Here is a 60948-nt window from a genome sequence, read left to right on the forward strand (position 1 = left end):
TTTATTTGAGTGCCATTAGGCGGTCATGTTATGCCTGTGTCTCTTTTTGTACCTGAATTATCTGACCACTCAGTGGAGACAGTCATCAGTGAGGCAGTGACTCATTCCCCCACACCCCCCCCTCCTCTTTTTCCCTCTAGCTGTCCCCCTCCCTAATCCGAAATATGACTTAAACCTTGCATGACGTCATCGAGCCCCTGTGATTCAATCAGGAAGCCTTCAAGGACAACCAATGTTAATTTCATATACACGGCAGCCATGCTGTTCTGTGACCAGTAGCCCTGAACTCTCTCAGTCCTCACTAACCTTTGTGGTGACAGTAGCACAGACGCCAGATACACATGATGCGCATTCACTTTTCTATAAAACATAATATCTAAGAAAACGCTTTTTCATTTATTTGATGATTTTAATTTGCAGATACAAAAACCAAAATTCATGTTTAATCCCAACAGTGTCTGTTTTAGGAACATCAATGAGATAGAATAGTTCATAATCAAATATTTTCAGTAAGCATTTGTACTTACAGTCTTCTGGCTTATGATACTAATTGCCTGTTGATTTAGCCTTTTTGTGGCGTATGTACGGTTAGGAGACTTTAGGTCAGGGGTGGGCAGCTCCGGGCCTCAAGGGCTGCAGTCCTGCATAGGTTGAGTTCCCCTGTTGCAATGCAGATATCAACCTATCGAGCTTATTTAAGTCTGATAGCTTGCAAGTTTTCTTATTACCCACTGGTTTGAGTCGGGTGTGTTGCAGCAGCGAAACTCCCAACATTTGCAGGATTGCAGCCCTCGAGGACCAGAGCTGCCTACGCCTGCAGTAGGTGATTGTTAAAGGAAAGAATTAATGATTTATCTTCCTCTACATGCATCACAAAACACAAAAACAACTCAGTGCTAAAAACCAGTTTTAAAGGCTTTCAATCATCTTCACTGAAATGGTTTCTCCCTATGAACTGGAGTGGAATATGTGCTCCCTCATTTGCCGCAGTACACAGTGACACCCTGCCTCAATGTTATCTTCTCTTACTGTTTGTCTTTCCTGACAGTCTGCTTCTCCCTGATTTCAATGGAAAAACATTCCTGTCTCTGAGTATGCATGTGTGTTTCTGTGTGTGCGTGCTGCTGTATCAGTGCATCAGTCATGATGGTACAAGGAATCTGCCTTGTGTAACACCAGCGGCCAACAGGAAGCACATTCCGCTCCTTCCTGTTTGTGGCCCTCTCTTGGTTCCTGGCGAGTGTCTGATAACTCTCAAAACCACTTAATCACTCCTTTTGCCCCAAACTCCTGCCAGCAGACAAAAATAATAGGCTAGTGACCTCATGGGAGTATTTTTAGCATATTTCATTGTGGACAAGAGCACCAATGATGATTCACATGATAACACTTGTGGATTGATTGGATTAAGTATCAGCTTGGGTTTTATGTGAGACTGATCAGACATCCGTTAACACACAGGATGACGGATTAACAAACTTTCCTCCCAGCTGTGATGCTGAAAGCAGAAGACGGCTGCATGTTTTCATGAATGTGAGCAAACGGAGATTTTACAAAACCTGCTGGTGAGTCACTGAAACTGCCTCCTGTTCACCTGCGATGGCTCATCGACTAAAAGATTGTTTCCTCAAATGTTTGCTTTTCATTTTTCACTTTCAAAGCCTCTCGTGAAAAAGCAAACATTTCACATCTATTTCTTGTCATGAATAGTACAATCACTGATTTAGTAATAAAACTGAAACTCTAATTGCCGCTCACTGCCAGTTACTGTAAACAACTAAATAAGATTGTGGAGGAGTTAAAAGCGAACAAGTGTTATTTGGACCTTCCAGGCATATTTTCACTGAACATGTAATGAAAAGCATTCATCTTGCTGCAACAAAGCCTGTTTTCTTTTGACGTGAGGTGTTAAAAGTTAGTAATATTCTGCCTTTTATGAAAGCGTATTTTGTTCATTTAGGAGTATAAATCATTGTTTTTATGCTCAGATCTTGTACGGTTCCAACGCAAAACACTCTGCTCACACCACAAAGTTTCTGCTTCTCATTAAGAGACCATCTTCCTACCATAAACTTTGAGTAAACAACCCCATGAAATGATTGGTCCTGCTGGCAATAAATGGCTTATAATTATATTAAGACTATATAGGCTCCTCTCTCCATGAGAGCAACTGCAAAAGAGTCAAACTGAAGGTGGCAATACCAAAATAGCAACAACTGTACTTATAACTGTAACCAAGCAGTTATAATTCCTAACCCTAGGCAATAATGATATTGCCCAAATCCAAACTAGGAAATTGCTGAAATGCTTTAGTTAAGTATTGTTATTGAGTGGACTTTCTTCCACCCTCCTTCATTTGTCCTTCAGAGGATTTTGTTGGTTGTTAAATCAAATGATTTGCTAACTCAGTGATTCAGCATTGAATTTACATTCACAAAAGAATATATATATACAAATACATACATGATAGATAGATAGATAGATCAGAATATCAACTTTGTTGGAATAATTCTAGCTGTTATAAATAATAACCACCTCCATCAATATTAAGCTGTCACTGTATGCATTTTTCCAGTCACAATCTGTAATATTTACTGATAATTATGTACTGGAAGTGTTGTCCAAGTGGCCAGACAAGCAGACACAAAAGGAATGGCTGAGTCACACACAGTCCCCAGGTTTGTTTGAGTTGCTTCCAGGGGGAATGTTGGAGGAACTCCAGTGATTGTGAGGGCCAGGCGCTTGTGTGGCAGCCTGACTTCCCTGGCTCAAGTGGCCAGAAAGATAAAGAAGCCAGCAGTGGAGTGTGCCAGCTAGAGCCCACTGAATAAAGATTTAGGCTCTTTAAACATCAAATTGTATTTGTGTTTAGTGTGAAAATGATTTGGACGACAAAGCTGCCAAACTCTTCATAAAAACTGGTTTTACTGTGTATACTTGCAACCCCAGAAAGCACTGGTTTCTGGTTGGTGACACAACTTTGTGAAGTCAGTCATTTCAATGTTGGACTTTTTTTCCAAAATGTATGAACATGGCAGCTGAAGACATGATCGAGATGATGCCACAGTGTCATGGCAAAGGGGACACTCATGCACTCAAGTCTAAACAGGAAAACATATAAGGGCGTTGGAGGAGAAGGGAAGCGCTAATTAGAGGGAGATTAAAGTTATCATCATTTATCTATAAGTAAGTGGACCATTGTGGTTCACTCCCTTCCCCACAGGAGTAAACACAGGAAGATGCTGCTAATTAGTGTCTGTGAATCTGAGGACTGCCTGATGTTCGTGCTGATTGAGCTGATTCACCATCACCAGGACCAGTCGGAAGTGCTGACTTGTGAATATTACATTGCGAAAGTGTGGCGAACGTTTGATCATTGTCAAACAAATATTGGATAAACTGTAATTTTGTATAATCAATCCCAGCTTGTTTGCTGCTTGTTAAAATTTGGTGCGTTCACTGCTGTCACTTCCCCAGAAACTGGTGATATTTCACAATCTAGTTATTTATCTTTACAGTCTGAAGGAGTGGTTGTCAGCATTAGATTACTTCCTCCCTTAGACTCCTTTTAAACCATTCATCACCTGATTTTCCATTTTAGTGCAACAGTCCTTCAAGAAGCCAAAAAATAGGAAGTGGTCATACAGTAATTGAGAAGTTATTTCCTGTGTGAACTGACTGCAGGCAAATTTCCAGGCCTTAATTCTGCAGCGTGCCTACTCCTAGAAGGGATCATTTGATTATTATCATCAGAATAAGGTTGGAAAACATGAGGCAGCAACAAAGTCAGTCCACCACCTCAACTTACCGCATTGGTGTTTGTGTCTTTCTGGTGTTTGAGATAGAGGGTGGGTGAGGTTGTTTCCAGAGCAGAAGCCTTCCTTCCAGAAGGGTTAGTTATGTGGTGTATAATGGCATCTAATCAGGACAATGACATACTTGAAAAAGTTTTATCTTCCTGTTGCCATTAGCTAAATCCTTTTGCCTCTTGCCATTTTATGTTATTAAAGATATTCATAATATTTCATGTAAAACCACGTAAAAACCAGCGACAGGCTGCTGTGTGATGATATAGGAAGCTAAGCAAAAGAACAAACATATTTAAGATACTGACTTTCTCTAGCAATTACAGATTACATCATGATAAATAGATTGCCAAAAGATTTATTCAGTCTATGTTATCTTATTATCTGAATACAGACAAAAAAATCTTGTATTTTGATGATACTGACTTAGAAGCTTAATTCCAGAGGTTGTGAACTTGTGTAAAATGGGCATGACTATAGATGGGAAGGATTTATAGACCATTTAAGTTCTTTCATGTCTTTAATTTAAATTAAATCAGCCAAGATCAAACTTGATAAATATTGTTTTTAGAGAAATAAATGCCCCTTCTGAACTTCAGTGCAGTAACACATAAAAAACAAAAAAAAAAAAAAAAAAAAAAAAAACGGGTATACATCTTGCATTCGTTTTGGAGATTATCAGACATTTGTGTATTTTTTTCAAAGCAAAATGTTTCCTCATTCTTGATTTATATATGTTATTTTAAGTGTTTCAAACCTCATTTGTTACATTTTTGTTGGATAATGAAGCTTTGTTGTCAGCGAATGACCCATCTGGGCTTCTGGCATGCCAGATGACCATGTTAAACCTTCCACTATGAAGCCAAGCTGCTGGACTATGTACAAAATGTGGTTTAGCCTTGTTTTCCTGACAAAACATATGAGTTCTCTTGAATGCATGTTAACTTCCCTCTAACAAGTTTATACTAACCTTAATATTATAATAAATAAATTGTAATATTAATAATAATAATAATAATAATAATAATAATAATAATAACAAAATAAATTGATGATGAAAACAAATTTTCTAACTTTCAATGTGCTGTATTTCCATTACTGTAAGAAAAAACTACTTTTTACCCAAACTTAGAATCTTTTATTCACCACTTTGGCAGAATGGTGGTATAATGTTTAACACTGGGACCTCACAGCAAGAAGGTCGCTGGTTCAAGCCATGGTGGGGATAAAGGGGTGGGGGGGTTTGAACAGTGATCTTTCTATGTGGACTTAGCATGAGTACCCGGGTTCTCTCCATGTACTCTGGTTTGTGTGTTTGGTTATTGGATCACTCCTCACATATAAGTTGCTTTGGATAAAAGTATCTGCCAAATGACTAAAGAGCGGTTTGACTTTTATATAAAAACTCAATATGTTTCACACAGCTGAGTCCATTTAACCTAAACAGCTTAAAACATTTACATACACACTTAGTACTTTCAACTTCTCAGACCTCCCTCTGACTTGTTTTCTGTCTTCATCAAAACAGTATTTCCACATGGGCTCAGAGGCTCAAGTAATTGCTAATAATGTCACTTAGACACACTCTCGCATCCAATCAAACACCTCACGTCTTCAGATAGCAATCTCAACCTCAGTTTCACTTGTTTCCTTTCCTACCTCTCATCCCCTTTCATTCATTCCCCCAAGAGACATGATTTACTTGTGACAGAGACAAGGACATCTGCCTATTAGCAAGTACCACTGACGTAGGCATCACCATCCCCTCCTCCTTATTATCTGTCTTCTTCATCCGCCTTCTTCTCCAGCTCCTCCTCCTCATGCCTTACTCAAATTGGGGTCGCCAACCTTTTATCGTGCAGGCTGGTGAATCATCGAGGAACTCTCACTGGACAAGGAGGAGGGACTCTGCCTGTCCAGGATACTTCCGTCCTCCTAAATTACCAGGGTAACCCGACTTTGTCTGCTCTCAAAATAGAAGCGGAAGATAAATGAGGGACATGTATCCTGCAAATAAAATTGTAATGCCTGCTTGTAATATCAATGTTCACCATTTTTTCTGGCTTCATTAAACAGCAATTGCAGTGTTATGATATAGTCATCCCATTAGTTGGAACACATAATCACAGCTCAGGCTACTGATGCATGATGATGACAGAGCTTACTGGCCTGGGTACTCCTTTAGATTCATCTTTCAACCATCAGGGTGCTGATCTATATCTGTATACTACCAGATGGGGAACTTATAAAAGCAACACAGTCATTGTTTATAATAATTTATTAAATAATTTATTCCATTTCTACAGTTGTCAGTGCTCCAAAGGGCTGAGTGATATAATGATATATATAGTTTGGACAATAGAAAATGTCTATAGTTTCATGTGAGGCTCTATCGTTTACGCCACAATATGGTGCTTTACTGTAGTATTTTACATCAAGATGCGCTTTACAGTATGCATGCTGAAATATACAAACAGACTTGTTTCAGAGCTGGATAATTCACTGAAAGATGACCAGCCAACCAAAACTAATGAACTTGCTCATAAAAGAGTGGAAATTTCTTTTGCATGCTTGCAGTTTGGATATAAGCAGATAAACGTGGAACAGACAACAGACTAGCTCACAGGACCAACAATGGACTCCAAAACAACTACCGGTAACTCATTATGGCACCTGTGTAAGTATCAGAACAAAGAATACAGAAAGAGCAAAGGCCACAAAAGCAGCGTCAAGTGGTGGTGAAAGCGCTCATCATAAACTCCAGACCTTAACGCTGCAACGGGAGTTTACCCGTGAAACGCTAAACGGCCTTAGTCCCCGCAGATGGAAGGAGATCACTACTGCCGTTGCCAAGCACATCTGACAAATAACCGATGACTGACTTAAAATTACAAAAACAATTTTATATTGTTATGTATATCGTTATGGGGATATAAAATGAGCTATATCAGGACATGATATTTTAGTCATATCGCACAGCCCTAATAAGTGCTTTACACAGAATTCATTATTCAATATTCACTCACTCCTCATTCATACTTGGTTGTAGTAAGTAAATGTGTCGCCAAACCTACCATCTCCAACCACTTCTGAACATTCATACATGTCCTAACACCAGTGGTGCTGACACTGAGAGCAAAGAGTACCTTACCCAAAGGCCTGCTCCACCGATTGACCCAGAAACTGACCCAGAAGATGCAAGCACAGATTTGTAAGCATGCTCATAGCGTGCACAAAAGCAGTGAGTGAGGTAGTGTCAGTGGCAATATTACCATAGTAGTTGCCTGTCATTGTGTGACCTGCAATAGTGGATACATTGTTTTGGACACGCTTTAATGAAAATTGAGAGTTTTCCTCTCTTTTATTTGTGACTCCACCAAGTGTTTGCTCTTACCAGCAAAACATATCAATTTTGAATCATATTTTATCTATAGCTGTGATGGACTGGCGAGCTGTCCAGGGTGTACCCTGCCTTTCGCCCAAAGCCTGCTGGGATATGCTCCAGCTTCTGGAGCTGACTGTTTCCTAGTAAAAAATTTTTAAAAATTCAGCTTTAACAGTGATCATTTTAAACAATCACCAAGTATCTTTGTAACTTTAAGTGATGCTGCTGCAAGTGAAAAATGTTACATGTTGTATGTTTATGCCAGGTTGCACACAAACAACAGGAGGCACGAGAGTTCTTTTCAACTGATGTTTACCGCGGTCTTTTCTCTTACACCACAGGCACACCGTAGAACTGATGACACACAAATGATGTACATAAAATTAACATAGGCTTTTAAATGACACAAATTATACAATAGACAAACAATAAAGTAAAACATACCACTTTGGCCTGCTAGTGAACAAACCGGTGCTTGTAGAAAATACTTATTTAGCTTCAAAACTCTCTTAACAAGCACGATGTCGGGTCTGTCGGCTTCTGCTGTTTTCACTGCTTAGCGCTACACAGGAAGTGACCTTTACACGACCTTACACTTATCTTAATAGTTTGACAAACAAAATTTCTCTTAATGTACCATGTTATTAAATGTATGACCCTATAAAGATTACTGAAATGCTAGGAATACAAAAATAATTATGTAAAATAAATCACAAATGTAATATTCTTAATGACATTAGCTTACAAATAGCTCCGCCTAGTGGTACATCTGAAACTAAGTAACTTCCACCGTTACACTCCCACCATCACACTACCGCTACAGGAGGTGTGATCCTAAACAAATATAACAACCTGAACTTAGCAAACATATGTATAAACATTACTTCAGTCTTTACTCTGCTTCAAGCAGAAGAATAGTCTTATGTATTGGTCTCTCTAAGACAGTCTTAGTTGTACAAGGTCCCTTGCCTCGAGTAGAGTCACTGATGAGAAGCTTGACCTTTCTGACTCTGCCATCAGCTCCTGGGGTGACTTCTACAATCTTTGCGAGTTTCCACTGGTTCCTTGGAACACAATCTTCTTGTAGAAGAACAATATCATTTATCCTTGCATTTCTTCTGTTCTTACTCCATTTACTTCTCTGTTGCAGGTTTAGCAGATATTCCTTTCTCCATCTCGTCCAAAATACATTCGCCAAATACTGCACTCTTTTCCATCTTTTCTGCAGGTAGAGATCTTCTTTGACAAATTCTCCAGGAGGTGGGGATATCACTGCTGATTTCATTGTCAAAATATGGTTTGGTGTCAGCGGCTCTGGTCCTACAGGGTCGTTGACGCACTCGACAGTTAGTGGCCGACTGTTTACTATTGCCATAACTTCATACATGAACGTTCTCAAACATGAAGTGTCTAATCTTGAAGCTGACTGGTCGAGAATGGATTTTAGAACATTTCTTATTGTCTGAATCTGTCTCTCCCAGACTCCTCCCATGTGACTAGCAGCTGGGGGGTTGAAAACAAAGCTTATTCCAAGGTCTTTGACTTTCTCTTGAGTTGCTTGTGTTAACAGCTCATTTCTTCCACCAATAAAATTAGTGCCTTGATCACAATGCAGTTGACTGACGTTGCCACGTAATGCGATGAAACAACGGAGTGCATTGAGAAAACAGTCTGTACTAAGATCATCCAAGACTTCTATGTGGATAGCTCTCGAGCACATACATGTAAATAAGAGTCCATATCTCTTCACTTCCTTCCTCCCTTCCTTGACACAGAATGGTCCGAAGCAGTCCATACCGCTGCATGTGAATGGAGGGGTAGCTTCCAGTTGTTCAGAGGGCAAATCTCCCATCCTTTGTTCTTGATTTATCTTCCTGTATTTTCTGCATTTCACACATTTATAAATGAGTGAAGACACTTCAGTACTGCAACCAACAATCCATATGCCATTGGCATGATGTATCTTTTGATGGAAATGCTTGATGAGCAGACGTGAGACATGATGCTCCTTTGGCAGGATAGCTGGATGTTTGATATTGGGATGGAGCGACGCTTTAGTCAGTCTTCCTCCCACCCTGAGGATATTGTGCTTGTCAAGAAATGGACTTAACTGGTGGAGTTTTGAGTGAGATGTTTTGAATTCTTCGTTATCTTTGAGAGACTTGATTTCTTTTCCGAAGGCTTCACTTTGAACTGTGCGTATAATGAATTCCTCTGCTTCTTTCCTTTCTTCAACAGTAGTACTTTCATTGGACATTTCTTTCAAATTCTTTGCATACTTTACACGTCTTCTTAGTCTTGCTATTGCTTTCACAACTATTGTCCAATCTGAGAACTTTTGTAGTCGTTCTAAGATGGATTTCTCTTCTTTTACTTTGACTGTGAAAACTTGTTTAACTTTGAGTGCCGGATCTTCTGGACTAATGTCTTTCATTTTAACATCTTCTTTCAGTAGTTCCTTTTCCCATAAGAAACTTGGTACTGTGAACCAGTTGGACTCCACTAGTTCCTTTGTCATGACTCCACGCGATGCATGATCAGCGGGATTTTGTTCGGAGGCAACATATCGCCATTGACTTGGTTCTGTACTTGATCTGAGACGCTGTACTCTGTTTGCAACGAATACATAAAATCGTCTTGCGTCATTGTTGATGTAACCAAGGACGACTTTGGAATCAGTCCAGAAGTACTTTTGAATGTCTTGGATTTCTAACTCTCTCTTGAGAAAGCTAGCAGTTCTTGCAGCTACGACAGCGGCTGAAAGTTCCAATCTTGGTATGGTTGTTACTTTTGTCGGAGAGACTCTTGCCTTCCCCATTACAAGGGTGCAATGTACTTCACCAGACTTGGTCACTGTTCTTAGATATGAGCACATGCCATAACCGGAAACACTGGCATCGGAAAAGCTGTGTAACTCGTACCGTTCGACTTGGTTGAATGTTGAAGGGACATAACAACGTGGTATCCTTATAGAAGATAGGTTCTGGAGGTCTCTGACCCAAGCTTCCCATTGAGGCTTGAGATCTTCTGGAAGTGGCTCGTCCCAGTCCAGTTTTTCATGACACATCCTTTGAAGAATTCTTTTACCAACTAGAATGAATGGAGCAACGAATCCGAGTGGATCGAATATTGAGGCCACTGTGGACAGCACTCCTCTTCTAGTGAAGGGGGTTTTTCTTTACGACGACTCTGAACCTAAATGTGTCTGAAGTTACACACCATTGGACCCCTAAGGCCATTTCCATTGTTGGCTCTCCGAAAGCTAGATCTAGATTGGTTGCTCCTGCTGCACATTCTTCTTCTGGGATGGTAGCAATCACCTCTTTACTGTTGCTTATAAACTTGTGCAGGTGCAACTTTCCTGTATCACATAGTTCTCTGACTTCTTTTAGAAGCTGAATAGCTTCTTGCTCTGAGTTCACACTAGCTAAACCATCGTCCACGTAGAAGTTGCGTTGTATGAACTTCACAGCAGCTTGACTGAACTTGCTTTCACCTTGGGCAGCTAGATGCTTGAATCCAAAGTTTGCGCATCCAGGCGAGGATGCTGCGCCAAACAAGTGGACTCTCATGCGAAACACTGATGGTGGCTGTTCCACGTCACCGTCCTCCCACCATAGGAATCGGAGGTAATCTTGATCTTGTGGAGCAACATGAAATTGGTGGAACATGCGCTCGACGTCGCACATGATGGCCACATGTCCTTTCCTGAAACGACACAGAACTCCAACGAGGGTATTTGTGAGATCCGGTCCTGACAGGAGATGCTCGTTCAGAGATGTATTCTGAAACTTCGCTGAGCAATTGAAGACGACTCGAATCTTGTTTGGCTTCTGGGGATGGTAGATGCGATGGTGAGGAATGTACCATGCTGGTTGGTTGTTTAGCTCAGCCTCTGGCACTTTCTCAGCATCACCTCTCCTTATGATGTCTTGCATAAACGCCACATAATCTTTGAAGTAACGCTCATCTTTCCTGAGGCGTCCTTCCAAACACTTGAGCCTGTGTTCTGCACAAGGTTTGTTGTTTGGCAATTCAGGTATTTCTTCCTTGAAGGTTAGTGGCATTTCAAGGTGGCCATCTTGCTTTTGTTTTATTCCATCTTTGACTTTAGCCAGGAACATCAGGTCTTCTTGTGACATTGTTTCCTCATCGACACTTCTTTCGACAAAGTCCATCTCCAACACTTTGATAATCTCAGCAGGAGTAACTTCTTTGACTTTGTTTCTACTTACAAAGTGAAGTTCTGTTTTGAGCTTGTGACTTGACTCAATAGCTGGCAAGACTTATTTAACAATAACACGATGACTTACTCCTATTTCATCTTCAAAGTCGCTTTCAGAGTTACTGTAGCCAATGATGCTCCAACCAAGCGGAGATTTCTGTGCAAATGGCTGGTCTCTTTCACCACTGACCACCTCTAGAGGGAGTAAGGCTTGTGGACAATTATATCCAATCAGTAGTCAGATGTCGCAGTCGAGTTTGGGAGCCATTTCCTTTGATAAATGTCTCAAATGAGACCACTTTTCAGCTGTTTTGCTTGTAGGAATATATGACCTGTTTGCTGAAATGTAGTCTCTGGTGTAGGTAGTTGGCAGCTTGATTCTCATGTCTGAGTTTATGCCTCTTACTTGTAGGTCCTCTAACTTGTGACTTGATACAATCTTCGTCTTGGACATGATTGTGGATATCTTGAGTTTGACTGGCTCAGACTGTGCATTTAGTGACTCAGCCGCATCTTTCAGGATGAAAGTGGTGTCGCTTTGAGTGTCAAGCAAAGCATAGACAAGCCTTTCTTTGTCGGGGTTATCTACAGTGGACACGTAGACTGGGATAACTGAGGAAGTACAACCTTGTGACTTTTGTTGCACAACTCTGTTAGATGTAACCTGTTTGGATTCTTGTTCTCGTATTTCAGACACCATTTCTGTTTCCTGTTTAGTCTTTGATTGAGCTTGTTTACTCTTTGTTCCTTGTTCTTTGTCTTTCTTTTCCATGCCTTGATGAAGACATGTTGGGTGAGGTTTATGGCATTTGTCACATACACTTCTAGAAGTACAGTTTTTAGAGTTGTGACCAGACTTAAGGCAACCAAAGCACAGTTTTTCTGACTGCACAAACTTTACTCTTTCTTCAACTGCCTTTTCCATTATCTTTCGACATTTGTGAAGCTCGTGACTAGGTTTCTTACAAAAGAGACATGTGACGTTTCCCTTTTCTGAAGAGCTTGTGCTGAGTGTTTTAGCGTTCAGCGCATTACTTCTTCTCGACCTGTCTTTAAAGGCATGCTTGTTGTCAGATTCAGTTGGTTTTATTGCGTGCAGCGACGTGATAGGATTGCATGCAATTCTTGCTTCTTTACTTAGAAACTTGACAAAATGACTGAATTCAGGAAACATTTTGTTTTCATCTTGGAACTCTGTTACCTTTCTGTTCCAGCGTGCACTTAGCCAATCAGGTAGCTTTGCTGCTATTCTGTGATTTTCCACGCAGTCGTTCAAAACTTGTAAACCTTGAACATAAGGCATGGCTGATTCAACACTGCTCAGGAAATCTGCAAACTCGCGTAGATCTTTGCTGTCCTTGGTGCTGATTTTAGGCCATGACTGGATCTTGTCAGGATATGACTTGCCTATTACAAAGGGATCTCCAAATCTGTCATCGAGAATTTCCCAGGCGGCACAATATGCTGTATCTGTCCCAACTAGAAAGTGCCCTTCAATAGCCTTCTTAGCTGAACCTCCAACATATTTTCTTAAGAAAAAGAGCTTCTCTTGAATTGGCAGATTTTTACGGTCAACTAGAGTTTGAAAAGACAACTTCCAATCATTGTACTGCAGCGGATCACCTGTGAAAACTGCAGGCTCTGGGATTGGGATTCTGTTTGCTGTGATTGCTTCAGCTAGAGTCTTTACGAGATCAATGGAGGCTGCTTTATTTGCAGTTTTAATTGCAATTTGAGGCACAGAATGTTGTTATATGGGAGCCTCAACTTGAGAAGGGACGAAAGGTTTAGAGTGCACATTTGGAAAGCTGGGTTGTGGGAGGGAACTATCTTTCTTTACTTGAGAATAGGAAACAGGAAGCTTTTCTTCATCCTCACTGTTTACACTTTCAGCATAAACCTTTAGTCTTGCTTGTGCTGCATTGTGCTTTTGCATCTCTTTTAATAGCTCCACTTCTTTTCTCTTTTCATCCAACTTTGCCTTTATTGTAGTGCTCTCTGTTAGAAATTGTGCTCTTTTCTTTGCATCCTCAACTTCAAGTTCTCTTATTTCTTCCTCACATTGATGTGTTTTCATTATTTTAATGACTTCTTCAGTAGCTGCTACTTCAGCTGCAGCTTCTTGTCTTTGTTGTAATGTGACTAGAGATGACTGTTTTGATGCTCTAGACATTGACTTGAACTTAAATGTGCTTCTTGAAGAGACACTGGACGAACTGCTTTCAAACACGGACTCTGAGTCAGGTCATGGAATGCTATTTGGATCACCATTTTCTTCTAAAAGACATTGTGCTTTTAATTTGGCAGTTTTAGTAATAGCCCAGCACACATCACATTTTCTTCGTATTTCAATATCAGGATTTTCAATCTTTCTGATCTCTTCATAGGTTTCACAGATGTTAGTCATAATAGTGTCCATAGCGCTCACAGCTTCTGGGATTAGGTCAGTATCTTTACTCTCCACTATTCGCTTAAAACAGTTTACATGGTATTTCCACTTCTTATATGTTAGCTCAAAGTCCTTTATCAAATGACTTAACCTTGCATCTTGTAAGGATTTGCCCTTTTCAGTGAGTGTGCGCGCACGGTGGCTTCTACGCACACTGTCTGGATGTGTGTTTTCATCTGATACAGAAAAAACTGGATTTTCTTCTCCATTTTCCTGCTCTTGAATTTCACTTTGTACTTTAGGCTCTGCACTGCATTCATCAGTGGTCTGTACAATGCTCTTATTCTCATCTGCCATGTTGTCTTTTTACTTATTGTGTATATTTACCTGCTTAAACTTTATCTTTCTTCTTGTGTGAATATTATACTTTGAATCTTTATCAGCAGTTTTCAAGTGCTTGTGCTAACTCCAAGACGCGGACTTTTGTGCTTGCTTGCTTAGCTTTTTGTTAGCTTGCTTCTTTATTCATTTAATGCGTGTTTCATGGCACGTGATACTTCTCTTGCACGTGGGTGTAGCATGTCTTGCTAGGAGCTTCAGTCCCGATCGTCTCGCAGCCTTCTCTGGGGCAGTGAAGTGTTCTACTATGCCGGGTTGCACACAAACAACAGGAGGCACGAGAGTTCTTTTCAACTGATGTTTTTCTCTTACACCACAGGCACACCGTAGAACTGGTGACACACAAATGATGTACATAAAATTAACATAGGCTTTTAAATGACACAAATTATACAATAGACAAACAATAAAGTAAAACATACCACTTTGGCCTGCTAGTGAACAAACCGGTGCTTGTAGAAAATACTTATTTAGCTTCAAAACTCTCTTAACGAGCACGATGTCGGGTCTGTCGGCTTCTGCTGTTTTCACTGCTTAGCACTACACAGGAAGTGACCTTTACATGACCTTACACTTATCTTAATAGTTTAACAAACAAAATTTCTCTTAAATATACCATATTATTAAATGTATGACCCTATAAAGATTACTGAAATGCTAGGAATACAAAAATAATTATGTAAAATAAATTGCAAATGTAATATTCTTAATGACATTAGCTTACAAATAGCTCCGCCTAGTGGTACATCTGAAACTAAGTAACTTCAACCGTTACAATGTTGGTCTTAAGCAATTAAATATAGTTACTAATTACCTTTTGATAAAAGTAACTGTGTTGGCAGTGGAGTTACAGAAATATAGCAACTGTTTACTCTGAAAATGTAATATTTTGGTACTTTTTAAAACAATTTAAAATATGTTCCCTTGAAACAGGACTTCAAATTCTGCATGTTCACTTATTTATAATAAATTTAACTTAATAATAAACTTTAATAAATAAGATCTAGGTCGTGAATGAAATGTAAACTTAACCACAGAAAAATCAAGACTAATCTCAGTCTGCTGGATGTCACAGCTGCCGCTCCTCCTCAGGACAGATTCACATGTTATTAACAGCTTACAGTCCCCATAAAGAAACTGTTTCTGGTCTTAATAAACGTCTCTCATAATATTTTTGTCTTTTACCTCTGGGATTTCAGATCAAAACCGTTCCTCTCTTTTCTCTGGTTTCTCTGTTGTTGCATGCATTTCCTGGTTGTTTGCATATGGGTGCATGTGTGTTCGGCTGTGATCACTGAAGTACTCCAGTGTGCCATGACATTTTGCTTTTCATCGGTCAGTGATCAAAAAGGCTATGTGGTTGTTTTTCCCCCCCAAGTTCCTGGTTCAGTGACAACAGCTTCAGTCCAGTAAAAGAGATAGTTTGGGTTACTCCCTTCGCTGGTTGTTTGCTGGTTGTAAAGACGGTTTCATGCATTTGTCTCTTGACTGAAAGTGTTGCATGTAATGATTCATCTACATTCCTTCTGACTTCTTATTAACAATTTGTGGCTCATTAATGGGGAAGGCTTGAAAAAAAAGTCTGCTTCAATGTGAAAACATAAACTTGGTTTCCCTCATGCCACTTGTAAGGACAATATACTGCAGAGAGCGTCACTGTTAGTAATTTTTAAAGATATTCAATTCAATTCAATTCAATTCAACTTTATTTGTATAGCGCCACTTTGCAACGTTGTCACAGGGCACTTTACATACACGAATCAACATACACATCATTTCGAGCCAATTCATACATATCCTATTATAGAAACCAACTGATTGCATTGAGTCATGACTTCGATCCAATCCCCCATCCTGAACATGCACGCAGCAACAGTGGGAAGGAAAAAACTTCCCTTTAACAGGAAGAAAACCTCCGGCAGAACCCGGCTCAGGGAGGGCAGCCATCTGCCTCGACTGGTTGGGGTGGAGAGGACAGGAAAGACAGATCAACATGTACAGCTGCACTTATTCAGAAAGACCTGCGGAAAAAAGGAGAAATAAGTTAGAGACGGCAATATTGGTATATATTTATACATTAAAATATTAGAGAAATAGAGTGAGGTACATCTCAGTGCATCAGTTAACATCCCCATAGCTACATAAATAATAGTTGGCTAGACTACCCATAACTATAAGAGCAATGAGCATAACCTGGACAGTTTGGTCCCGTACATGCAGACTCCAAAACATGAATAATGACTCATATGGTCATTTCAGTTGGAAAGATTACAACAGTACAAGGTTTACTTGTCATCTCAAAAGGACCAAAATGTTAATCTGCATCAACATCTATGCGGATAAGAGATCAGATTAAGGATGCATTCACTCCAGGGTATTCTGCTTGACTGGACATGATTGTGCTTAATTATGTGGCTGATACATTCCTCTGTACACTGCACTACTCAAACAAATCAGACCTTTTAAAATAAGGTATTCCACTTCTCGCTACAAGAGGTACTGCACCAAGAGGAGAAGACATGACATGCGACTAAGGAAAAGTTTGTTTATCTGTTGTTTAATTCAGAACAATTGCTGTTTATATCACATAACAGCAGAACCTGGAGCTGTGTCAGATCCTTGGGTTAGCCATATTTTTTTACAGAACCTCCACATCCAACCATGAGCCATTTTTTCATCCAGAGCTACCGAATGTGTCACGCATGTGTATGCTTTGGCTGTCTTTACCCAATGCTATGCACTGAACCCACAATGCGCTTTGTTATATATTCCATTTCCTACATTTGGTATAAGTGACTCAAACCAAAATTTGCATTTTAGGTGAGCTGAGATTACATCTAGAGCTTGTTTGTACATTCACATATTTCTCAAACAAAGTGGATGTTCTGAGCAGATAAGGAAAAGACTGATGTGAAGGAGTTCTGAGATCTCAGATCACACCAGAGCAATAAGCTCACAGCTTTGGCAAATAGCGAGTATTGGGGAGCAACTAAGGAAAGAGATTTTTCTTCTGCGATAATTCATGAAGATGTGTATGTCATCTTTCATATGTCTCCCTCCATCACATTGTTTTCCCTCTTGCCACAGATCCTGGGTATTGATCGTAAACGTGCTTCTTAGTAACATCACATGTGTGTGTGAAAAAGTACAAACTATAACTCAATTCAATAATAATTCACACAGAATGATGTGTTTTATACAATTATATGTGCTTTCTGTGCTTTTAGTAAATGAACCACCCTTTTCAAATCTTTCACATGTGAGAAATTAGTCATGCAATGGAAGAATTTATATTTGCTGTATAACAAGATCACAAAATATTACGGAGGGCCTGAGAAAACAAAACATAGACCGTATAGCTACAATTTAACTAAACCGTTGTTTTACTTTGGCCCCACTTATACTCCGTGTTTATAATTGAGCCGAATGTAAAGAGCAGATTGTGTGTTTATGTGTTATGTGTGTTCACAGAGGCAAAAGGTCAGTTTTGACTTGGACTAACAGCACGTCAACATGGTTGTAGCCTATTTACTATATGAGTAAGAATCTGAGTAAACAACTGAGCTTGATAACAAATAAAGCTCTTCTTCCTTCTTCTCTTTATGCTGGGCTGTGATGGGAAACCTGTTTCCCAAAAGTAAACACGCATCATTCCTTTCTGAACTATCTTTCTGACATCTTTACTCATAAAATCAGTATTTTTAAAACCTTTTTTTTACTTGATGATCCCCAGTTTCTGTTTCATTCTATCTTTCAGACCTCTTGCTTCTTTCCTCCTCTTCCTCCATTCACTATGCCAGAGAATGTAAGACCTGAGTGCCCTTTTCCTGTTGTAAACTTGCCAGTTCTCCGTCCTTCAGCTTGGACCAGTTCTCCTTGTTGAAGATATCAACGGACACAGCTGTATGGACTGGAGACAGCCATATCCTGCCAAAGGTACTAACAAAGAGATGAATCACTTGGTTACTTTATGCAAACCAGTGACATTTATTTTGTTAATTTTAGTAAGAACTTCCCAAGAGCTGTGGGTGATCAGAATTCATCACTTTACAGCCAGCTCATTAAATATGCAAGTTTTCTTTCTTTCTTTTTTTTTTTTTTTTTTATGTTCTGGCACAAACTGTTGGAAAAAATGTGCAACCCTTCAACCTGTCTCAGGGTCTAAGCAGAGGCTGGATTGTGCAGCAGAGCACACCTGCATACATCTGAACCAGGGAGGGCAGCCGTGAACTGACCCCTGCACATCTGGAGCTGTCACACTCAGACACACAGAGATGCATAAATAACACTCTCATGTATGTACAATATGTTCTTCACAGGAAATACACAAATGCAAACAGACATGCACTTCCTATAGAACAAATATATTGCTTGTCGCCACACATGTGTTGTGTGTATTTGTATGTAGACACAGGCAAAAAGAAAAAAAGTATTTTAAGTTGGGTAATCACACACAGACGCCAGATGCAGCTGCTCTGTCCCACCATCTCATGAATTGTGAGCCTGTGTTTTTATTTTATGTATGAAAGGACACATGTGTTTTATCATAGTGTCTGTGAAAGAAATACGAGCAGGTGCTGCAGCTGTTTCACGTTATTTTAACCTCCCAGATGAGTCCATGAATAGTGGTGGCTGACGAATCTCAATTCAAAGCTCTCAGCTTCCCTCTGGACTCAACCATATATACAAAATTGTCCATGATGTTTATTGAACACAGCAGTCCTGCACAGTTGTTTTTGTTCAACTTGTTTCCTAGCAATAAGTTACAATTGCAACTCAAAGTTCACCTATCATAACCCAAGCTCCACTTACTATCTTCTGCAGAGCCCTAAATACCAGACTGGTGACATACTTGGTACAGCAGGGTCCACAACTAGTGGATGTTGGTAGAAGGTCAGTAATGAATTCTGGTGTTTAGCTTTTTAACTAATATTGTAGCTGATGTTCTCCCGCTATACCTGTTTGGGCTTTCCCCAAGTGCAGCAGGTTTACGTTAGGAGTCACACTCAGCTGGGCGACTGGCATGCTGATTCTTTCCACCAGTCACAACATAAAAGTGTTATGCAGAAACAAATTACAAAACAAAATGCGCAAAATTCAATGCAATCATAAACGCTGAATGAGATGATATTGTTTGAATTGAGAGTACTTGCTAGATCTGAAGTCTCTCAGGAACACACTTTATGCTGCTTGCCTATAGTAAGAGGATTCATTTATTTTCAGTCTATTTATAAAACATCTGTTATCACATTTATAGTCTTAAGGCAATAACTATTTATATGTCCAATAAATTTAAATAATTGTCTAATTAATTATTATAATACAATTAAATTCAATTTATGGCTGTTTGATTTATTACAATTTATTAGTATCTTAAACCAAGTAGAATATGAGCATTCATATGTTGGAAATCCTGGAGAAATTGCTCTTCGTGCTCATCATGGCTTACTTGATTTCTATCAGTATCCCATGCATCTTGGAGAGGTGCCTGCATGTTTTCCTGTTTTGAAGAGACACTTCTAACACAGAGGACTTTACAGACTCATTTTCTCTTAATTACTAATCCTTCATTTCACACAGTTCAGACCTTCTGTTATTATTCATTGCTGTCTAGGACTTTACTTCTGCCATTCTCTCATTTCATAATCTTTGTTTCAGATCAGCTGTCTTCACTTGAGCTCTCTGGCATCTGCAGATCTCTCCCACCCATCAGTCTCCTATTGTAAACTGTTTGCATGCAGTACAGCTGGTTGTCATGACAACTGGCCAGGCTGACGGGTGAGTTGCAGGTGTTCTTGTTTGGGTTTGACGCCATGGAGCATTCGCCATTCCTTATTTTTAGTCTCACAGAGAACTTTGCTGCTTGTGGACACAGTGGGTCACTTGTGTGTTTATTTATTTCAAATGGCCAATCAGCCGGGCAGGTTTGTGTCAACACGAAGGGTCCGCTTCCTGTTATTACTGACCACACATATGTAATCATACACAAACCTGTAATATACTGTATGTAGTGTCATTATGTGGCAGGATGCATATACGCAGAATGAGACATTTAATGTGTATCTGCTTTCCTACACAAAAACAGGTTTAGTCTGCAGACATCATCTCACATCTGTTCTTAAGTTGAATTCTGATGGGGTTTTTTTTTTTTTTTTTTTTTTTTTTTCTGTTTGGAAGTCTAAATGCAGTTCAACAGGAAAATCAAAGACAACTGAACACAAAAGTGGAAAAAAGTCCAAAGCAAACATTGTGTAATCATGTTTCCCCAATACATTGAATATAACTTATGAATGTAGTTTTAGTGCTTCAAGGGTAATTCATAGTAATGCAAAACATGAGTTATGATGCATCATGTTTGTCATAAAGTTGTAAAAATTATTTTTCTCTTCATCTGTATAACAACGTGGACCCTCTTCATTACTGAACTCAGGAAAAGTCTAAGAAGCATCACATCTGGGTGAAAGGGCTTTCTCAGTCAGTTCTGACCATCTGAGAGGATATATCTAGAAATTTAATTAAAAGAAAAAGAAATTTAGTAATGTGACTTTGTTGTTGTTGCAATATATATATAACTTAGTCCCTGTTGTCAAAAACTCATTTTAGAGGTTTTTTTGGTTTTGTTTTGTTCTAAAGTGAATATGCCGCCTTAATTTCAACAAAATGGAAAATGTGTCAAAGGACACAAACAAAAAAGAATGATATTCCTTGTCATGCTTAATATATATATATATATATATATATATATATATATATATATATATATATATATAGATAGATAGATAGATAGATAGATAGATAGATAGATAGATAGATAGATAGATAGTATAGTATAAATAGACACAGAATGGGGCTTTTACATGAGCAGCTTAGCTTTAAAGCTCTGTATGTGAGTTTGATGTAAAATGAGTTACCACTGTAGCATAGCATGTCTGTGATAGCACCATAAAAAAAATTTAAAAAATTTAAAAAAAGTTGTAATAGCACCTGTGCTAGCATGCAGGTCACTCAGAAGGTCCTTCTCCCCTCTAATGACAGAGTTAGTGTCATTAGCAGCAAGCAGCAACCTTTTACCAGCTGATTGGATAAACTAAAGAAGTTGGCAACAGTGCTGCAGCACTGCAGGCGAGTTACACCAGCTTATGGCATGTAAAAGGGATCTGTCAACATGTAAAAAAGGTAATATTTGTATGTTTATTTGGTTGTTTGTGCTTGGGTGCGTGTGTGTGATCATTCAAAAACAATACAACAAGTAACTATTCTATGACTGCAGTTGCATAACTGCTACATGTAAGCATTAAAAACAACTTAAATATCCTGTAATGGCACATTCACAATCCAATAAAAGAAAGCAGTTAACGTGTAATAAATACAAAGTTAACTTAAGATACTCATCTGATTAATTAGGATTAAATATTTTGAATGATTGACAGCCTGTCTGGTAGTAAACACAATGCTGTATTGACCAGAGATCAATCTGTAGTCAGAACTCCTCGTCATTTTCATCACGACATTCCTACAAACACTGACGGACTGTTTTTTTCCCTTTTTGTAGACAACCTCAGTTTTGCATTATGTCCAGTTTTTTGTTCTTTCATGCACTCATTTAAGCCTGACAAGGAATATCATTCTTTTTTGTTTGTGTCCTCTGACAAATTTTCCATTTTGTTGAAATTAAGGCAGCATATTCACTTTAAAACAAAAAAAAAAAAAACCTCTAAAATGAGTTTTGACAACAGGGACCAAGTTTGCTGTTAACTGGTTTTGCAGAATTTGAATGGTTGCATCCACCACACATGACTTTGCTGAACCAAAAAGATGTTGATGGTGAGTACAAAGGAAACAGCAAAGTAATAACCTTAAATGAACCCACAAGTAAAATTCTTGCCAGACTGCGCTGATGAAAAGAGGTATATTAAAGTGATCTACCAGTCTGTGCGTGTTTGTGTATGTGTATCTCTGTGAGAAAGAGAGTGTGTGTAGTACTTTCTCCCCCTCAGCACTGAATTACTGAATGAATTTTGTGCAGAAGTTGTAGTAGTTTCTGGAATGAGTGGGTGTTTGTCCTTGAGCAAGATAATGAATGCACACAAGCTTATAGGATGCTTTATCACACACACAAACAAACACACACTCTGGATCCATCTCTGCCTCTTCAATGACCTTGTCTCTCCTCCTGTGGAGGAGGAGTGTGACCACGGGACTTCCTGTTTGCATTAAGTTTCCTTTTCTTTTACTGTATTTGCAGAGACGATGGCGACATTTTGCTTTGTCATTTGATATATTAATGATCAGTCCGTACACTTCTGGTCACAACATTTTTTCATTGTTTGTTTTATGTGTCGATAAATTCCAAGTAATTTCCTGATCAGAAATCCTTTGGAAAGACAACTTGATTTAACATTAATTATGGTTTATCATATAATCAGCTTATTCGGCTGAACAATGGAAAAGCTGCAGGTAGATATCATCTTTTATATCCACATTTTTAACAAACATATGGTTGGATTAATTCTTGTCATAGCGTTAAGGTATAACTGTGTACACCTATCTGTCATTGCACTTTAAGAGTAATATTTTGCCAGGGTAAAGGGTGAATTTGATTTCTATTTTAGTCACTATTCTTTTTTCTTTATTTAGTCTTTTTTTTAAAAAAAAAACATTTTTATGGATATTGCAATACTTTCTGTTAACTTGAATCTTGGAGTGAATAATATTTAAGAAATTCTAGATGTATGACAGCCCTTCTCATGACTTCTGTTCACAAAAGACCAAGCGGTCATCTGCTATATATGTTGTGGTTCCTGCTCTGACCTGTGCTGCAGTGGGTGTGCCTGTTTCCCTGGCAAGCAAGTCCACACCAGGTTCTCATCGGGAAATCAGCAGCAGCAAGATAAAAGGCCAGCTCAGTTCACCAGTCATCGCCTGATTGTTGTTTCATCTGTGTGCATGATTCTTGCCTGCCTGCCCGCCAACCTGCCTGCCTGCCCGTCAACCTGCCTGCTTGCCCGTCAACCAGCCTGCCTGCCCGCCAACCTGCCTGCCTGGCCACCTACCATTCTGCCCAGGAGAACAATAAACCTGTCCTAGTATCCACATCCAATCTGCACTTGGGTCCTTGTTTGTCCTACACCACAACAGAACAATCAGGCCATCAGGTATGGATCCAGCAGATTCTAACCCAGAAGGCGCCGCCGGACAACTTCAGCAAGCCCTATCCGGTCAGAATGCTCACTTAGCTCGACATGAGCAGATGCTTCTAACTTTGGACCAGAATTACCACACCATCCTTACGCAGTTGTCTCAACTCACCAGTCATGTGGCTGGTCTGGTACAGCCTGCTCCCGATCAGCAACAGGTTCCTGACTCATCCAGGCATTCTACCGCTTCTGCCACCCCAGTAAGAGAGACACACATCCCGGACCCCAAACCTTATGCCGGGGATCTGGGTAAATGTAGAGGGTTCTTACTCCAATGCTCACTTGTGTTCGACCAGAAGCCCATCACTTATGCCAGTGACAAATCCAAGATCTCCTACGTCATCGGACTTCTGGAGGGCAAGGCTTTGTCATGGGCAGAAGCAGCGTTTGAACGGCAGGGTTTCAGGCACATGTCTTATCCAGCTTTTATGGATGAGATGAAGAAGGTGTTTGACCATCCAGTGAGAGGGGGCGATGCCGTTAAGCGGCTGATTAATCTCCGACAAGGAAAAATGAGTGTTGCTGAGTTTGCTGTGGATTTCAGGACTGCGGCTGCGGATTCGGGCTGGAATGATCAGGCTCTTTGTGGAATCTTCACAAATGGTTTAAGCAGCCGGCTTAAGGATGAGCTTGCCACCCGTGATGCATCAGATTCCCTGGACGACCTGGTTTCCCTCTCAATAAGGCTGGACAACCGCTTACGGGAGAGAGACAGAGAGCGGCAGACTCGTTCTGAGCTGTATTTTCCCGGCTCCACCATCGGAGCGGTCCGCCCTTCCCTTCCTAGCACAACACAGTCCGAGGAGCCCATGCAGCTGGGCCGAGCTCATCTGTCCACGGAGGAACGACAGAGGAGGAGGGACACCGGCGTTTGTTTTTATTGTGGAAGACCAGGACACCAGAGAGCTGTCTGCACAGAACGGCCAAAAGATCTGGGTCGTCAGAAGCTGTGGGAGTACTGACGACCACCACTCCAAAGGTAATTCCCCACACAAAGACACTCATTCCAGCGGTGCTATATGTCAAGGGTTTCTCTCATCCAGTACAGGCTTTAGTGGATTCTGGAGCTGAAGCAAACTTTATTGACAAGGAATGGGCTGCAAGGATTAATCTAGACCTGGAGTCTCTCTTCCCTCCTGTTTCTGCCCGGGCTCTGGATGGTAGCATTCTTTACTCCATCACCCAAGAGTCTGTTCCGGTTAAACAAATTGTTTCGGGAAATCACCAGGAGTTTATTAGTTTCTTTGTTGTAAACTCACCAAATTCACCCCTGGTTTTAGGACACCCCTGGTTATCGTTACACAATCCCCATCTGGATTGGACTACTGGAAGGATTATTAACTGGAGTTCTTATTGTCATGCAACTTGTCTTCACTCTGCCGTCCCATCTGGTATAACCACTACCAGTCATTGCCCCACTTCTAAGGATTTGTCAGACATTCCTCTAGCCTACCATGACCTCGCTGAGGTGTTCAGTAAAGAGAGGGCCCTTTCTCTTCCTCCTCACCGACCATATGACTGCGCCATAGACTTGTTACCTGGGGCTCCGTTGCCAGCCAGTCATCTGTACAATCTTTCTAAGCCAGAGACTGAGGCCATGGAGAAATATATTTCGGATTCGCTGGCTGCTGGTTTAATTAGACCTTCTTCTTCCCCTGTTGGCGCAGGTATTTTCTTTGTATCTAAGAAGGATGGTTCTCTTCGGCCTTGTATTGACTACCGGAGATTAAATGCTATAACCATAAAGAATAAGTATCCTCTGCCACTTCTTGAGTCTGCCTTCAACTCTCTCCATGGCTCAACAATCTTCACAAAGCTAGATCTCCGCAACGCATATCATCTGGTCAGGATAAAAGAGGGAGATGAGTGGAAGACAGCCTTCAAGACCCCACTCGGCCATTTTGAGTATCGAGTCATGCCTTTTGGACTTTGTAATGCCCCTGCTGTTTTCCAAGCCTTAGTTAATGATGTGCTGAGAGACTTCCTGAACCGTTTTGTTTTCGTCTATTTAGACGATATCCTCATCTTTTCCCACAACCTCGCCGAACATATACAACATGTCCGACAAGTCCTGCAGAGACTTCTGGAGAATCGCCTATTCGTTAAGGCCGAGAAGTGTGATTTTCATAAGAACACTGTTTCTTTTCTCGGATACATTTTTGAGAGTGGGCAGGTCCGAGCAGATCCTGAGAAGGTCAAAGCTGTTACCGAATGGCCAGTCCCAACTTCTGTCAAGCAGCTGCAACGTTTCTTGGGTTTTGCTAATTTTTATCGCAGATTCATTCGCAATTATAGCCGCATCGCAGCTCCCCTGACAAGACTTACATCGCCTACAGTCCCATTTGTCTGGTCTGAGCCGGCGGCTCAGGCTTTTGTCAAGTTAAAGGATCTATTCACCACTGCTCCTGTCCTCCTCCACCCTGATCTCAACCATCAATTTGTGGTGGAGGTTGATGCTTCAGATGTCGGCGTTGGAGCTGTCTTGTCCCAACGATCCCCAGAGTCTCAGAAGTTACATCCTTGTGCCTTTTTCTCTCGACGTCTAACACCAGCTGAGCAGAACTACCATGTCGGTGATAGGGAACTCTTAGCCATCAAACTCGCCCTGGAGCAGTGGCGCCATTGGTTGGAGGGATCCAAAGTGCCATTCCTCATCTGGACTGACCATAAGAACCTGGAATACCTACAGTCTGCTAGACAAATGAATCCCTGACAGGCCCGTTGGTCTCTTTTCTTCAATCGATTCCACTTCACGCTGTCATACAGACCTGGGTCCAAAAACCAGAAACCGGACTCTCTCTCTCGCCAGTTTCCACCCAAGACTGCAGTTTCACCTGATACCATCTTACCTGCAACCTGTGTTGTAGCCGCTGTTTCCTGGGAGGTGGAGGACAGGGTTAGAGAGGCCCAACAGCAACAGCCTGACCCTGGCACAGGTCCCCGTAACCGCCTTTATGTCCCCAATTCTGTACGTTCCCAAGTCCTCCAGTGGGGACATTCCTCCCGCCTAGCATGCCACCCTGGTTCTGTGCGAACACTTTCTTTTCTGAGACGCAGATTCTGGTGGCCCACAATGGATAAAGATGTCCGGGAGTTTGTTGCAGCCTGTACGACGTGTGCACGCAGTAAGTCATCGCATCAGCCACCTGCGGGATTTCTTCGTCCATTACCTGTTCCAAGCAGACCCTGGTCGCACATTGCTCTGGACTTCGTCACTGGTCTTCCAGCCTCAAGAGGTAACACCACCATCCTCACAGTTGTTGATCGCTTTTCCAAAGCTGTTCACTTTATTGCCCTTCCCAAACTTCCTACTGCCAAGGAGACAGCCAACTTACTTGTTCATCATGTCTTTCGGCTCCATGGTCTGCCCACAGACATAGTATCAGACAGAGGACCCCAATTTACATCCCAGGTATGGAAGTCGTTTTGTCACTCACTCGGGGCCACTGTGAGCCTGTCGTCTGGTTTCCATCCCCAGACCAATGGCCAGGCTGAGAGGTCTAATCAGGATCTGGAAACTGCCCTGAGATGTGTGGCTGAGTCCAACCCCTCCTCCTGGTGTGACCATCTGGACTGGGTAGAGTATGCTCACAACTCCCTTACCTCTTCTGCTTCAGGCTTATCACCTTTCGAATGCTCCCTGGGATATCAGCCGCCCCTGTTTCCAGCACAGGAGGAGGAGGTTTCTGTGCCGTCGGTCCAGCTACACATCCGCCGCTGCCGACGGATTTGGAGGAAGGCTCGAACTGCGCTACTTCGTGCCTCCGTACGTACCCGCCGCATGGCGGATCGTCATCGGACTCCTGGACCCCATTACGCACCTGGCCAAAAGGTTTGGTTATCAGCAAAGAACATTCCATTGCGTACTGATGCCAAGAAGTTGGCCCCCCGCTTTTTGGGTCCTTTTGAGGTTGAGCGGATCATTAATCCCACCGTGGTCAAACTGAAACTCCCCAGTTCCATGAGAGTCCACCCTTCTTTCCATGTCTCCCAACTCAAGCCTGTTTCCTCTAGTCCTCTCGTCCCTCCTTCCAGACCCCCTCCTCCCGCCCGGCTTGTGGCGGGTCGCCCTGCCTATTCTGTCCGGCGTCTCCTGGATGTGCGGCGTCGGGGTCGTGGCTTCCAGTTTCTGGTGGACTGGGAGGGGTATGGTCCTGAGGAGCGTGCCTGGGTTCCGCGCTCATTTATTCTGGATGCATCCCTGGTCCGGGATTTTCGTCGTGCTCATCCGGAGAAGTTTCGGTCGCCCGGTGGCTCCCGTGGACGGGGGGGGTACTGTTGTGGTTCCTGCTCTGACCTGTGCTGCAGTGGGTGTGCCTGTTTCCCTGGCAATCAAGTCCACACCAGGTTCTCATCGGGAAATCAGCAGCAGCAAGATAAAAGGCCAGCTCAGTTCACCAGTCATCGCCTGATTGTTGTTTCATCTGTGTGCATGATTCTTGCCTGCCTGCCCGCCAACCTGCCTGCCTGCCCGTCAACCAGCCTGCCTGCCCGCCAACCTGCCTGCCTGGCCACCTACCATTCTGCCCAGGAGAACAATAAACCTGTCCTAGTATCCACATCCAATCTGCACTTGGGTCCTTGTTTGTCCTACACCACAACAATATAGCATAATTTCAGGATTAAAAAGCAGTCGGAGAGCACAAACCTCCGCCAAGGGCCACAGTTCTCCTCATATTGTAATTATTTGTTCTCTTCCTATGATGAAAATACCAAAAGCCCCATATTTTTTCATCTTCCAGATAGTATCCGGAATAATTCCTTTACTTGGATCAGTCTTCGATATATTCCACAACCTGTTGGAAACGTGTCCTGTATTTTTTTCCCAAGTGGTCCGACCATTTTTATTGGAGTTATGTGCACAAATGTTAAAAATGGCCCAATCTCACAATGTTAAAGAATCCTTTTAGAAATTGCTGGATCCAAACGGTGATCAGGATCACCACCAAAATTAAATCAGTTCTTCATTTTCACATTTCCAACAACTCCTGAAAATTTCATGAAAATCCGTCCATAAGTTTTTAGTTATCTTGAACATAAACAGACAAACAAATAAACGCTGGTAAAAAAAAAAAAAAAAAAACCTTGGCGGAGGTAATGTCAAAGTTGTAATGAGACTATTGTTTTTTAAAGACTTTGATGCCAAATTAGTCAGTTATAAAAATGCTAGAAATCCTTGTGTTCTGCTTCTTTGATGCATGTACACAAAGATTTACACAAAGATTGCGAGGAACAACATGGGACCACAACAAAAAGACCCTTGACTTGGCTTCCAAAGTGAGAACAAGAATAAAACAAGGAGGCTCCACAGTACAGCCCATACATCCAGTGGATCCAGAGACCACCAGAGAACAGTTCAGCAGATCCCAATTTATCCCTCAAGTTTTCTTTTTCTTGCTGTCCAGTAAGACAGTTTGGAACTGGGTTGGACCTCCACTACATTAAAAACACTTTTCATTGTTGCAGCTTGATTGTTGTTAAAGGAAAATATAGAATAAGGATTTTGCAAGGTATAATGAACATGCACTGAAATTCAATTAAATCAAAGATGTTGCTACTACTGTATGTGTCAAAAAGTATCTGTAAATTTGTCATTATTTGCACTGTCATCCAGTCTTTTCTGAACATATGCCATTAAGCGTTACTCCAACAGTTTGATACCATGACAACTAACTTCACCCATTTTCCCTTTAAGCAACTTTTGGTGTCCAAGTAAAATGCTGTAGGCTGAATGATGAGGTTTAGTGACTCAGTTGGCAGGATAAGGAAAGGAATGAAGTTATGGCAGCAGACACACACACACACAAATACAGCTACTGTATCTTAAGAAACACTCGCCTCATGGTGAGAGAATGCAGTCATATCTCTGTAAAAAGCTAGAATTCGGCAACAATGAGAGAAAAAGCTCAGCCTGTGTCTTTGAGACTGTATGTAGTCAGTTAGTGAATGCTCTTATGTGTGTTTGTGTGTCTGTCTGTGTATGCAGGGCATGCGTCACTTTCAGTAGAATGGACTCATTCATAAGAAGAGCTAATGAAATCTCATCGTTGTCTCCCACTTTTTATTCTGCTCTTCAAGTCCTGACATCCATTTGTCCTTCCCTCAATCACAACGCTCAGCCTCGCTTCGGCCTCGCTTCGGCCAAACGTCACCTGCAGCATCAAGTGACTGGAACTTGTTAACAAAACTTTTCTTTTTTTCTTTTTTGTCTGTTTTTAAACATATTTTTAAGGGGATTTCTAAAGATACCTGTGAATATTTTGCTACAACTTGATTCCACTTTTTACAATGTTTAAAAGGATGTATTGAAATGTTTGTGGATTTTTGTTTCTTGTTTTTTTTGTTTGTATGTTTGTTTTTCATCATGCAAGTGCTTTTTGGCATCTGTCAGGCATTGCATATAAGAATTTGTTCTTAATATTTTGCATGGTAAGATTAAGGTTCAAATAAACTAACTAACCAATTAAATAAATAATAATGATTTTATTTTGGCCCTGCGATGGACTGGTGACCTGTCCAGGGTGTTCCCCGCCTTTTGCCCAAAAACAGCTGGGATCGGCTCCAGCTTCATCAGACAAATCGATTTGGATAATGAATGGATGAATTGATTTTCTTTTGTCTTCTTTACCTCAGTCTCCAAGTCTACTTAATATTCAAAACTTCTGAGAAGAGTCTAAATCTATACCGAAAGCATGCAACAGCAACCTAAACACGTTGCTCCTTGTGTTGTGGCAGCTTTTACTCATGCAACGATTGCAAATTGGATCAGGTCAGGCACATATGTGGTATCTGTTTTTTATGAGTCTTATCAGGTAGAGCATGTTACCAGTGCAAATAAGACATTAGTCACCTATTTTTTCGAGGTGTCGTATGTGTTGTTGAATACTGCTGAATGAACACCAAGCTGATCCCACAAGTGTTCAATGAAGTTGAGTTCAGGACTACAAGAAAACCATGTCATCCAATTCACTGACAATCTTTTAATGTAGTCTCCTTTGATTCCTGCTCTTTGTGGGTAAGTATTTTCATCATGGAGGATAGAGTTCAGTCCCAGTCATTAGAGATATGGGATTGCCACAGGTTGCAGAATCTTATCTCGGTATCTCTCTGCATTGAGATTGGCCCCAGTGATGACAACTGTTGTTTTTCCAGGGAGGGAGATGGCGCCCCGCACTACCACACTGCCTCCAGCATAAGCTGTGGAGCAACAGTGTTGTCTGTGTCATCTTCACTCTTTAAAGGGGTGCTATTATGCTATTTTTCTGAGCTTTCTACACCGTTATAGTGTTGAATCCTCATCAGACATGTGAACGGCACTGTTTTTTATCACCTAAACGCATGTTTGAGTTTGAGTTTGAGTTGCAGCGACGAAAAACGCCTCGTTTCAGAGTTTTTTCTACTTCGAAATCCTTGTGACATCCCGGGGGATAAGGTTCGGTGATTGGTTACCTTCTACTGGTCAACAAGGGCATGTACAAATGCATCAGGCGGGTGGAAATCGTCGGATAAAGTTATTTCCAACGATGGCTGGTGAGTTTACCAAAGAGAGACATCCTGCTGCATTCGTTGCTGTGGGTTGCTGTTTTCCACTTCGTTTTCAGGGTCTGATTCAGGTTCCAACATGTAGGGCTGTATGCTATATGTTGACATTGTATTCTGGGGTTTTTTTTATTGAGTTTATATTAGCCTAATTCTTCTGTTTATGAGATGTTACAATAACAGCGAAAGCAGATGTGGTGCGCGCTCCCGATGTAGTGCAGTGGCGGGAGGCGGGGCTTAATGTGGAAGAGTCTCAATCCACTCGTTTTGCCCACAGGCTGATCTGATAGCCTACGGAGAGGGTCGGTCTGAAGTAAATAAAGCAATTTGTGACAATAACTCGATCAATCCCAGCCCTTCTGGTCTCAGAAATAAAAATAAATTAGCCTGAAATGCACATAATAGTTCCACTTTAACCCTGTAAGGCAAAGGCTGTAGGTCGAATCGGAATTTATCACTGAACATAATGCTCGTACACATATTCAGTTTTAGGTGCACGTGTTGCTGTGTTTAAGCTTGTGGTACACCTGGGGTACCAAAAGTTGAAGGCAGAACAAGCTGTCTGACACGGCTGGTGTTCACTTCTGGTGCTCATCCCAAAAATGCATTTTCCATACAACCATGGTTCCATTTAAAAAGGAAATAAACAGATTTCCACCAGCATATGATTTATTGCTGCAAAGTATTGTTACAGTAAAGAGATCATCAACCAAACATTCTTTCTTTGTGCCAAGCTTAAATCAATATATGAATATATGACTTAATCGACTAAAGATTGCAGTCTTGCTCCAGATTATAATAGTCACATTTGTCCACCATGCAGAACATTGCAGCAAAGGCTTAAAATCTGAGAGATGGAAATATTTTTCCTTTATTGCATGATGACAAACTCCAGTTAAGCTAAACAAGTGACAACTTGGCAATGAAGCTGAAAAGTAAAAGAAACAGAAAAAGCTGGATCAGATGAGGCTCAAACTTCAGTCTCTTCTATGACAATTTGCAGATTAATCCAACAGATTCTTACCATCTACTTTCCTTACGTGTTTCAGCATCTTTCAGCATGGTAAACATTATTATTGTAGCATTTTCACCAATCGGTGTCACATTTTTAGTGGCAAATGTCAGTATGCATTTACATTTAAGACTTCATGCTGACTGTATTTAAGACTAATGTAATTATAACCAATGTTCTTTTTCTCTCTGGTAGTTTGCTTTAAATCTGACAAAATGGAAACTAATGATGAGAAAAACCCAAATCCTGCTAACAACAATAATGTCTTCACAACCACAGAGATGATTCCCTTGTGACGTTCACAAAGTCAGTATGATGTGCAGGTAAAAGGCATCAGGATTCTGCAAAGCAATGTGAAGTCTTTTAATGTTAAGTTCCGTTTGGGAACATGGAAGAAACAATTCGATCTCATGATGTGTGCTCGTCAGAGTGTTTCCAGGTTAGACGTCTTTGTTATTAAGTGTACGAAGCTTTTCTCTCATGAGTCACTCTTTTCTGTGCAGACAAAACTTTTATTTAGGAAAATAGCCGCAGATGGCTGACTGATTAAGCTCCATTGTTTCCATAAGTTCTGTAAACATCGCATCTCATCAAGTTGGTGTTTATCAGTGCCACCTTAGTGTTTTTATTTTTTAGTAGTCTAGTTTTAATTAATGTTTTCTAACAAAACATTTGATAAATTTACAGTAAATAACCAGATTCATCCATTTGAACCCTTTCCATGATTCAGTAAAGTGATTTTTTTTCTTCCCACAGGTTTAAATCAAGTGATTTAAAAGCTCTGGTTTATGACTTGGAGAGAGATTTGACTGTCCAGCAGTTTCCAGCTGCAGTAAATGTGTTCTGCTTTCCTGTTTCACAACACAAGTTGCATTCTGAAAATAGAGATGTGGTCCAGTAAGCTACAATCATTTGAAGAATAACAACGTGACTCTAAGATGGTTGGAATAAAAGGGAAGGAATGTCTAATAGACCAAAGTGAGCATGTGGTGGGGTTTTCCAAGGGACATAAAATGTCCAAATTCTTTTTCAATCCTGTGAATGTGCTGGCACAAGTAAAATAAAGTAGTTCTGAGACTAGTTTGGTTAAACTGAGAGAACCTCTTCCAGAGCTAGGCAAACAGAGAAATAGCCATACATCCAGCATTTTTTCCTCTATTTACCGGTCAGTCACTTCACATGTGGTGTTGTTCAGTCTGTTACAGCTGTCTGATGAGAGAACATCTGGGACAGACAAGATTATATAGAATCATACTTATATAATTAAGTTAAGCATAAAGTAATGGTAAAATGAAATTTTAAAATGTACAACAAAAGAAAATAAAATGATGGAATCATGCAGCCAAATTTGTTAAGTTCCCATTTTTGGACAAATAAAGTATCATGCATTCATTTGTTCTTTAACTCATCCAAAGCTGTAGAGCAAATTAAGGTATTACTAGAAATAATCCATTTTGAAAGTGCACCTGACACCCTTGGAGAGTTCCTCATAGCTGACTTGCATCCAAACAGCTTCATTCTCTCGTGACAGAAGTTGAAATTCTTTTGCACACACACGCTATAAAACAAAGACCCTGGACGTCTGACTTTGCACCCATGTTTGACTTGGGTTTTAATAGTCAAATCAGTAACAAGCTGATTACATTAGAACTCTTTGATAAGTAAGTAAAGTATAGGTATGAAGTATTTCTCTCACACACTTAAATCTACATATTTGTGTGTCGAGATTTTGCTGTGCTGCCTTGAATCGCTGACAGCGTTTTAACCAACCTACCTGCTCTCCTTCCTGCCACCTCCACAGCATGAAGAAGGATCATGTTGATCAATGAGTTATTATGTGTGGCAATTTGTTGAAAGAGGGAATGTAATAAGGTTGTAGAAGAGAGAATAAATCTAAGTACCTTCCTCCTCCCGTTTCCCTGATGAGGCCTCACAAACTGTGTCCTCAGAGGGATGGAGCTGTACAGAGGTGGGAACGCTGGGATGTAAGATGGATGGATGGCTTGTTAAGAGGGCAGTGAGGTATTACTTTAAAGTTTTTTTCCACCCCCATCGGAAGTGAGAGGGACAGGCAGCCGAGAGCTTTTCCAGAGGATGGGAAAGCTGGAGGCTGCTGCTCATTTTGGGAAGCGACTTAGAGAAGCCAGAGCAGTGGCTGAGCGAGTCTGAAACTTTATCGTGTAGCCATCTAGTTTAATCCAACTTTAGACTCTATGCAGTGAATTTTGGAAGTTTTAGTTCTGTTTTACCCGTTCAATGATTATCCTGAGGATTAAAATTGTCATGAGCTATCATCTGTCCAGTAACACTACCAGTCAAAAGTTTGGACACATTTTCCCAATAGGTTTAATTTTGAACATGTGTCCAAACCTGTGACTGGTAGCAAACATTAATAGTTTTGATCAGCTTTTTTTCCGCCTATTTTGTGGCTGAAAAGTGTGCAACTTTTTTCAGTATATATTTTATTTTATTTTGAGATTATTCATTTATCAAAGCCTAAAATATAAATTACACATTTGATGTGTTGGAAATTTGAGTTTTAACTAAGGTCTGCTGCTCAACAGTTTGTAATGACTGGTCCATCTGTGGATCGGTGAGGCTTATGAGAGTCTCCGGTGATTTCAGCTGTTTGGAAAATTTGCTTTAATGGCGTGTGTGGGTTTTTTTTTTTAACTTTTTTTTCCCTTTAAGTTTGATATCCTGAAGAGTATGCACTATAAAGCAAGCATGATACATGCAAAGATCACTTTCACAAATATCTTATGCAAAAATATCTGTAAGCTGGTACAAAAAAAAAAAAAAACATTTAGCAGATCCATGTAGATCAACAAGAAAACTGGTTTGATGGTGAGATAATGTGGAGACGACTGTTGAATAAAAAGCAGTATTGCAGGAGAAGTATGAGATGGTACATGAATAATCACATGCCTGGAGGCTAATAGACTTCATGGCTTCTCACTGTCAAAAAACACTGACACTTGGTGCTACTAACATCCTTTGTGACTGAAAGCCAAAGTTAATTATCAGTAACCTCCTTTAACAACAGGTGGCTGTGGATCAAGTGTCTGAGCAGTCATCTAACTATCAAACCCCATCATGTGTGTAAGTGTCTTTGGGCAAGATGCTGGACCTCAGTATTGACCCATAGTGTGTATTCATGATGGATGAAAAAAGCCTTGTTTTAAAGTATGAGTGTGTGTGAATAGAAGGGCACACAATGCATGTAGAACGTTAATCACAAGGTTGGTCATGATAAATCAGTTTAATAGACAAATTCTGCCACAATAAAATATTGATCCAATTCAACTGACAAAAACACTTCAAATTACAAAAATGAGCAAAAATATCAACATTTATTTATTTATTTATTTATGTATTTATTCCTAAGTTCACTCTGCTGCATTCTTAATATCGTGCTTTAATTTAAAACAGTTTGAGATTTATCAATGTTGTCCATGTGCATTTCTGTTATATTATCAGTGATCATTGAATCAATTTATACTGTATATTGATGTATTGTTACACCTTATTAAAGCCCTTTATAGAACACAGCTAAGGCTAAATGATTTCCCTATCAGTGCAAACAGTTTAGTATTCATGGACTGGCGTATCTTGTCTCCATAGGCATGTTTTCGGGACATGTTTTGGTGCTGATAGTTTATTCTTTTTTCTTCTTTAGGACAAGTGGTCTCAAACGTTTCCTGTGAAATAATCTCACTGCATTTTACTATCTTCTCACTACTGTGGGATTTCTTATAAATGTTTTCTTTTAAAGAGTAAAACAAGGCTTGGTTTTTGTTCCCTGATGTTTTGTTTTTTTTTTGTTTGATTTTTTTTTTCACACTGAAGGAGCGAGTAGGCCGTATTTATAGTTCGTAAATAAATGGTAAATGGACTGTACTCATATAGCAGTTTTTTCCAGTAATGTTGACCACTCAAAACACTTCATACTGCATGCCACATACACACACACACACACACACACACACTCATACCCCAATGGACACATCGGGAGGTAATGCAGGCTTCAGGGTCTTCCCCAAGAACACTTTCTTTCTGTGTTGGCTGCGATGGACTAATGATTTGTTAATGATGTACACTACGACTCACCTAATGATGTAGACCACCATGAACCCGCACTGGAACAAGTGGGTATAGAAAATAGATGTCTGAATTGATAGACAGTGTTTCCAAATATTTGCAAAAAAGTATTGCGCCTAAGACACATTGTGACGCATGGTCACTGCCATGTATTTGGTGAAAAGCAAGGGACGCACATGAACTTTCCAGATGCCTGCAGTTTATTTACCGCAGCCAGAGGAGTCCGAGCTTGAGGATAAAATCAAGGATAAGAGTGATGCTGTCAAATTGCATCTCCTATCCACTGTCTCATGAGAGGTCATTACATTTGTTTATCATCCTACTTGAGACTCCTTTTTTCCTGAGTGGCTGAAGCCAAGGAGAACAAATCCAACACTTTGATTTAACTTCTTAACTTGTTTCGCTTTCTGGCAGACCAGACACTGGTTGGCATGAATTACTGCACAATTATTCAAACTCACAATGCCTCACCAATTTTAGGTGCACTTTAGTGTGACGAATTGTACAATTGTACTTTCATGTCAAGATATCAAATGGATAGGGGTTTTAAAGTTTGATCATTTTCTCATCTAGCTCTCTGTAAGTAAGTTAGCCATCTTGCTGTAATGAAGCACTGACTGGTAGTGAAATGTATGGCTTTACATGCACACATTTCACAAGGCTAACCTAATGTGGTCCGTCATTTGGGCCAGTAGCTTTAATTTCAGCTGCTGACAGTAGGTGGAACTGTAAGAATGTACAAACATTATTCACTCCATGTCTCAAGAGCAATTCAAATTTACAAAATCATCTAAAGCCCTTAAAACAAGCGTGTTGCAAAAAAAAAAAGATAAAAAAGATCTCATGTTTAGTTGCGTGTAAAGTTGTTCTGCAGTGGTACAATTAGTCTCCAGATGAATGAGGTCTGTAACTGAGGTTTTTTTTATGTGTTTGTGCGAGGGTGGACTGGCAGAAGGGACAGGGAGGAGGAGCGGAGGGACGTGCATGAGTGATTCTCCAGATTAGATCTAATATGTGAGACGATGCATCCTAAAGAGACGTTTTCTCATGGGCCCACCCCATGAATACAAATTCACCCCGCCACTCGCTCAGCGCGGGAAGGACACATGCACCTTGCTTCAACCCATCATTGAGAAGTACAGCCTGCTTTTTCCTTTTTTTGCTCTGTCCTAACGTCCACTTTCATCCAATCACAAAACTCAACAGTGGTGACTTCATGGCAGCTCTTATGAGTCATCCATTCATACATCTCGTTGTAACTGAATCTGTTTGCTCTCATTGAGTGTCATGGGTATTTATAATGACGGAGTGGACGTCTGCAAGCATGTTGGCTGAAAAGTAAAATGTTGCCAATGAAACGCAGCAGGTGAGTTTATTAAAGGAAGAACTGTGGAAAACAATCAGTTTGCTTGTACCTGCTGGTCGCCAAGGATATCTAGCCCAGTTTATGTGCACGTGAGTGGGGAAAGGTGTGTACTTAGTTTATTTCAGTGTGATCATGTGCACATTGCAATGTAAGTTAACATTTGTATGTATCTGTGTGTGTGTGTGTGTGTGTGTGTGTGTATGTGAAGGAGACAGAAAAAAAAAATGCGTTAGTGATACTGGGGTTCACCTTGGTGACATCACTGTTTTAGAGGATCTGATGGCCAGGAAAGTCAATTAGAGTTAAACTAAGTTTACCAGCTGGACTCTGAGTGAGAGCGAAATAAGTGTGCGGAGGTGTGTGTATGCGAGAGAGAGCTGGAAAGAGAGGGAGGAAAGGGGGAGGAGATACAAAAGGGAGGAACAGCGTGGAGAGGAAAGGAGAGACACAAAGTGAGGAGGTTTAGAAACCAGAGAGTTGTTGTCGTGATATGATATAGAGAGATACTTCTAGCAGGAGTACCAGCTTGTTTCAAACAACCAGGGGTGGAAGTGCAGGCAAAAAAAAAAAAAAAAAGAAAAGGTAAAAAGGTGGTGCTTACGAGCAGAGGTCAGGCAAGCAGAGGGGAAGCTGCTAGATGTTTTAATGAGTTTGCTTATCTGACAGTGACAACAGGATGAGAAGCTGAGCAAGGGAGCAAAAAGGGAAGACAAACATGGAGCGAGCAGCATTATCTACAGTCACATAGGAGAGGCATGCACCAGCTGCTCTGAGGGGGGTTAAAAAGCCACAGAGAGAGGTAAATAGTCCACTTTGTCACTTCTGTCCAAAGGAGCGAAAGCACGAGCCGAGGGATCGTAACACTGGAGCTCAAGGATAAACCATGGACTCTGCATACATCCCACCACACCTGGACGTGAGTACTACATCCCCAGCCCTCTCTTACACACATGTACCCACATACACATCTGTCTGTCAAGCCACAGGCCACAGGAACTGTGCTGCTGAAGCCATTAGTCGCCCTGGGGAAAACACACACACACACACACATGCATACATTGCTGGCACACTGTGTTGCTCAATCAAAATTTAGTCCAGTAAGCAACTTGTCAGAGAATAATGCTTCCATTATGGGTTCAAAGAGCATAACTCACCACAGCCTCCGCATACGCAGTGTGAATTGGCCCTCAGTGTTAACATACAGCAGCTTTAATGTAAAAACCAGAAGAGCATTTTCATTCTGAATTTCACATCGCTTTAGCTGTCAGACGCGCAACAAGAGCAGCCTCTGAGCTTTCAACAGTTGCAGGTTAGACGTCAGTGTTTCCACTGATGCTGGTGAAGGGTTCTGCCTCAAAGGGGCCTCCTGTAGACCACAACACGCAAAGAACTCAGAACATCCCAGACTGAGGGAAAAGCGCCATTTGATGCTCTCTCTGAAACTCACACAGATTAGAGAGAAGTACTGTGAGCCAATGAGTGTGTTTAGATAAGTTACCTGATCAGATGGGTGAAGCAGGGAAACACCATGTCTGTGCAGCACCTGAATGTCAACTGTGTGTGTGTGTGTGTGTGCATATAGAAAGCAACCCTGCTCCTTCACAGTTACACACATTTGAGCACACTCAATCTTCCTGGCAGATACTGCGAGTTTAAACCCTGTACTGTTCTTTGCATAGATGTGTGTGCACCCGTGTGTGTGTGTGTGTGTGTGTTTACGTGCAGAGCAGCTGCTAATCAGTCCAGCTGGAATAAATTAAGAGTGTTGCTCTAATAGAGTCCAATAAAATCCCACAGCAGCTCACCTGAATTATTCCCGTAGAGATTTCAACTGTTACGTTTCACATTGCAAAATGTTTTCACCCACCTCATATATCAGCTCCACAGCTCGAAGTCATATATTAATGACTAGTTAAGCACATGAAGTTTGCCACAGTTAATTCCACCTAATATCCATGTGGTGAAGGAGCGATAATGAGCGCAGACGTATCCTGAAGTGTTCACAGGTGTTTATGTGTGAAATGTTCATTGCATTTTAGCTAATGAGAAAGGTTTGACATCATATTTTTAAGTGTTTGCTCAGAGAGCAAAAATGAACCATGTGGCATGTACGCTGCACGTATCAAGTTCTGAAAGAATGGGACGGCCACATAGAAAAATGAGAGCTGGGAGGACTGGGGGGGGGGGGGGGGGGGAATCAGGGAGAGTGAAAGGAGGAATTTGGGAAAAGAAACATGGGAAGAACAACAGGAAGGGAAAGTTGAGGGACCCGGCGAAACATGAAGACAGCAGCGGTGGATAAATCAGCCGGCTGCGGTGACACTCCGGCCCCCCGGCCCGGCAACAGTCTGCTGCACTCTTCCGCAAAAACACCATTCATTTAAGAAAGAGGAAAAAAGACCAACATTAATACATTAGGAGGAAAGGGTGCAGGAGTGACGGGCTAACAGGGAGGAGATGCAAAAAAGGGAGCAAACATTTATTTTTAATGAGGAAGGACAAGAGACAGGAGAAAAATGGGGAGAACGAATGAGAGGAGCGTCAGAGGCTGAATAAGAAAATGCTGGCGCGGAGAGAGGAGCATGTGCACACAGTTCAGTATGACAACACGCAGGACAAAGCAAAAGGACAAAGTTCAAGGAATGCAAAGAGGAAGGAAGAAGGGGAAAACGAGCAGAGTTTGAAATAAACAGATAAAAAGAGAGATGGACAGAGGTCAGGGGTTTTAATCAGCGAGTTCAGAAAGAAACGGGGGAAAAGGAGCAACAACCCTCGTCTGTCGCACGCCAGGGTCATGCTACTGTCTGAAGTAGACACACACATCTCACAGCCTGAGCTGCATCCACTCACACAGGAAGAAACGCACAAATGCTGCTTAACTCCAAACCTTCATACCTTTGCCTTACCTTATCTATAACCCATAAATTACACAAATTATCCTCCGTACTTTTCACTAGCACGCATTTAATCCATACTTCTGCCAGACAGGAAACGAATGAACCATTATAGATAAAAGGAGGAACTGTGGGGGTGTAATCATTAAAATGTCAGAAAAGTTTTGCTGGCCAAGTGGAATGACTCGCCGTGAGAGTGGGTGACACCCTCATTGACACAGCAAATAAAGCTGCTAAATTAGGCCTGCATCCGCTTTGCACAGTTTAAATTAAGCATAACCAGTCATAACACAGACACCTTTAGAGAAGAGAGCGGTTGTAGCTGTCAAAGTAATGACGGGGAAGCTTCCCACCTCCTTTCTTTTCATCTGGTTCTCTGCCTAACACGGGTTGCGACACACCCTTCCGTGACGCCTGAACCTTTGTACCTCAAAGTCACCTGGGTGGTTTTGTAGGTGAGGAAAGTACAGGAGAGAGGTGGTGTTGTTGTCCTTAATATGCTTTACGAGCCTCCACAGCATATGGGAGAGGCTGTTCAGCAGAATGTCTAATCTGTAATTGTCCTCTGCTGCACTGCCTCAGGTGAAACAGCCTTGGGTGGGGCTGCAAGAGTTTAATGGATAGCTAGCAACAATCCCACGCTTGGAGGTGGCTTATTTTCCCAGGCCTGCCCTTTGAACCACGAGCCATATGAGCAACACATATTTTCACAACTGAACATGCATAAAAATATACACACCTTCACACCTGTGACCTCTTTTTACCCCCTTTCTGGCAGTGTGGCGAGATTAGCAGTCATTACAGCATCATTATATGCCATAAACATTGCTCTTATCTCACTTTAGGGGCCCTAATCAATTCTATGTCCCTTCACGAGATGAAATAAAGAGATAGAGGCGAGAAAGAGAGAGATATGCCAGCACTTGTACGAGTATAAAGATAACACCAAATCTGAAGTGCTTCCACAAACAACTAAACAGACATATTTTCTTTCATTTAGCTGTTTGTTCTTTTTCATTTTCAGAATGTTGTCAGAAATTATAAATCAAAAAATAAAGCAGATCCTTTTATGCAAACTTAGACATGACTGGAAACAAAAACACTTTTCAATTTACTTATACTCAGCTATTTGTCACTTCATTAACACAAAGATTAATTTGTCCTAATTGGAAGAACCTGTCCACCAAACATAATCCATTGGCTCAGAGAAAGGATAAACGAAAAGATGTTTTTTGGAGATGATGCATAGATTACATTAGAAGCAGCTTTTGCTCAGAATGATAATATTTTTTTTTTAGTCTATTTTAATGTTTCCATAATTTGTTAAGTTGTATTAATTCAGAAACTGGTATATTTGTCCAGCCAAAGTCTTCTTTCTATATTCCACATTACTGCGTTCATTTGTAGCTAAAACTATCTTATGCTGTCACCAAGTTTTCCACCTTCCCTCTGATCCTTTAACACCTCACCTCGACCTCTTCAGGTCAGCAGAGCTCTTACCTTTCTGGCTTGTAATTACTTTCTCGGTTATTGACACCTTTACAACAAAGGCGCAAGGTGTTAACCAGGTATTAGTGGTAATCCTGTGACCCTTGTTTGTGGTCGACTTTTGACTCAGAGGAGAGTTATTGAGCAAGACAAGCTGATCACTTGCTTTAAATGAGAAGGTCTTAACCCTCCCAGAGAAGTCAAGCTAAACTAAATAAAAACTTAATCCAAATTATTTGAGAGAATATATGTCAGTCATTTTTATATTCCCATCAATTAATATAACTGATGCTGCTGGGGAGAAATATGGAGATCAGCAATAGATAATATGATTATCTACTTTTATCCTTTTTAACAACAAGCTAATGATCCTGTTCTTCTTCACAATACTCATATTTCTTCTTTTGGCTACATTTTCCTTTAAAAATTCATATCTCTAATAACGAGATTTCAGCCATCAACGACACTTTTTAACAAAAGAAAAGGAGTCCGAAATTTTTTTTGCAAAATGACATTTTAATATCTGTGATATTAAACTTGAATGTTCAAATTTACATTTAAGTATATAACATGAAAACACATCATGAAGGCCATTCCCACTGCCTGATAATGAAGAGCCTCACAAGACCCCTGATACAGCTGAAGGACTGGAACATTTTTGCCAATCCAGATTCCCATCAAGAAGCTTTTGTTTGAAACAAAATGGAGAACACAAAAACATCTTACATGTTATACTTTCCTGATTTTAAAAAATAATGTATTAAAAAAGGCATTATATGCCAGCCTTTACACAAAACCTTTTGCACACATGCAACTTTAAATCACTGCAAATATTGATTAATAACAAATTATAATTTAAGAAATAAAATCAATGCTGTAGATTTTCTTTCCGTGAACATGAAATGCTCCTCTGTTTCCCACAAAGCATGTCATTCTCTTCAAGCTGTTACAAGGTTTTATCTCATTGCTGCAGAGGGCAAGTCCATAGTTTGTAAAGATCAATTAACCTTCTGGCTTGAAGAAGTCCGTGAGGAATAACTGCAGCTATGCAATGATTCAAGTATAAACTGGAGGTGCAGTTACAGTCAGATGAAAAAAATTCACATTTTATTCATAAAGCACTTCTATACAAGAGAAGCACATGGTGCTTTATACAATAAAAACAAGTGTTTGCTTACTAAAAAGAGTTTTGAAAAGTAACTCTTTAAACACACATCAATCCCACTCTCTCTCCCAGACGAGGTAGATCCACACGGTAACAACCTCACATGCCTTGCAGGCATGGCTACTGGCGTGGAGGATCCACATGGGGAAAACATTGGAGTTAAACGAGATAACAATAAATAATTTTAAAAAATTCAAATAAACCTAAAACATGATAGCAAATAAGAATGACAAGTGTTCAAATGTAGATTTTAAAAAAGAATAGCAAAAGCTACTTAGATATATCATTTTTACAATAAAAAAAATTACATAAGTGATTTATTAAGATAAGTAAATACATTTTAAAAAGTATAATAAATTGAGTAAAACAGAATAAACTAATAATGTAACAGTTCCGCTGCTAAAAAGGTAGTTGTTGAACCGCTCTACAAAAACAAGCAGCCTCTGAAGGTTTCAGGTTCTTCTGAGCGTCTCTGGCAGGCTGTTGCACAGGCGACGGGCCTCATTGATGCAACAAATCATCACCATACATTTCAGTTTTCACTTTAGAAACAATTCAATGACCGGTAATAGAGCACTTCAAAGTCCACTAAGGCTCATAGTTTAAAAGCAGGTTATATAAGACATTTATAAACTGCTAAAGATCCTGAGCAAATGCAGTAACTTTAAAACTGGTGTCATATGTTCCTGCTTATTGGTCCTCATCAGAACATGTGCGGCTGAGTTCTGGACAGGCAGTATTCAGTCAGATCTGTGTTTTCTAGATCTTTTACTGGCTGCCAAAATAAAACTGTGAACTGTGAAACTTCTAACTTTTTTTTTTTATTCCAATAAACTACTGATATATTCTTTAGAAAAAAAAGAATGTTTTAATATATAATGAAAATTTCAAGCTCAAAGCTATATAACATTGCTGTTTTATCATGTTAAAGTTTTTTAAATCTAATTTCAAATGTTATAATTACATGTAACTAATCACTGAACTTCACTAAAGTAAAGTTAAAGTTGAAGTTGTTGTTTTGTTTTGTTTTTATTAAAAATGTCCATAATGTTATGTATTCTGGCACCTAGTTGCAGTATTATCCATGTTATTCACCTATTTATGCAGCTGTGGAAAGAAGCTTTAATAGCTGTTTACTCCAATTCAGGAGATGCTCATATCCTAACTATAAGAATCATGAAAAAGGGAAGGTTTTCAGCTTGATCTTCGAGGTATGGAGGGAGTCTGCCTCCTGAACCCACAGTGGGAGTTGATCCCATAAGAGAGGAGGCTGATAGCTAAAGGCTAGTACTCTTAGAGATTCTGGGAACCACAAGTAAACGTGCAGTCTGAGAGCAAAGTGCAGGACAGCAACTGCTTAGTACTGATTACTGAAGGAGGCCTTTGATTTCTTTTACACACAGTGAGAGTAAATTACAGATAGAGGCTGCTGAATTACTCCTGTTTAGGTAACCTATGAGATAAATGAGCCCTGTGGCGGAAAGCTCAAAATAAGTTAACAAGGAAAAATCACAGTATCACTGTTTGGGCGAACAAGCAATTCGCTTTGTATGGATATGTGGACTGTAAATTTCTTGAACATATGCTACATAGAAGCTAAAGACTAATGAGAAAGTAGTGTGTCCAGGAAGAAGAGATGACTATGATATACAGGGTTCAGGAGCATCTCAAAGAGCCCATCTGCTTAGCAGATTTCTCAACCAATAACTTATATTGTGTCATTATGCTGTGATTTACATTCTTTTTGTATCAAGAATCAGTTGTGGAAATGTAAATGCAGCACTTCTAAAGCTCAAGGAGAGAAACGTTCATCATTATATGCCTCTCTCCGGATGTTTAGGTTCCTTTCTTCCACTCTTATTTTCTCCACCACATTATCTCTCCTCCCCACCTCCCTCCAGGTCCACAATGCTCCCTGCTAACCTCCTGCTCCTCATGGTCTTGCTGCTACCTCAAGCCTCGTCTGGTCGCCAGGGCGGAGACACCAGCGAGATAGATCATGGCAAGGTGTCCCCCACACCTTCCCCCATGTCAACATTCCCAGATTCCAATCTGGCTCAGACCATCCAGAACCTTCTTTTGAGCCGGCTGGGCCTACAGTCTCAACCCGACCCAGGACCTGGAGCCCCGGTGCCACGTTACCTTCTTGATCTTTACCGCTTCCACCAGCAGCAGTACCACCTAGTAGAAGACCCTTCATTTAGTTTCCCCAGCCAGCACATTGAGCAGGCCAACACTGTACGCAGCTTCCATCACAACGGTAAGTTTACTGAACCATCATGATTGTTCTAAAATTTTTTGTGGAAGATTTTAGGATCTATTTATCTTATCTAAGGATGAAAAAATAATTTCACATTAAAAAAACAGACAGTTTAGACTGTCAAAAGGTAAGTGATTACAGATATGTGCTACTGAAATCTATGTCTACTAACAGAAGTCACTGAGGGAGCTGGGTGGCCTGTTATGGTTTCCTTGCAAGGATGGAATAAATGCAACTCAGTGGAACTCTTCAATCAAAATATCATAAATCTGCTTCATATCTTATGGTTAGCAGGAGCAAGTCTTGCTCATCCTGCAAGTACTCTAATTATGCAGAAGACAATAATACAATGACCTCAATTCTCAGTTCATTTGTTACTACAGTTAGTGTTGTGTGAATAACTTTATGGTCTCAGCCTGCAGTTTAAGGTTTTCCTTAGCATTGCATATTGCTAAAATAGCCATTTATTGTCCTGGATAGATTATCAAGCTCAAGGCATGTTGTAGGGTAGGGCTGGACCCTGGCTGAAATGTAGTTACTCTGCAGAGTGGGTATGAATAGTTACTTTGGTTCTCAGTTATTTGCTTACTCATATTTTAATAATTAAAAGTGTCAATCATATAGTTTCAATTACCCAACACATCAGCTAATAAACTAATTCTAACCCTAGACAATGTGGGGTATTTGATACTCCATAAACTAAAGGGTGGTTACATCCTTTGTGAAGTAGAGTTGCACGGTGAGTGCATGTTTAGATACAGTTGTCCTCAAATTTCTTCATATCCTGCCAATAAAGAAGGAAAAAGCAGTTATCATTAAAATAGGTTGACAAAAGTACTAATAAAGAAATTTAAAAAAGAAAACAACATGACACTCATGACATTGCTTTTAAAATGGAAATATTTAAAATAAAAAAAATTTTTAAAAAGCTGTGATGGACTAGCGAGCCGTCTAGGGTGAGCTGTGCCTCTTGCCTGTTGATTGCTGGGACCAGCTCCAGCTTCCATATGGCCCAGAATTGGACTGACTGGTACAGATAATAAATGGAGGGAAAAAAAACAAGCAAATGTCATACATGAACTAATTAAAAAGCAATATCTTACTTAACTAAATTATATTTTGCTAATTTTAATTTATCATTACTTTTGTCAGATTCTAATTATTTAAGGGACTTTTGTGAATTTTGCCTTTCTATAATGGAAGTTATGTCCAATGTTTGACACTGAAGAATGGTTTTTTTTTTTACACTAAAGAAAGGTTATTCTTGTATCATGAATGCTGTATTCTGGACTGTTTTATTTGGGAGCAGAAGAGCAAAATAGGTCTGGGACTAGAATCTCAGATGGAACGGTCCTTGGCAAGAAAATTAAGTTCTGCAGTAGATTTATTTCACACTTTATGAATATACTTTATTGTTTGCCTGTTTTAATGACCTGTTTTCTTAATACATACTATATATATACTATATATATATATATATATATATATATATATATATATATATATATATATATATATATATATATATATATATATATATATATATATATATATATATATATATATATGTATATTATATAATTGTATTTATATTGATATTTTATTTATATAACTGTTCTGTGCAATAAAAGTGAAAACCCCAAAATACACCTAATTATTTTTTTCAGAAATTGTTCAATGGTATTGCAAAGGCAGCTGGCAACTTTTAAGTGATGCAAATAGCAAATGTGTGTACTAAATATAATCCAACTCTAAACACCACTAAACTCTAATATTCCCTTTCTCTCCTCTGCTCAGAGCCTCTTGGAAACAGTCTAAAAGCGAAGGATCATACAAGAGTCCACATCTCCTTCAATATATCCTCCATCCCTCAGGACGAAACAGTGCTCTCTGCTGAGCTTCGGCTTCTGCGCAATAGCAGACCCTCCCTGGGGCCTGGCCCCCACAAACTAAACCTATACCTCTCTAAGCACCATGAAGATCCTGAGCCTATTTTGCTGGAGACAAGGTTACTCCCCAATGACCTCTCTAGTCATAAACCAAATAGTTTGTGGGAAGCATTTAGTTTAAGTGCAGAGCTTCTCCATAAAGCTCAGGCTGAGACCGGCAGCCTTGGCTTCCTCCTAGAGGTTAGACCTGAAAACAGTACCAACTCACTTCCTGACCAGAGCTTCTCCTTTGATGCCAGTGAAGAGGAGGCAGAAAAACAAAAAGACGGACATCTGAGGGTTTGCAGGTCTGTGGGGCAGGACGATCACAGCTGGGCCCAGGAGAGACCCCTCTTGGTGACTTATACTCATGATGGCTACGGAGAGCCTTTGGTGAAACATAACAGGAGAACCTCTGGCAATGGCCAGAGGGTGAGAGGAAGAAAAGGATCAAAAGTGAAGGCCAGGAACACCGGCAAGGGCCACAACAGAAACCAAGGCTGGGGAAGGGCAAGAAAAGTAGCATCCCCATTGCAGGGCTTTGGAGGAGAAAAAGGAGGGCTCAGCTGGAGTGACCGTGGAAGGGTGAAAAGAAATGGTGGCCATTCTGCAAAACTGAAGCGGCTTTCTCGTGGCAGATGCCGACGTCATCCTCTTTATGTTGATTTCAGTGATGTTGGCTGGCATAAGTGGATCATTGCACCAAGCGGCTATGATGCTTTCTTCTGTCTTGGAGAATGTCGCTATCCTTTAGCCGACCACATGAATGTCTCCAGCCATGCAGTGGTTCAAACTATGGTAAACTCTGTGAATGGAGCCGTGCCGCGGGCCTGCTGTGTCCCCACGTCCCTCAGCCCCATTGCCCTACTCTACATGGATTCTAAGGAGCGAGTTGTGCTGAAGAATTATCAGGACATGGTGGTGGAGAGTTGTGGCTGCTGGTAAAGCAGGGATACCTGGAAACAAGGATGCTGATGCTTGGACTGGGAAGCAATGTGGGAGTGTGAAAGAAGAATCATGTGAGAGGGCAGATGGGGTGGGGGGGGGGGGGGGCAGTCAGAAAACTGCAAACAGACAGAGACTGGTAAAATCTAATGTCGTGGCATAAGAAATAGTAGTGGGAAGGAGGAGGGATAAGCTAAAAGGATGAAGCAGCTAAATCATCATTATCAGGAGCAAGAGGTCAGACATGAAAAACAAGTAAGAGAAAGACTGCCATATAACAATATAAAGGAACAGGGGAGACAACGAAGAAGAGGAAGTGCAAGAAGAAATGTTGACGCAGGTTAACTGCCAAAAATTACTTCACTTTTACCATTCGCCAATGATGCAGCATCAGAAGATGAGCAGACAATCTGCTTATTCCCGCATCAACAGCTAGCCGTTTAACATCAGATGCTTTAGAAAGATGCACACTCATGTTTTCCATGACCTCTAATTGAGTTGTCCAAAATGTGCATACACATGCGCATTGCTTTCGTGAAAAACAGCTAACGATGTAAGCCGTCAAAAGTGTCTCTTGGTATTCATTTTAAACTCTGTTGCAGCATTTCAAACAATTCTCCGTCTTGTTTGTGGACTTACTGACAATTGATAGCATTAGCAATATGACAATGGCACCAGCTCAGTATCAAGACTTTATGTGATAGTATTGTTTCTGCAATATTTCCACCGAGAAAACAGGTTTGTCTGTTTCTATGAAATACATTGTTTCTACCATAAAGTCAAACTCTCCCTTACAAGCAACCACTGCATTACAAGCTATTTAAAACAGCAGCAATAATGCTGAGAACCTATAATGCTATTATTTGAATGTACTACTATCATTATTATTTAAGAAAAAGATACTTTTTGTAAATTTTGTTTTAAACGTGAAAAAAAATCCATGTAATGGTTGTCTTGTGATTATACATAATTCCACTGAATTCTAACTTAAAAGCCACATTATGTATTTAAATGCAGCAATTTAATGTATTTAATCTTGAACATATTTAAGATACCTGCACTCATCAGAGCATACAGTGAACTGAGAGCCTGCCGTCCACATGAAGTCAGTTATGGTGGCTTTATATCAATAAAAATGTTCAGTGTTTTGAATTAACAATCTGTGTTACTTCCAACCATATCACTGCATACGTTTTGGTGTAAAACACATGGTAGCTGCCTTAAGTGGTATTACCTCTAGAAACTCAACTAACACATCAAATGAAAACTATATTGTAGCTGCTGAAGTGTGTAACAACAGGTGTCTGTGTTATAGTTGTGTCTGCATGTGGCAAGAAAAAAAAGGAAGACTGATATCAGAACTTGAACTTTAGTGCCTTTCGAACAGGGGCTTTAAAGTGTTCTCTGCTGAGCTTAGTAAATGTTTTTTAGTGTTGTATTTTCCTCTCTAAATGGACACATTTAAGCAGCAGCTTGTAAAATGTTTTGAACCATATACCTCTAATAAACAGAGCAAACAGCACAACTGTCAAGTGACCTTTCTTTTGCTCGAACCGTCCTATGCACCAGTCCATAAAACATTTGTCTTGGCCTAGAACTCACTTGATAGCATGATCAGAAGGATAAAGGGCCAGAAAGTCCTACAGAGACCAGAGATTTACAGTTTTTTTGTTTATAATACCTCAGCTGAGGAAGGATCTTGAAATTCTTAGATTGAAACAGCTGTGGAGTTTAAACAAAAGGGAGAGTATCTTCTTTCTGCAGCACATCCTTTGGCAAAACCAGCGAATCACTGCTTCACCTCACGCTGCCACCAATGAACAGCACACACATGCAACTTCGCCTGGATATCTCTGTTGGAGGCAGAAAGAAAATGCTGCTGTAATAAAAAAGAAAGACGAGCAACTGTCTGCCCACTGTGTCCTTCTTCAATCCAGGGGTCTTTGACCTCTACATTCCTGTGTGCTTGAGAAGCAGACCCTGCCCTTTCAGAGTATGTCTTCATGAACATAATTGACATTCTACTTTAGTCTTTCTTCTCACTCCATGCCTGAAAATGCTCACCTGACTTCACAACTGGTTTGTTGCACAAAACCATATGGTCCTGGTTAACAACCTGTTTGCTGGAAACTGCGGGGAGAAGATGGATGAGCCTTCTTTTTGATCATCATTAGTCTCCATTGATCTCTATCTAAATTAAACACAGCTGAATTCACTGCACATACGTTGTCTTTGAGTTATGTAAATGGCAACTTTGCCAGATGACATTGTAATTATAAAATCAGGACATTAAGATTCACTAGAACAAGCTTTAAACTGAAAAGATTTCCATTGATACGTAATATGATTGTTAAAAGGCTGATTATAAAGTAAATCAGCATGTATTTTTATACAACCAGTGCCTTTAATAAAGTTTGATGCCAAACCAAACTTTTTATGAAAGGGCCTAAACCATCTAATCAAATAGGTGTGATTTTATGTACATTTGTGTTTTAGAATTTACAAAAATGATGTCAAGGTCTGATCTGATCATCCAAGAGTGGCTTTAAAATCCAAGTGGTTGCCATCAAAGTGCAGCTGACTACTTCAGAAGCAAGATTCTGCCTTCTGAAAGGTCTGACAGTAATATGGCTTGATTAATTAGTGTAAATGACATCCCTTGACTGACGTTGTAGCCGCAGCTTTTGTTTGCCTAATCAGTGAAACTGGGCCAGCAAATGAATTAACAAAAAATTTGCATTAAAAAAAGAAAAAAAAGAAAAAATAAAAAAATTTAAAAAAAAAAAAAAAAATATATATATATATATATATATATATATATATATATATATATATATATATATGTTGCTAACCACTGTGCCATATGTATATATATATGGAAAATGGCTGCACGGTGGCACAGTGGTTACTCTAAATTGCCCGTCAGTGTGAGGGTGAGTGGTTGTATGTCTATGTGTGGCCCTGCGATAGTGGGCTGTACAGGGTGTACCCTGCCTGTCGCCCAAAGCCAGCTGGGATAGGCTCCAGCTTCCCCGCAACCCTGAATTGGATTAAGCGGTTCAGAAAAGAATGAATGAATGAATATATATGGAAAGTGTGGTGAGACAGTGGGTTTCCATCATGCTGCCAAAAGGACTATGAATGATCTTCAGAATGAAATAAAATTTTAGGGTGTCCTGGAGTGTCTGGTAGTGGGATGACACCTTGGAAATCAGGTGAAAACCTCAGACTCAATGTTGTGGTCTTTCCTATGCAATCTTTCCAAGGATCCTCTCTGTCCTAGTGGGAAAGGCTCCCTCTGTATTGAGTGTGGGGGGGTGCCGTTGCCATACAGGACACAGGTGTCAAACTCCATTCTTCTAGAGCTGCTGGCATGTGGTTTTACTTGTTTTCCTGTTCCAACACACCTCACTGAAATTAATGGGCCATTCGGAAGAAGTTGACAAGCAGCTGTGGATCCATTTGATTTGAATCAGGTGTTTTGGAGCAGGAGCAGGGAAACAACATAAACCTGCAGGATGGTGGTCCACGAGAGCCAGAGTTTGACAACCCTCACACAGGGGATGTGACTGGTCTTCAAAAATAGGTTGCAAACGTCAAAAGATGCAGGTTTTCAAAGCGCAACATTGTACACTTCAATAACATGAACTGTGTTGCAAACTTTACCTTTCAGCTAGATAATTTCACTTACTGTGATAAATCAAATATTTTCATTCATCTAAGTTGATGATTTTAATTATATTTAAATTTAATAAAATTACCTTTTATTGATTTTTAGGATTTTCTTTCTTGCCTGTCAACATCATCCTCCACACTAGCATTTCACACTGTTCAAATCTTTTATAAAAGTGCTATTTGACCTTGTTAATGGTCATCTTGATGACTACTACAGGTTCAAGCCTTTACACCTACAGTATACTGCAAATATTTGAACAGGCTTGATGATGGAAGTATAAAAAGTCTAATGGGGACCATGGATAGGGCAATAAAGTGCACAGATGTCAGTCCAACTTCACATGATATTGCATACACATTTAGTGTGAAACAGCTCTACTGCTGAGCTTTTGGTTGTAACTGTCCAGACTGTAAAGCTGGGACTATCCAAACTTCCTTTCCCTGCATATTTCACCTCTCAACACCTGTCTCTTCTATACTGATGTGTGTAGGTGTGTTTCTGTGTTTCTGCAAGAAGAGAAAACCAGAAGAAAGTAAAGAGACAGTTTGAGACGTTCACATAAGATGAGTCATATCATATCATGTTCACAGATGGTATGTAACTTTGCTGCTCCACACAGTTCCAGCATATAACACCTTGGATTAGTGCCAACACATTTCATCTTGTGTACTGTAACACATCATTGTTCACTTGGTGGTTGAGCAACAGCCTCTGGCCTTTTTCCGTCAGGACTCTGCTCCCTCTTTCACATACAACCCATTCCTTAATTTACTTTTCCCAACTCATCCATCACTCCCATCCTATACCAACTTCTTTCTAAAGCTCAGCTTAATAAACCTGGTTTTCATTTCACACAATTTGTCAGTCACATGCTCGTTCTCGACAGTCTATGCTTGCCAACCTTTTCTTCTTTCAGTCTGATCCATCAACCTGGTCTTGCTGCAGGTACTAGATTAGAAATTGGTGTTAAATTGTGCATTTATCCCCTTTAAATGAAAGCACAGTAAGTATTGATAAACTCTAACTGATGAGTTAGAGTTGATCTCTCACTTAGTGACGCCCATATTTTTTGTCACATTAATTTATGTTGTAAACATATTTACTTGCTCTTTCTTTTGTCTTAAAGATGTTATGATTAGAGATGCTTGGTGGGGATGAAACAGAGCATAAATGCAATATGACAAGCTTTATCTTGTCATGTGTGGGCTGTGAGTTTCAGACTAGCTGCAGCCTCGACTCAGACAAAACAGCAGATAACTATCCGTAAACGATACAGAAGGAAACTCAGCAGTCGTTGGTAAGAAGCAGCCACAGAACATGGTCGCACTTCTGACCAGGAGTCTGTATTTGTCTTTAATATGTGCCAGACACAGTAGTTCAGATGAGAGAACTCTTTATACATGGTGTGCTTGTCATCTTTGAGTGTTACTTGATAAATACAACCAAATTCCTTTTTTTTTTCTTTCTATGGCATCCTTAGTTTGACTCAAATAACCAGATGAAAGAAGAATACAGGTTTAGCTAATGCCTGAAACTAAATCTTTGTACATTGTTTCCATTCCAAATCAGATTTTACTATTATTTTTAATGTATTCATTCATTCATTCATTCATGTATACAACTTAGTCCAATTAATGATCGCAGGAAACTGGAGCCTATCCGAGCAATCTGTAAGTGGGAGGCAGGGTACTCTCTGGACAGGTCACCTTTCCATCGCAGGGTCAAGACAGAGAGACAAACAATTACTCGCACTAGAACACTTATTCCATGGGAGAATTTAGAGTGGTGGTCATTTAACCTAAACATGCATGTCTTTGGAAAGTGGAAGCAAGCTGAAGTACCCGGAGAGAACCCACACATATGTTGTGAGAACATGCAAACTTCTCACAGAAAAACCACTGTTCAAACCTCCCTTGCTTATTCCAGTAGATCCCATATGGCCAGTTAAAGCAATCAACAGGTACACCATGAACAGGTAGCCAGCCCATCACAGCACAGTTCAACACAAGGAGGCAAACAACCATTCACAGTGACCCCTGGGGAGAATTTGGAGTGACCAATTAAAATAGCCAGAGTAAGTGGGGGTAATACACACATATACTGTTAGAACATGTACACTACTGTTTAGACCCCTCCCCAGCCATCTCGCTTTGAGGCTGTAGTGCTAACTATCACAACACCATGCAGCCCATACTTACACTTTGTTGTTGTTGTTGTTGTTGCTGCTGTTGTCGTTGTTGTTGTTGGTATTTGGCTGAAAAAAAACATTAAAAGGGGCCTATTATACATTGTAGAAAAAAAAAAGTTTGAGAACCACTGGTAAAACCCAGTGCCATAACTTTAATTTAAATTTCCCTTTGGGGATTACTTAAGTATTTTTCATTTAAGATAATGTTTACATCCTGAGCATAGAATCATTGTTTCAGATGTAAGAGTAAGGATGTAAGACAACAAGCAAAAAAAGCAGGCTTAATTCTTCGATGTTACCTTCATGCGTTAAGTAGAAAACCAGAACAGCTGAAAATCTGACTAGTAATAATACTCAAAGTCAGGCTTTAAAAAAAAAAACACCTTCCTCTATGAAAACTTCTTGTCAAAGCAGATTTACCTGAATCAGAACATACAAGCCGCAGATTGCATCAAGAAACTTCAGTATGAGCTGCTGTTAGATTCTGGAGCACACACACCAAAGATTTTGTGTTTTATACTGGTATCTGTCAAATGTGAATGATGTGATTCAGGTGTGTGAGCTGCTTCCTGGTTGACTGCAGTGAAGACTGATTGTTGACAGAGTTGATGAGGACTGGCCTGCCATTCTTCCCACCCACGCTGACAGAAATGAGGGGACCTACAGGCAGCTAGGATGTTCCCTGGTGTCCCCTCCAGACTGACAGCCGGCTTCCTCACTAAGACAGAAACGACCATTAAACCAACTGCTGAGTCAAATGTATAGCCCACCCACTGTACTTATAAAACATTTAATGCTGCACATTTTGGATTACTCCCAGTAATAGCTTACACATTTTTGTATTAGGATACAATGACTGAGGTTTGGATTTTTGTGATAAAACTATGTGTGAAAAATAATTGTTCATTTTTATTTTCAATACAAACCAGATAATGTTTTGCTGTCACAATTCTTTATTCTGTTTTTCTTAAAGGAAATCCTCTATGTTCGCACAAGCAAACTCCAAGAAGTTGGAGCGTTGTGTAAAATACAAACAAAAGCTGTGTGTAAGTAATTCATAAATAATATCTATATAAGTCAAGTGAAAAAATGGCAGTGAGTCAGCAATTCAAAAAAAAAAAAGTGAGAGTCAGAATAATGTGCACTAACCTAAAATTGTGCAGAATAGGAATGTTCCATCAACTACAATGAACCCAGAGACATCTCTGTAAAGGTGGGACAAAAATCAATACTGGATGCTGGACATCTTTTCTTCATTGCCTATAACTGGCAGCTTGCACATATGGACCATGAGTCTTGAAAGACATATATATGCTTCTAAACAATATAGTCTCCCATCCAGATAATGTCTGTTCCAGGGAAAGATTAGTATGTTTCAGTGAGTTCATGCTAAAGCACATAATACATCTATTACAGCAGCCTTCAGTCAAGCCCTTTCACCAGCCAAAACATTTGGTCCTTGATGAAATACAAAATATATTGGAAGTACTGCTATTACACTGAACTAAATTTAAAATAATAAACTATTTTAAGAGCAATAATGTGTTAAATATAAAATTACAACAGATCACTTAATGACAGCTGGCGAATGAAGACCTAAATGCCTTATCTGCCAGTCTAAACTCTAAACACTCTTACCAGAACAATTATAACATTAAAGGTCCTAGTCTACCATTTAATAAAGGTAAATTTGCAGTGACTTTGATCATTTCTTTTAAAAAATTGTGGACATAAACCTGCCTGAGCCATCACCCACTACCAATTGGTTTGGGTATGTAAAACCCAAAACTACTTCAAATTCTAACTATTTCACTGTTGTTACATTATTATTAACTTGTTCTTTTTAACAACTTATAAATTTGCTAAAAGAAAAACATTTATTCTGTTAATTCCTGTCCAAAACAAATGGAAAAGCACAGAGAAACATTTTCTCTCTGGCCTTTTTGTTAGTGTGAAAGTTAAAGGATTAAAAGAGTTAAGCAACTAAGAAACAATGCTATACAGTTTGCTAGCAGACCTTTCCTTTTATTTTTATTTTAATGTAAAATAAATAAAAGTCAAAATGACAGTGTTGCACAAACAACAGAAGATCCATGGCATAGCATTTACTGCCAAGGTCAAAGACCATCAATAAGTAGAAAACATTCCCTTTTTGACATCAGAAAACAGTTTTCAATCATACTAACCCCTTAAGTACACTAAACTGCAGCTTGATACATATAGTGTGTCACACAATAAAATGATAGCGTCCCAAATTACTGTAGCAGATGTGAATGGATCTACCAGTTGTGTGCTAAAGCTGAGTTGGTGGCTGAGTCTGGAAGACATAAAACAGATAGCAAAGGTTTCGGGTTTCACCTCAGACACACTTCAAAGACAGAGTCATGCCGAAACTGAATCAGCAAAAATAGACCTCTAGGTCGCAGAGTGAAGCAGGTGCAACTGCAGGAAGGTCGGCCGGAAGTTGGCGAGTCACAAACTAGAACACTGATCCCTGAAGTAAAGGGAGAGGCGCTCTGTCAATCTGTCTCGGAGTCCATGTGTGTTTAATTTAGCAATGCAGATTGAATGAGAAACAGGTGTTTTCCCAAATTTAACATTGCCAGATATTTCGTGCTGTAAATGTGAACTGCAGATATTTTCTTAATCAAAAGTGATTCCAGTTTAAACAGTCTCATAACCAAACACTTTTCCTTTTTTTTCCCTCCTCTTCCTTTAAGCCTCCACTTCTTCATTTGGGTCTTTTTTCATCTCTATTTTCCTCCTCTCATTCCCTAAAGCGTGTGGATGAAAAATCAGGTTTTTACAGGTGTTTCACAAATGCAGATGGAGTTGTAGCTCAAATGAAAATTGCATTTATTTTTTCTACTCCATTTTGCTAATGCTAACTTACTGTTTGAGATTTACAGTAAAGTGTGCACTCTTTGGCTTTTACAGCTTTTATTTATAAAGACAAAATGTTTTTTTAAACAGCTTTTTGCCATGTTTTAAAGTAAAATACAATTTTAGATAAATACCAATGCATGACATGTTGCGCAGCGTAAACATTTACTTGAGAAAAACTTTCTCCATTTTGCACAGTCACCTTCTGTGAGCATGTGTGTTTTTATTTAAACAGAAAAAAAACTTAACAGGTGCTTACGAAAATTAATCAATTAATTATGTTTTGTGGCTGCTTGACAAACTGCTGTGAGACTGGTGATTTCCAAGCATAATAAACGTTACACTAACAATGACTATGCCACTAAAGTGGCAGTTTATAAGTTTAACAAAGAGTAAAAGTAGTAAATAATATGAATAAGTAATGAGAGCGAGGATATGGATAGATGATGAAGCCCTCTTATTAGGCTAATCGAACCACCAATAGCCTTCAGTTACTGGTTTAGTATTTGTTTGTGTATGATTGATGTGGATTTTGACATTTTTCTCTTTACTTTTTCCCTAACTGACCCAGGTGTAAACAAGAGATAAACTAGACCCTTTCAAATATGAGTAAATGACGTGGAAAAGTTCTCAAAATTGTGTGTAGTTTATATCCATTGCCATGAGATCATGTTGCCTGATGGTGTCTAAAAAGCAGAGGGGTATGGAAAGTAATGATGAATGAACCAGAAGAAGAATGACAACTGAAAGGCATGAATAACAGGGTGAATGGATTAGGGGAAAGTAGAGGAAAGGATGAAAGGAAGGAAGAGGAGGAGCAAATAAAAAGAAGCCAAATATACAAAATCGTCATTCATGTTGCAATTAATCGGATTCATCTATCAATTCTTGTGTCTTATTCAAATTATTTTAAGACCACTCTGAAAAATTGCCATTACCTGACACATCACTCATCTTCCGTCCTGTCGGTGCGCCATCATTCAGATCACAAGGCCCAGACGAACAGGAAAACAGCAGCATAAACACATCCATCACTGATGCTAACCTGCTGATGAGCCAACTGACAAGAATGTGCCTGTGAGGAAAAAAACGTAAAAATGAGGAACCAAGTGAAGAGCGGAGACAGAGATGGCAAGGAGAAAGAGAGAAGCTGGTTGACAGCTGTTGCCTGTTTACTTCGAGGATATCGCTCTTCTCCAGATGTTTAGCAGCATACTGCGGAAAAAGGAGATAGAGAAGAGCAGGGGTGAAGGAGAGAGGATGGAACAAGGATGTGAGGGATTGGTGTTCTGGTTGCCAGGTTGGACTTATAGTGGTGGATTTTACAACTTGCACATTAAAAGTGAGATGTAATTTGAAGCTGAATTCAAATAAGAAATATTGGGACAGCAGAAAAATAGAAGAAAAGGCCTGGAGAATAAAAAACAATTTCATGGATTCTCTTTCATTTCTTTAAGAGTAAAAAAAACTAAATCAAATAGGAATGTAAAAACCATGTGGAAATGATTAATAGCACGTCATCTTGAAGAATACTTTCAATTCTTTATTCCTTCTGCTTCAACATTTCCCTCTAATCTTTTGCTTCTTTTCCAGATTTTGCGACCTAGAGACTTTTCTGGCAGTGACCTCTTTGTTTCTTGTGCTTGTCAAGAAGAAGAGCTTTAAACCACATGATTGTGTTGGCTGCTAGATTCTACGGAGTGAGATTAGCTCCTGTACATCCGCTGAATCAGAGGAAACTGTTGCTGTATTTAAATGAAGTTACTGTCTGACACAAAGCCTCCTTTCTAACCGGCAACAAGAGGAAGGATAGCTAGAAACACAACGGGAGAAATCAAGGAAGACATTGACCAAAGAGGGAAATGTGTTAAAACAAAAGATGGGGCCTTTATCCTAGTCTTCATCCTCCATCAGAGCCACACGACCCCTGCAAGAGACACACCTTTGAGGTGTGAGAGTGTAAAAACAGAAGAACCTCAACCTTGAAAAAACATCAACCGTTTTAAAAATGAAGAACAAACTTATGTCTCTACTAGTTTACCTTTCATCCATTCGTATTGGCGGCTTTGTACAGGATTATTTTTCATAACATTTTTTTTTCTCTCTTCAAGACTCATTGCAACTGCACATGTGTCTGAGTCTGAAAACAGGACCGATAACAGGCACATGAAGAACTAGGGCCCATCACTGAACAGTGGCAGTACATGATGCTCCTGAGATGCATTTACACAGACTGGAGCCTTTCCAAACTCCTTCCAGAAAAAGTGAGAGGAGGAAAGAAAAGACTGAGACAGTTGGAGAGGAAGGGAAAAAAGAAAGGGAGGGGAAAGGCCTGGCATAAAGATTAGATTAGCACTTTAAAACATCTGTGAGCTCGTCCGGCCGAACTGCTATTTCTCTAAAACCCAACCGTTCTGAGCAAAGGAGTATCTACAGGGACTGGATCGGTGAAGGCTTGTAATAGGCTGTTAAAAACAACAAGCCCCTGCCAAGCCAACAGTCAACCAGCATTCATGAAGCTCTGTCTGACTGAAGTGTTGTTTTTACCAACTATATTTGCTGTTGGGACTCTGCTGATGCTCATTTTAGCCGATTAAACATGCTGAGAGTGTGCTGAATCTATGAGCGATGGTCCTCTGGCTGTTCAGGATAATGAAGGAAGGAAGGCAAAGTAATAATGGGAAACAGTCTGAAAACTTGCATATAAAAATCTTTTGTAATAACACAACACATGACAAAATATCTTTTCTGCTTTTGTCATCTTCATCCATCTATTCACAGGTGTTCAACTTCACTCCTCAAGGGCTGGTATCCTGCAGGTTTTTGTTGTCTTTGTGCTGCAACACACCTGACTGAAAGTAAAAGGCCATTGTAAAGAGGTTTAAAGTAACTATTTGATTTGAATCAGGTGTGTTGAAGCAGGATAACAGCTAAAACCTGCAGGGTAGCGGGTCTTGAGGAATGTAGTATGACACCCTCAAACCAACCAGCACTTTCACACTATCATCGCTATGTGCACTGAAGATACAGAAGACCACCTGATAATCATGACCAATAGGAACCAGCTTGGTATGAATAGCAAACATCCATCCATCCATCCATCCATTATCCTAACCGCTTAGTCCAACTAAGGGTTGCAGGGAAGCTGGAGCCTATTCCCAGCAGTCTTTGGGCGAAAGGCAGGGTAAACCCAAAAAAGCTTGCCAGTCCTGAATAGCAAACACTGTTTTGTTTTTTGTTTTGTTGTTTCATTATGTTACGACCCTTAAAAGGAGTTACAACTGAAGAAGCGACAAGGAGAGGTTTGTCCTGAGTCGGGCACATTTATTCACTCTTCACAGACAGTCATAGATCAAACATCAGACAGCCAGTTGCGCAGGGAGAGCCAAGGCCAACATGACAAACAAAACACCCCTACCTACAAAGTAAAAGGACAACTTACCTAACCACCAAACAAAAATGTACAAACCTACATTTAACCTATCCTACAGCTACATAAAGAGAAAAGGTCCCCATTTGACAAAACAAAATGACAGCTCTCCCCTACAAAGCCAATCTGAGAAAAAAAAACTAAAGCTCATTCCAAACAACACTATACAGATAACCAATATTGACACTAAGCTTGCACCCAGCACAGACATGGTGTGAATGGCAGGTGACCAAAATGCCCCAATGCACAGATCCTGAGGTCTTTTATATGCCACTCCCAGACCTGATTGGCTGGAAGAGGCTGCCACACATCAGCACGATAAGGAACACCTGGGAAGATAGTACGGGGCACAAATGAGTAAAACACATTCCTTTAACACATTATAATTTATTCATTTTTGGCTATCATCCTATTTTATTAATCTTAACCCACCACCCTTTACTGAGTGAGTTCTGACGACTTACAGTGGTTACGATAGCAAACTTTGGCCAGCAGCTGAAGGTCATGTTTGTGGTGTCTTAAATAAACAGTGATGTGTTGAGACACAGCAGGGACCCTCTAGGGTCCCTAAAAAACTAAACGTGCACAATTGACTCTCACACAACCAGTCCACTTTTGCTGCCACAGCAGTTGTCTCTGGCTGACCGTTAAATAAAATGGATATTTAGGATA

The 60948-nt window shown here is 40.1% G+C and overlaps 1 protein-coding gene across 1 annotated transcript; it reads left to right on the top strand.

The window, feature by feature from the left end:
* Nucleotides 1-37901: 37901 nt before the first annotated feature.
* bmp16 (bone morphogenetic protein 16) lies at nucleotides 37902-48150 on the top strand. The gene is made up of 3 exons (XM_079246148.1): nucleotides 37902-38335; nucleotides 44868-45226; nucleotides 47024-48150. Exons 2-3 carry the CDS (start codon nucleotides 44875-44877, stop codon nucleotides 48097-48099), a joined length of 1428 nt encoding a protein of 475 aa, XP_079102274.1. The 5' UTR covers nucleotides 37902-38335; nucleotides 44868-44874; the 3' UTR covers nucleotides 48100-48150.
* The last annotated feature ends 12798 nt before the right edge of the window (nucleotides 48151-60948 follow it).

The sequence above is a fragment of the Telmatherina bonti genome (genome assembly GCF_933228915.1).
Source record: "Telmatherina bonti genome assembly, chromosome: 9".
Classification (NCBI taxonomy): domain Eukaryota; kingdom Metazoa; phylum Chordata; class Actinopteri; order Atheriniformes; family Telmatherinidae; genus Telmatherina; species Telmatherina bonti.

What these genes read in the sequence shown, in the direction of transcription:
- bmp16 (XM_079246148.1), top strand. Translation starts at nt 44,875, where the DNA reads ATGCTCCCTGCTAACCTCCTGCTCCTCATGGTCTTGCTGCTACCTCAA. An exon ending in ACGCAGCTTCCATCACAACG is followed by an intron (nt 45,227 to 47,023) that starts GTAAGTTTACTG and finishes TCCTCTGCTCAG; the next exon opens with AGCCTCTTGGAAACAGTCTA.